Source organism: Delphinus delphis, chromosome 17 (assembly GCF_949987515.2).
Source record: "Delphinus delphis chromosome 17, mDelDel1.2, whole genome shotgun sequence".
In the NCBI taxonomy this organism is placed as follows: domain Eukaryota; kingdom Metazoa; phylum Chordata; class Mammalia; order Artiodactyla; family Delphinidae; genus Delphinus; species Delphinus delphis.
The window spans coordinates 63919687-63991775 of NC_082699.1; positions in this window are offsets into that span (position 1 = coordinate 63919687).

Consider the following 72089-nt stretch of genomic DNA (forward strand, 5'->3'; position numbering starts at 1 on the left):
CTCATGAGCAACAATGGAATCCAAAAGTTAATGAGTTGAAGGAAAATAACTGTACATCAAGAAGTCTAAATTCAGCAAAACTGTCTATTAAGAACAAAGTCAAAATAAGGATATTCTCCAAAACAGACAAAAATACGAGAAGGATGTAAATAAAAATTTGGCAATGTTTACTTTTGAGCATTGCGATTGTCACAATGTGTTTTTAAATAAGTATTTATGATAATACACAGGCAGTCCTAGCTTTGCACAATAGTGCAGGACCATAAAAATGACTAAAATCTTGCAAAGCGATCTTTTTAATAATCAATTTAAAAAATTACAATTGTTCCATGACCTTTAAAATTTTTTGGTCAAAACATTAAATACTTTTTAACTGTCAGTTATAAATATACAGGGAAATGAAAAATAGTAAAACTAACGTTTATTTAGTACACTGTAATTTAAAACATTAGAAATATTGAGAAAGTATTTTGTTTCTGGTAAAAAACTTATCAAGATTAGTTTGAGCAATGCTTGCCTTCTTCTCATTGTATAACTTATAATATGGAGTGAACATCTTTGTTATGCCTTGCCAAATTATAATACTCATTTCTAAGTTTGGATGAGCTTCCAGCACTTTATCCTTTGTGCTTTTAATGTCATGAACTATCTCCAAGAGTAGCTTTAATATGTTGTTTGCCAGAATCACTTCCTCTGGGTTATCTTTTACCACAACTACTTTCCTCATTTATATTGACAAGATCACCTTCACCAAGTTCCTCTAGCTCTTTATCTATACTCTTCAAACAGCACCACTGTCAACATTCTCACAAGCAGCTATTTCTTCCAAAACTCCATTTTTACAGCTGATTCAAATTTCACTTTCAGCCTTGTCAATTTTTCAACTCTGTTACACTTCATCTTTGTTGGCTAATTCCCTCTTTTGGTTATCAATTTTTGTAAAATGCTGCATGAGTTTATTGCCAAGAGACTAGAAGAATACATCTATATGCTTTGCTCTCTGTAAATGAACTGAACAACAGATGTGTTGTGAGCGTATCACTGAGAGACTCTGAAAGACGTGGCACAACTGGTCACTGATCACAGGTAGCATTGGTTATTTACATAGTCATTTGTGGAACGAATATCTAGCAGCAAAGTTTGTATTTTATGGAATGATTCACAGTTAGTACAACACGGTAACTGAAATTTGAACCGTGTTGTTGGGAGACTGGTGTTATTTAATGAAACCATGATAACTGATGTTTGTGCATATCAGAAGCATGTAAAATGAGGATTGGTTACACGTGATATGTATTATTGTGTATGATTTTCTATATTTTCTACAATGAACATTTATTACTCTTGTGATAAGTAAAAAATTTCAGACCAATAAAAATTGAGAGTATTTACCACCAACAGTCATTCAGAAAATTAATTGAAAAGGACTGTCCTTCTGGCAGAAAGGAAATGATACCAAATGGGAGGTCTGAGAGGCAAGATGGACTGAAAGAAGATATTGGTAAATATATGCATGTATCTTTTATAAATGACCTTATTAAAATATATGTAGAAGGACAAGATGAAACAATTTCTTATCACAACCCTTCCAAGTTAATAATTATCAAGTGTTTTAATTCCAGTTTTGGGGTATGAATATTGATGGCTTTGTTAAATATTGTTTGCATGTTAAAAAAGCTGGGGTGAGCACTAAAAGAATACAGAGAATGTGCATTCCACAAAATGGAGGGGAAATAATAGGAGAGAAATAGTTAGAAACTTAATCCAAAGAAACCAACAGGGAACATAAACCAAAAAAAATAAAAAGGAAAAAATAGACAGTAAAATAGAACAAACAATATCTTTCACAGTACATATTAAATAATATAATGCATATAAAAGTGACAGTTGCCGCCAGCCTCTGCCGCTGCAGGTTCGCCCCGCACTCCGTACCCCTCCCTCCTCCCAGCCTGAGTGAGCCACAGCCCCTGAATCAGTGGCTCCTTTAACCCCACCCTGTCTGAGCAAAGAACAGATGCCCTCCGGCAGAGGCGGGGCCAAATCCAAAGCTGAACCCGGGAGCTGTGCAAACAAAGAAGAGAAAGGGAAGTCTCTCCCAGCAGCCTCAGGAGCAGCGGACTAAATCTCCGCAATCAACTTGACGTACCCTGCATCTGTGGAATACCTGAATAGACAACGAATCATCCCAAATTGAGGACGTGGACTTTGAGAGCAAGATTTATTATTTTTTTCCCCTTTTCCTCTTTTTCTCAGTGTCTATGTGTATGCTTCGGTGTGAGATTTTTGTCTGTATAGCTTTGCTTTCACCATTTGTGCTAGGGTTCTATCCGTCCGTTTTTGCTTTTTACTTTTAAAAAAAGATTTTTTTTCTTAATAAATTTTTTTATTTTAATAACTTTATTTTATTTTACCTTATTTTATTTTCTTTTATCCTCTTTCTTTCTTTCTCTTTATTTCTTTCTACTTTTTCTTCCTTTTACTCTGAGCCATGTAGATGAAAGGCTCTTGGTGCTCCAGCCAGGCATCAGGGCTGTGCCTCTGAGGTGGGAGAGCCAAGTTCATGACACTGGTCCACAAGAGACCTACCAGCTCAACATAATATCAAATGATGAAAATCTCCCAGAGATCTCCATCTCAACACCAACACCCAACTTCACTCAATGACCAGCAAGCTACAGTGCTGGACACCCTATGCCAAACAACTAGCAAGACAGGAACACAACCCCACCCATTAGCAGAGAGGCTGCCTAAAATCATAATAGGTCCACAGACACCCCAAAACACACCACCAGATGTGGACCTGCCCACCAGAAAGACAAGATCCAGCCTCATCCACCAGAACACAGGCACTAGTCCCCTCCACCAGGAAGCCTACACAACCCACTGAACCAACTTTAGCCACTGGGGCCAGACACCAAAAACAACAGGAACTATGAACCTGCAGCCTGCAAAAAGGAGACCCCAAACACAGTAAGATAAGCAAAATGAGAAGACAGAAAAACAGCAGATGAAGGAGCAAGATAAAAACCCACCAGACCTAACAAATGAAGAGGAAATAGGCAGTCTACCTGAAAAAGAATTCAGAATGATGATAGTAAAGATGATCCAAAATCTTGGAAATAGAATAGAGAAAATAGAAGAAACATTTAACAAGGACCTAGAAGAACTAAAAAGGAAACAAGCAATGATGAACAACAGAATAAATGAAATTAAAAATACTCTAGAAGGGATCAATAGCAGAATAACTGAGGCACAAGAACGGGTAAGTGACCTGGAAGATAAAATAGTGGAAATAATTACTGCAGAGCAGAATAAAGAAAAAAGAATGAAAAGAACTGAGGACAGTCTCAGAGACCTCTGGGACAACATTAAACACACCAACATTCGAATTATAGGGGTCCCAGAAGAAGAAGAGAAAAAGAAAGGGACTGAGAAAATATTTGAAGAGATTATAGTTGAAAACATCCCGAATATGGGAAAGGAAATAGTTAATCAAGTCCAGGAACCACAGAGAGCCCCACACAGGATAAATCCAAGGAGGAACATGCTAAGACACGTATTAATCAAACTGTCAAAAATTAAATACAAAGAAAACATATTAAAAGCAGCAAGGGAAAAACAACAAATAACACACAAGGGAATCCCCATAAGGTTAACAGCTGATCTTTCAGCAGAAACCCTGCAAGCCAGAAGGGACTGGCAGGACATATTTAAAGTGATGAAGGAGAAAAACCTACAACCAAGATTACTCTACCCAGCAAGGATCTCATTCAGATTTGATGGAGAAATTAAAATCTTTACAGACAGGCAAAAGTTGAGAGAGTTCAGCACCACCAAACCAGCTTTACAACAAATGCTAAAGGATCTTCTCTAGGCAAGAAACACAAGAGGAGGAAAAGACCTACAATAACAAACCCAAAACAATTAGGAAAATGGGAATAGGAACATACATATCGCTAATTACCTTAAACGTAAATGGAATAAATGCTCCCACCAAAAGACACAGACTGGCTGAATGGATACAAAAACAAGACCCATATATATGCTGTCTACAAGTACCCACTTCAGACCTAGAGACACATACAGACTGAAAGTGAGGGGATGGAAAAAGATATTCCATGCAATGGAAACCAAAAGAAAGCTGGAGTAGCAATTCTCATATCAGACAAAATACTCTTTAAAATAAAGACTATTACAAGAGACAAAGAAGGACACTATATAATGATCAAGCCATCCATTCAAGAAGATATAACGATGGTAAATATTTATGCACCCAAAATAGGAGCACCTCAATACATAAGGCAAACACTAACAGCCATAAAAGGGGAAATCAACAGTAACACATTCACAGTAGGAGACTTTAACACTCCACTTTCACCAATGGACAGCAGACCATCCAAAATGGAAATAAATAAACACAAGCTGTAAATGATACATTAAACAAGATGGACTTAATTGATATTTATAGGACATTCCATCCAAAACCAACAGAATACACATTTTTCTCAAGTGCTCATGGAACATTCTCCAGGATAGATCATATCTTGGGTCACAAATCAAGCCTTGGTAAATTTAAGAAAACTGAAATTGTATCAAGTATCTTTTCTGTCCACAAGGCTATGAGACTAGATATCAATTACAGGAAAAGATCTGTAAAAAATACAAACACATGGAGGCTAAACAATACACTACTTAATAACGAAGTGATCACTGAAGAAATCAAAGAGGAAATCAAAAAATACCTAGAAATGAATGACAATGGAGACATGACGAACCAAAACCTATGGGATGCAGCAAAAGCAGTTCTAAGAGGGAAGTTTATAGCAGTACAATCCTAACTTAAGAAACAGGAAACATCTCGAATAAACAACGTAACCTTGAACCTAAAGCAATTAGAGAAAGAAGAACAAAAAAACCCCAAAGTTAGCAGAAGGAAAAAAATCATAAAGATCAGATCAGAAATAAATGAAAAAGAAATTAAGGAAACGATAGTAAAGATCAATAAAAGTAAAAGCTCGTTCTTTGAGAAGATAAAGAAAATTGATAAACCATTAGCCAGATACATCAAGAAAAAAAGGGAGAAGACTGAAATCAATAGAATTAGAAATGAAAAAAGAGAAGTAACAACTGACAATGCAGAAATACAAAAGATCATGAGAGAGTACTACAAACAACTCTATGCCAATAAAATGGACAACCTGGAAGAAATGGACAAATTCTTAGAAATGCACAACCTGCCAAGATTGAATCAGGAAGAAATAGAAAATATGAACAGAGCAATCATAAGCACTGAAATTGAAACTGTGATTAAAAATCTTCCAACAAAAGCCCAGGACCAGATGGCTTCACAGGCAAATTCTATCTAACATTTAGAGAAGAGCTAACACCTATCCTTCTCAAACTCTTCCAGAATATAGCAGAGGGAGGAACACTCCCAAACTCATTCTGCGAGGCCACCATCACCCTGATACCAAAACCAGACAAGGATGTCACAAAGAAAGAAAACTACAGGCCAATATCACTGATGAACACAGATGCAAAAATCCTCAACAAAATACTAGCAAACAGAATCCAACAGCACATTAAAAGGATCATACACCATGATCAAGTGGGGTTTATTCCAGGAATGCAAGGATTCTTCAATATACACAAATCAATCAACGTGATATACCATATTAACAAACTGAAGGAGAAAAACCACATGGTCATCTCAATAGATGCAGAGAAAGCTTTTGACAAAATTCAACACCCATTTATGATAAAAACCCTCCACAAAGTAGGCACAGAGGGAACTTTCCTCAACATAATAAAGGGCATATATGACAAACCCACAGCCAACATCATCCTCAATAGTGAAAAACTGAAAGCATTTCCACTAAGATCAGGAACAAGACAAGGTTGCCCACTCTCACCACTCTTATTCAACATAGTTTTGGAAGTTTTAGCCACAGCAATCAGAGAAGACAAGGAAATAAAAGGAATCCAAATTGGAAAAGAAGAAGTAAAGCTGTCACTGTTTGCAGATGACATGATACTATACATACAGAACCCTAAAGATGCTACCAGAAAACTGCTAGAGCTAATCAATGAATTTGGTAAAGTAGCAGGATACAAAATTAATGCACAGAAATCTCTGGCATTCCTATACACTAAAGATGAAAAATCTGAAAGTGAAATCAAGAAAACACTCCCATATACCATTGCAACAAAAAGAATAAAATATCTAGGAATAAACCTACCTAAGGAGACAAAAGACCTGTATGCAGAAAATTATAAGACACTGATGAAAGAAATTAAAGATGATACAAATAAATGGAGAGATATACCATGTTCTTGGATTGGAAGAATCAACATTGTGAAAATGACTCTACTACCCAAAGAAATCTACACATTCAATGCAATCCCTATCAAACTACCACTGGCATTTTTCACAGAACTAGAATAAAAAATTTCACAATTTGTATGGAAACACAAAAGACCCTGAATAGCCAAAGCAATCTTGAGAACGAAAAACGGAGCTGGAGGAATCAGGCTCCCTGACTTCAAACTATACTACAAAGCTACAATAATCAAGACAGTATTGTACTGGCACAAAAACAGAAAGATAGATCAATGGAACAGGATAGAAAGCCCAGAGATAAACCCAGGCACATATGGTTACCTTATCTTTGATAAAGGAGGCAGGAATGTTCAGTGGAGAAAGGACGGCCTCTTCAGTAAGTGTTGCTGTGAAAACCGGACAGGTACATGTAAAAGTATGAGATTAGATCACTCCCTAACACCATACACAAAAATAAGCTCAAAATGGATTAAAGACCTAAATGTAAGGCCAGACACTATCAAACTCTTAGAGGAAACCGTAGGCAGAGCACTCTATGACATAGATCACAGCAAGATCCTTTTTGACCCACCTCCTAGAGAAATGGAAATAAAAACAAAAATAAACAAATGGGACCTAATGAAACTTCAAAGCTTTTGCACAGCAAAGGAAACCATAAACAAGACCAAAAGACAACCCTCAGAATGGGACAAAATATTTGCAAATGAAGCAACTCACAAAGGATGAATCTCCAAAATCTATAAGCAGCTCATGCAGCTCAATAACAAAACAACAAACAACCCAAACCAAAAATGGGCAGAAGATCTTAATAGACATTTCTCCAAAGAAAATATACAGACTGCCAACAAACACATGAAAGAATGCTCAACATCATTAATCATTAGAGAAATGCAAATCAAAACTACAATGAGATATCATCTCACACCGGTCAGAATGGCCATCATCAAAAAATCTAGAAACAATAAATGCTGGAAAGGCTGTGGAGAAAAGGGAACACTCTTGCACTGCTGGTGGGTATGTGAATTGGTACAGCCACTATGGAGAACAGTATGGAGGTTCCTTAAAAAACTACAAATAGAACTACCATATGAGCCAGCAATCCCACTACTGGAAATATATCCTGAGAAAACCATAATTCAAAAAGAGTCATGTACCAAAACGTTCATTGCAGCTCTATTTACAATAGCTCAGAGGAGGAAACAACCTAAGTGTCCATCATTGGATGAATGGTTAAAGAAGATGTGGCACATATATACAATGGAATATTACTCAGTCATAAAAAGAAACGAAATTGAGCTATTTGTAATGAGGTGTATGGACCTAGAGTCTGTCATACAGAGTGAAGTAAGTCAGAAAGAGAAAGACAAATACCATATGCTAACACATATATATGGAATTTAAGAAAAAAAAATGTCATGAAGAGCCTAGGGGTAAGACAGGAATAAAGACACAGACCTACTAGAGAACGGACTTGAGGATATGGGGAGGGGGAAGGGTAAGCTGTGACAAAGTGAGAGAGTGGCATGGACTTATATACACTACCGAACGTAAAACAGATAGCTATTGGGAAGCAGCCGCATAGCACAGGGAGATCAGCTTGGTGCTTTGTGACCACCTAGAGGGGTGGGATAGGGAGGGTGGGAGGGAGGGAGACTCAAGACAGAAGAGATATGGGAACATATGTATAACTGATTCACTTTGTTATAAAGCAGAAACTAACACACCACTGTAAAGCAATTATACTCCAATAAAGCTGTAAAAAAAAAAAAAAAGTGACAGTTGCATTCCAGACCTATATTAGATGTTTAACAAATGTAAGTTGAGTCTGGATCAGAAGTTCATCATGTATGTATGACAGAACAAGAGTCTCTTATATATCTGAGATCTTGGGGCAAGACTGGACTTAAAAATAAGTATCCAAAGTATAGAATACTTGTTGTACAACGTAAAAATATGCAATTGCTTGTGTAACAAATAAGATCTCTGTACCATGTAGAGTTTGCTCACATAGTGTAATTGTGACACATCAAACAATTTGGGGTCAGGTCTACTGATAGAAATGCTGAATGCCTCAACTGGCTGGCCATTATTATAATACTAAATTCTTAAAACAGACAGGACCTCGCCCTAAAAGTCACCTCTAGAGTTCCTAAATAGTTGTGTGCATATCTACTGGGAAAATGCACACATCTATCTGCCCTTTCTTGGAGACACAAAATTTGGAGCAAATACAATTTTGATTTTTCTTTGGTGATGACTGGGGATTCCTACCTTAGGGTACATAAACTGACTTGAGATCTGGTAATTAGATTGAGTTCAGAGTAAGTTTTGAATAATCACTCAATACAGCAGAATGGGTTGGAATGAACAACTGGGATAAAGCCCAAAGAAAGTTAAAATGATTAAAACTGGGGAAAACAGCTTCCATGAGGAACACAAAATAACTTTGTTTGCTTATCCTAGGAAAAGAAAAGGGGTCCACAAGGAATGTGGGATATTTAATAAAAAATCCCCCACCCCTCAGAGGACTGTTGTTGATGTTAAACAGCTTTTCAGTTTTTATTTGAGAGTGTACATGGCAGTGATTTTCAAAAGGCACTAAGCATAGACTCCTCAATGTAAAAGTGAGTGGAAATGCAATCGTCAGGGAAGAACATAAAGCTTTTTCTGAAGACTTTTAGGAAAAAGAAACGAGAACTACTTTTCTTAAGCACCTATTTATTACGTGACAAACTTCGCCGGATAAGACAGAGGCACATCTTTACCTATATCTAGATTTTAAAATATATCAAATATATATGCATATGTATATAATTCAGCTTCTAAACAACCCTTTGATAAAGAAGAATTAACAATTTAATTTTACAATAGAGGAAACAGAATCAGAGACTTAGCACTTTGCCTAAGTTCATACTACTACATAATGGAGGCTCCAAGACTGAAACTTATGTCTCTCTAGTACCATTTTCCCTGCCTTTTACTCTGCCCCATCCTGCAGGTCTGTTTGGATTGACTTCACTGATTCCCTGCCTCTAAGCAGGAAGTAGAGTGATGGACAACCCAAGCTTTCCTAAACTCGCACTTAAGGTTCTTCTAGTTCAGGAAGCAGCAAACATTTTCTGTAAAGAATCAGATAGTATTTTATGCTTTGCAGGCCATGTGGTCTCTGTCACAACTATGCTGTCACTGTCGCATGGAAACAGCCATACACAGCCATAAATTAATGAGCTTGGCTGTGTTCCTATAAAACTTTACTTATAGCCACTGAAATCTGAATTTCATATAATTCTCACGCATCACAAAATATTCTTCTTCTTTTGTTGCTTTTTTCCAACCATTTAAAAATTTACAGAAGATTCTTAGTTCATGGGCCATACTAAAAAAGGCAGTGGGTCAGATCTGGCTCGTGGCCCATAGTGTACCAATCCCTGCTCTAGTAAAAATTAAAAAAAAAAAACACCTACAGAAAAGCATTACCCTCTGCTGCTTTGTCTAGTTTGTGGAGAATCAAAGCAGCCTTCCCTGGTAAGCAAGTTGAGTGAAAGTCTGTTAGAAAGCAAACCATTTTAATGAATTCTCTCTCCCTTTGTCTGTGTCTGGCAAGGTTGTTTTCAGTCAGGCAGGTTCTTTGCTGTTGTTGTTGTTTTCTTATATAACATCTTTATTGGAGTATAATTGCTTTACAGTGGTGTGTTGGTTTCTGCTGTATAACAAAGTGAATCAGCTATACATATACATATGTTCCCATATCTCTTCCGTCTTGAGTCTCCCTCCCTCCCACCCTCCCTATCCCACCCCTCTAGGTGGTCACAGAGCACCGAGCTGATCTCCCTGTGCTATGCGGCTGCTTCCCACTAGCTATCTATTTTACATTTGGTAGTGTCTATAACTCCATGCCATGCTCTCACTTCTTCCGAGCTTACCCTTCCCCCGCCCTGTATACTCAAGTCCATTCTCTACATATGCATCTTTAGTCCTGTCCAAGCACGTTCACAAGATTAAAGTTTGCAGTTGGAGAGGAGACATTAGGTATTGGTTCATTAACTTCACAATGAGACTATCTTGGCATCAAGGATTTAACATTATGGAAATGGCCTCTGGCTAGAAAGAATGAGAATTCAGTCTTTAATCCTACATTCTTCTGAAAAAAAAAAAAAAATCCGCCTAAATAAATTGAGAAATCACTTGTCCAAGATCAGTATTTCTGGAGACAATATGAAATTCATGAAAATGAAAGTTTGACAACTATGGGTGTATCTTGAGCTTCTGGGGATTTGAAAGGAGATTGACCATTTTTCTTAAAAGGTTCGAGGATTAGGGAAAAGCACATCTTCATCAGAACTGAAGTCCTTAGTGGTTTTTAGCCTTTGCAGTTCTAATTCAAACAAAACTGGAGACTAACAATTCAAGCCCTGTGGGATTTACAGCAGGAAAATAGTATCATTTTAGGTTTACCAGTTTGTTCATATCACAAAAGTTTTGGCATGGAATTATTGCATAAATCCTCAACTCCTCTTTAAGCTTCTGTCTGCTCAGTAAAAGCATCTACACCAAGGACATTTGCTGCTTCCTCTAAAATCAGAGTCCTGGCCCAAACCAAAGTGTTTATTCAACAGCTACCAACAGTAGCAACACTGCTGATGAGGGGAGGGGGGCTACCCACCGCTTGTGTCTCTGGAAACACAGGCCATTATTGGCCTTAAATGTCCCTGCCATCCATTCAACAAACATAGTCTGAACGCCTATTGTGCTGCTAAAAATATACAAACAGGTGATACGCTTTACTACTAATACACAAATAGCTCATTTTCTTGCGTTCAGCAGATGTTTAGCACATTTTCTAGATGAATGATTTGATTAGGTTGAGTGAATTAGTGAGTTCTCAACCAAAAAGATTTTGTTGCCAAAACTGGGTATTGGCAAGAGGTACTGTCAATGTTGGCATGGCTCCTGCTAGAGGAATTCTTATTCTTATAAATTACTCGCCACTTTTGAGCACTTCGCTTGTGCCAGAAACTCATTTTCACTGTGAGAGAAGTGCTAATATGATTCTGACTTTACAGACAGGCAGTGGAGACTGCGAAGTAAATTGACCTAATTCACACAGAAGGGACCAAACTAAGACCCCAACCCATTTATGTTTGACTCAAAACTCTGTGGACTTAACGTCTACTCATTGCAGCCTCTTAGAACGTAAGTTCATCACTGGAGAGAGGACAAGAGAATGATTACTTACACCAGTATGTTGATTCTCCTTCAGGAAGCCCTATCACTCCCATTCTACGTCAGGGCATTTCTGGGGAAACCAGATGGTACTCAGAGACATACCGAAATCCAAAATCCAGAAGAATACAAGCAAATGGACTAGTATTCAGGTACGCAAGTCTCCTGAACACCTCCTGTCATTTTCACTTTTTCTTTCCCTGGTATTAACTACACGTGGATTCCATTCCCCGATTTCCAGTCCTGTCCCGTCATTACAACTCTTTCCAAACATGCCTTTTTGCTGCTTCCTTGGAGTTTAGGTCTTTCTTTTGGGTAGCAGAGTCATAGTGACAGAGGATGAGGGAGAGGAACAGTGATTCATGATGCACTCACACAAGACCTTGCCAGGACTGGGATCAAAGATGCAAACTGCTGGATTAGTCAAACACGCAACACACTTTGAAAGCAAGACCTCTTTTATGTCGAAGGTGCAGTGTGTAGGAGAAAGCAATAAATGTCTCCCTTGTTCTTAGGCTTTTTTTTTCCAGAAATAAGTTCACTCTTCCAAGGAGCCTGGTTTGATTAACAGGGTGGGGCAAACACATCCAAACACAGATAAGTCAGGCACCAAAGAACATAGAGCTTCAGCCAAACACAACATTCGACAGAGTTTTAATAAAAAACAAATTTAAAAATATCACTCCCTGTTTCAGTTTCTGTCCTCTGAATATTTTTTCTTTGACATATCTGTTGTATAGAATCTATGTGATTGTGTTTGTACGTTCTGTGAGGTTTGGATCAAATATTAAAGGAAAAAGAAGACAGCCTTCTTCGGCAAATTTAATAGTATGATCACTCATCGTGCACTAATCAGGTAAAACAGAGGGAACAAATGGGTAATCCATGGGCCTATTTAGACGAGGGGCATGTTTTTAAAGGGCACGATGTTAGAAACTCTGATATTTTTCTTTTTATAACATTTAAAATTCCACATAAAAATTCAGCTTGGAGCTCCAAAAAATCTCCTAAATGATGATTTCTTGTAGCAACAGTCAGTTGAAGCTGAGTAGAAACTGCCCCTGTAGATAGAATGTACATAATCCAGGTCGGCATAATGCCCAGGCCGGTGAGCGAATTATACGACAACCCCAGAAGAATCTGAGTTCACATCCTCTGATGCCAAAAAGTTAAGGACTTCTCATTAAATTACTCTCCATGTGGGGAGAAGAGGGAAATCTTCAGAATTTTCTAATAACTTGAGGAGATTTTACATCATAAGGGTTTCTCCCGGTACCTATTCTCGCTGTATTAACCCCCTCCTATGTTAGAATTACTTCCATAAAGTGGGTCATAGCCTTCAGGTCGATGGGAAAAGGCTGAGAACGTCTTTAGAGATTTGAATCAACTGAGGAAAGAGTGAACTTGAACATATTCAGAATATTTACTTCAAGGATCACTAAATAAAGTTCAGTTTGTGCTATTGGTTTACACTGGCAGAGATGAGTTAAAATGATTATTGAGCACTTTGGGAGCTGGTTACAACAATGGAAAAGTAACTTCTGCATAATGAATGAGTGAGTCAGAGCAATTGTGCGGAAACTTTTCTAACACAAGAAATGTTTCCTCTTACAGAATCTTTTGTATTCCAAAATGTAAAACAAATAAACAAGTTTTTTCACTTGAATATGAGGAGGGATTTCCCCCCTCTTTTGTAACACCCACTCAACCCCTAGGGCACAACAAATAAGAGTTTGAGAACCAGGGAAAAGGATTATACCTTACAGTTTTAGGTTACTTTTAGCTTTAAATATCTGTAATTCATAGCAACTGGAATAACATCTGTTTCTCATAAAGTCCTCTTACTAGCCATATCACCTCAGGCAGGTAACAAAGTCTCTGAGCCTCTTATTTTATAACATAAGGATAATAAAATCTGACAGTAATATACATGCACACATACTAAGTGTGTGCTGTTTGTGTTTTGGGTCCATTCCTTTCCTATCATTACCCTAATTAGATTCAGATAAACTTGGTTCCGTTCCCCAATTCCAAAGGTGACACAAGACACAGGCGATGACACAGACATAGAAAAATCATGCCCAGAAGCTATCAGTAAAGTGTTGCTCTTTCTGGGGCACTGAGCAATCGAATGGAGAAGACCCAGAGCTCTTTGCAGGCATCTTTGCCACTCTGTGATAAAAGGCTACCCGAGAATGATGCCGCCAGAGATCAGAGCAGAGGAAAAAGAAGAGTGAAACCTCCCTGATCCTTATTGCCACACCCAGACTATCCCAGACTTCGTGAAGTGACATAAGCTAATATATTTTCTTAATTTAAAAGCTAGTCCATTTTGAGTTTTCTGTCGTTTGCAAGCGAGTGTTAATAACAGCGTCTTAACTATGGGGTGGCTCTAAAGATTAAATTAAGCCATGGAAATGAAAGCAATGTGTAAAGTGCTAGCATTACTTTCCTCAAATCAACATTTCAGGACATTCCATCATTCCCGTTCAAAAGGAATTTCCATCTTTTACCATCAAATTTCATACTATTTCTGATTCAAGGTGAGCCAAACATTTTGTCTATTGCGTAAGTTTTCTTTTTGCTGACACGTCACAGTTATTTCAACATCTATTCAGTCTATAATGTACAACTATTTATAAACAGCAGCGGTTCTGCCAATACACGACAGGAAAATTCACCACCAATGTGTGCTACCAACAAGTCAAGTCAGAGATGCCAGGTCATTGGCATTTTTCAGATTACATTTGATTTGCTCAATGCCAAAGCTCTCTGGGGGCTTCCCTGGTGGCGCAGTGGTTGAGAGTCTGCCTGCCGATGCAGGGGACACGGGTTCGTGCCCTGGTCCGGGAAGATCCCACATGCCGCGGAGCGGCTGGGCCCGTGAGCCATGGCCGCCGGGCCTGCGCGTCCGGAGCCTGTGCTCCGCAACGGGAGAGGCCACAACAGTGAGAGGCCCGCGTACCGCAAAAAAAAAAAAAAAAAGATAAAAGCTCTCTGGATTTCTAGAGCATGTAAAGTTGCATTACCAGGATTCAGCTACATTTTAAAACATTAGAAATGGACAAAATCAGGAAGAGGATATGGGATATAATCTGGAAAAAAAAATAAGATTAAGTCGAGTTACTTCAAGAGTAAACAGGGAGTTGTGAAGAATAGTTTAAAATGTAGGAAACTAGTGAAATCATAGATGCTAAGGGAGAAGACTTTCAAGGATTTTAAAAGTTACAGAAAATATATGAAGAGATGAAGATGGGGAAATATCCACTGGATTGGTGACCTACACTAGAGTATATTCAGTACAGTTAGGGGAGGGAAAGGGAGATTGGAGCAGAAAAAATAGTAAATGAGAGATAGGTAAGTAAAAAGAGCGATTATTAACTACTTTTTTTTTTTTCCTGCAGTACGCGGGCCTCTCACCGCTGTGGCCTCTCCTGTTGCGGAGCACAGGCTCCGGACGCGCAGGCTCAGCGGCCATGGCTCACGGGCCCAGCCGCTCCACGGTATGTGGGATCCTCCCAGACCGGGGCACGAACCCGTGTCCCCTGCATCGGCAGGCGGACTCTCAACCACTGCGCCAGCAGAAAAGCCCTATTAACTATTCTTTTGGAAGTTTAGAGATGAGGAAAAAAAGGAAGAATTTCATTAGAATGAGAAGACTGAGTCCAAAAGAAAAATATTGAATGAACTGAGTGGAAACTGACCCATGTCCATATATTATTCTAATTTCTTATACATAATACAATTAAGCTAAAAACTTGAACGTCAAAACAGCCTCTGAATTGACCTGATAATTCATGAGTTTAAATAGACTATATGTTTCTTTTTTTGTGTGTGTGGTATGCAGGCCTCTCACTGTTGTGGCTTCTCCCGTTGCGGAGCACAGGCTCCGGACGCACAGGCTCATCGGCCATGGCTCACGGGCCCAGCCGGGCCCAGCCGCTCCGTGGCATGTGGGATCTTCCTGAACCGGGGCACGAACCTGCGTCCCCTGCATCGGCAGGCGTACTCCCAACCACTGCACCACCAGGGAAGCCCAACTCTATGTTTCTTGAAGGTAAAGACGATACCTTCTAATTTGACGTCTCCATGATACCTAGCTCTGTGAATGGGACGGGGAGTGGGGGTGGGGGCTATAGGATTGAAATAACCGTGTGAATAAACAAATTTAAAAATGTTAGTTTTGTCACAGTTCATTAAAACCATTTCAGATTATTTTATGTCTTCTGTGCAAGAAATGTAAATCATTGAACAAATAAACTGAAATCTTCAAGTCTTCTACTGACAAAATGACCCAGAAGGGCATAAAGAGCAGTCAGTTATAATAATGATATAATGGTTGCTTCAAACTGATTCAACAGTTATGAAAAAAAAAGTATGCAAAAGAAACAAAAGTGTTCTTTTAAAGGAAGTAATGAAACAACTTTGAAGGAACATTTCTCTTTAGATATCCAAAAAAATAATAAACTTATAACCAGTTAGCATGAATTTGCAAACTAAGTCTGTCTATTCTTCTCATTGAAATATTGAATTTATACCTCAAGGAAGAGGTTATATGGATTGTTTATATTACCAGTTTTAATAAAGCAGTATACGGGGAAGCAGTTACAAGTCTGAATGTAAATCTATCTTAGCTACCCCAAGCTACCTGTCCACACTGTCTTAGGTCAGATTCTTGGTAGCAGAGCCTATAGGGTACATGTGCCCAATATTTATTAAGGAAATGCTCCCGGGAAGACTGGTGAAAGAACAAGGAAAGTAGTTTAGGTAAGGGAGAAGAAGCCCAGAAAGGATGGATTTTAGGATAAGTCCCAGCTTCAGTCAGGCTGCTTCAGTCCTGCACTAGTCAGTCACTGGTACAAGCCACTGATAGTGGGCAAACAGGCAGTATGTAAATTTTCAGGCAGAACTGCAGAGGTGGTTTGGTCTAATTGCTCAAGGGTAATTCTCTAAATATAGTTGAAGGTTCTACTTAACCAGCAAATACACAGAAGTGAGGTGTTGGGTATGTAGAACCAGTGAAAGGGATCAAAGGGGCTTGGAGAGACCACCAATAAAACTCATACCCTAGGCTATTTTTTTTCTTTTTATATTTTATTGAGGTATAGTTCATTTACAATATTATATTAGTTTCAGTTGTACAACACAGTGATTCAAAACTTGTATAGCTTAAACTCCATTTAAAGTTATTATAGGGCTTCCCTGGTGGCACAGTGGTTAAGAATCTGCCTGCCAATGCAGGGGACACTTGTTCGAACCCTGGTCCGGGAAGATCCCACATGCCATGGAGCAACTAAGCCCGTGCGCCACAACTACTGAGCCTGTGCTCTAGAGCCCATGTGCCACAACTACTGAGCCCATGTGCCACAACTACTGAAGCCCACATGCCTAGGGCCCTTGCTCCACAACAAGAGAAACCACAGCAATGAGAAGCCCACACACCACAACAGAGTAGCCCCAGCTCAACGCAACTAAAGAAAGCCCACACACAGCAACGAAAACCCAACACAGCCAAAAATAAATAAATATTTATATATTTTTTAAGTTATTATAAAATATTGGTTATATTCCCTGTTCTGTATAATATATCCCTGTAGCTTATTTTCATGGGTTAGATTGATTCATTCTATTAGAGAAGATGGAAAGCCAAAAACTATATTTCCTAGACTTCCTTGAGGCTAAATTCCTGTATTAGAAATAGATTCTATGAGATTTGGACAGTAGAAATGAGGTAGAGAAATCTCCCTGCAGCTGTTGACTACTGTTGCTATCTAGGAGGGTTATAAAAACAGAAGTATTCCCTGGGCAGTATTGTGAAATACATTATCCAACTTTGTACAGGTCAAAAAGCAGTGGCAGAGCATCAAAAAGGATAAAATATTTAGGAGTAAACATAACCAAGGTGAAAGACTTGTACACCGACAACTACAAAACCCTGATGAAAGAAACTAAAGAAGACACAAATAAATGGAAAGACTCTGTGTTCATGGATTAGAAGATTTAATATTGTTAAAATGTTCATACTGGGACTTCCCTGGTGGCACAGTGGTTAAGAATCCGCCTGCCAATTCAGGGGACACGGGTTCGAGCCCTGGTCCAGGAAGATCCCACATGCCGTGGAGCAACTAAGCCCGAGTACCACAACTACTGAGCCTGCGCTCTAGAGCCCACACACCACAACTACTGAACCTGTGTCACAACTACTGAAGCCCACGCACCTAGAGCCCGTGCTCTGCAGCAAGAGAAGCCACCACAATGAGAAGCCCGCACACCACAAAGAAGAGTAGCCCCTGCTCGCCATAACTAGAAAAAGCCCACACGCAGCAACAAAGACCCAACACAGCCAAAAATAAATTAATTAATTAGTTAAATTTTAAAAAGTGTTCATACTACCCAAAGCAATTTATTAATTCAATGCAATCCCTGTCAAAATCCCAATGGCATTTTTTGCTGAAATTGAAAAAAAAAAAATCCTAAAACTTATATGGAATTTCAAAGGACCTCAAATATTCAAAATGATCTTAAGAAAAACAAAACTAGACACTTCATACTTCCTGATTTCAAAACGTATTGCAAAACTACATTAGTCAAAATACTATAGACCAACTGAACAAAATAGAGTGACCAGAAATAAATTCTCACATGTATGGTCAAATAATCTTCAACATGGATAGCAAGAATACACAATGGAATAAGGATAGTGTCATCAACAAATCGTATTGGGAAAACAGAGTAACCACATGCAAAAGAATGAAGTTGGACACTTACCTTACACCATATACAAAAATTAACCCAAAATCGATTAAAGAGCTAAATATAAAACCCAGAACTGTAACATAAGAAAAAAGCTTTATAACCTTGAGTTTTTGAGAATGATCTCATGGATATGACACCAAAAGCATAGACAAATGGGACTACATCAGACTAACAAGCTCTACACAGCAAAGGAAACAACCAACAGAATGAAAAGGCAATTTATGGAACGGGACAAAATATTTCCAAACCATATACATGATAAGGGATTAATATCCAGAATATTAAAGAACTCCTATGACTCAACAAAAATAATCTTTTTAATTGGCAAAGGACCTGAATAGACATTTCTTCAAAGAAGATACATAAATGGCCAAAAAGCATATGAAAAGATGCTCAAAATCACTAATCATCACGGAAATGCACATCAAAACCACAATGAGATATAACTTCACACCTGTTAGAATGTTTTCTGTTCTTTTGATAATGAACAAGTAGTACTGGAAAGAATGTGAGGAAACTGCACTTGTCCACTGTTGGTGGAAATGTAAAGCGGTTTAGCTGCTATGTAAAACAGTATGGAGATTCTTCAAAAAATTAAAAATAAAATTACCGTATGATCCAGCAATCCTATTTCTAGGCATATATCAAAAGAATTGAAAATAGGATCTCCAGGAGATATTTGCACACCAATGTTCACTGCAACATTATTTGCAATAGGCAAGAGGTGGAAGCAACCTAAATGTCCACCAACAGATGAATGGATAATGAAGAAACAGTATATACATACAGTAGAATATTATTTAGCGTTTAAAAAATCTTGTCATATGCTACAACATGAATGAAACTTGAGAACATTATGGTAAGTGAAACAAGCCAGTTCCAAGAAGACAAATACTGCATGATTCCACTAACATGAGGTATCTAAAGCAGTCAAACTCTTAGAAACAAAGTAGAATGGTGGTTGCCAGGGACTGGGGAAAAGGGAATTGTTCAATGGATATAGAATTTCAGTTTCGCAAGATGAAAAAGTTCTAGAAATCTGTTGCGTAACAATGAACATATAGTTAACATTACTGCACTGAACACTTAAAAGTGGTCAAAATGGTAAATTTCATGTTATGTGTTTTCTACCACAGTTTTCTTCTTAAAAAAAAAAAAAAGCAGTGGTGGTGGTAGAGGCTACTTGTACTGACTTCCTACTCCTGGACCGAATCTTTAGTGTCCATTCCCTTGGTTCCGGTGTGAAGAATTGTGGCCGCTGGGCGTCAGAGGTAGCATAGCTCAAGCTACAGTCTCACAAGTGCTGCTGTGGAACAGTGGTTCTCATACTTTAATGTGATGCACTCAAGTCACTGGGAGGTTTTATTAACATCAGATTCTGTTGAGTTAGTCTGGCGTGGGGCCTGAGAATAAACAAGCTCGCAGGTGATTCAACGTTCCATGTCCTCAGACCACACTTTCGAATATCAAGGCTCTAAGATCAGGTCTGTATGGTTCTGGATGCCTAGAACATGGTTTTTCAATCCTTTCAATTATTCTACAAGTATCTGATTAAGTAGGAAGGGACTGAATATAGGTAGAGTACCCAAGGTGGTTTCTACTTCCTGATTGAACATTTAATGAACCTTGGACAGTTGTTCAGCTAATTCATTTAACAAATATTACTGAGAATCTATTATATGTCAAAATTCTAGGAGGCAATGCAAGAGTGGTAAACAAGACGAGGCAAGATCTGTGTTTTTATGAAGTTTGAATAATATTGGTGAGAGACAGTTAACAAATATATCTGACAGTGAAAGATGCTCTTCGGCAAAAGGTTGGTATAGTTTTATCGGGACATTGGCTTAATCAATCTCTCAATCTGATGCATGTATGTAGTGATGCATGGGTCTTAGAGAAGGAACAAAATAAGGTTATTGTGATTCTCAGGCTGAAAGGACCAGTCTTCTACACATAAAAGGCCCAGACTTGAGAAGTCAGTGGAGAAGGGCCAGGTACGCATCTCCTTCACCCCAAAGAAATTGGGCAGCGGAATTAATTCCTAGGAAACTTGCCTTAAACAACCAGGCAACCCGGCAGACAGATCACAAGGCTTTGAAGTCTGGTGAGACCTTTACGGTTGTAGAGAATGGACAGCATGATAAAGTCAATGTGAAGCAAGAAAGAAGAGTTTAAAGATAGAAGGAAAAGGAGAAGTTCCAAAAAGAATGAAGATTCAGAAGTAGATAGGTAAAGAGAAGACAATGGTTGTCTCCAAGTCGTAAAGCTCCACCTACCGATCAAAGAAGGTTTTGCCTTATAGTTTTAGAGAATCTTCTCTTCCATGAGGTAGAAAAAAATGACCCAACAGTGTAAATTGGATTTGGTGTCAGAGTCCCTACATTTCACCCCTGAATACGTAACCTCAGGCAAGTCAAGACTTCAGTGCGCCCCAGTGGGAGAATCATCATAGCCATACCTCCTAAAAAGGATTTCAGAAAGTATTCGTTGAAGTGGCAAGTGTGGAACCCATGACAAACAAGAGGACTCAGTAGGGTTTACGTGCCATTTATTCTCCTGTTATTTGTCGTTCTGAGGTAATATTTTTCTAGAAGCGATTGGCCCTAGGAGAAGGGTCAATTTTGTACACTCTGGACAACCAAAGCAGGACTCCAATCCACATTGTTCTCACTCTCTCCCACCGGAAATCTTATTTCAGGTAGAGTTTCGGCACAGTGTAGCACTTTAGTTTTTATAGTCACACATGGAGTATAGTTAACTTTTATTACATTCCATTTTATTTCATAAGTGTTTCAAGACTGCTTAAAAAGCCATATACAATAAATGAAAGTATAAACTTAAAATTAACATAGCACGAGAGTAGAAGGAAAAGCAGGAATAGGGACACTTAAGTCAAGAATGAGATTAAGAATTAATATCCTATGGCCCTCATGATTTTGGCTTTCGGCTTTCTGACAGTCAAATGTATGGCCCATCATTTTCCAAAATGGGAAACTTGTCTATGAAATGAGAACTAATCAATGACCTACTGGAAAAATAGCCACTCTTACTTCTAAGATCAGCCACGAAAATCTTGCTACAAAGAACACTGCAGGAAATGATTCATATTCTTAAGAGACACATAATGGAAGGTCTTTCTTATCGTCTTCAGTGTAGCCTGATGTATCATGCTTAAATCCACTCGATGAAACCAATTCTGGGGTGATGGCAGGGGTGGCGACAATACTTCCATGTGTATTGGGAGCATCTGTCACACTCAACTGAAATACTTCTTAAGGTCATATAATGGTACGTATGGGGGAGAAGAAGAGTTTTGCAGTGAGACAGTTCTGGATTTAAATACCATCCCCACTGCTAAATAATTTTGTGGCCATAAGCAATTTTTTAATACTGCTGAGCCCCATTTTTCTCTCTTTAAAAAGAGGAGTAGGCACCGCTTTCTAGGATCCAATGACGTATAGGAAAGCAGCTAGCATGGTGTGAGGCACGTGTTTAGCTCATTTTCTTCCTCCCTTCGCTATTCTCCACGATGCCTAGCACAAGCTTCCACAAATGGTAGGCACTCAACAAATACTTGTCCAACTGCACTCGGTCCTCTAAAGACACCCTGATGCTATTCTGTCCCTGAGGCCCAAACTGACTCAAAGATAAACGCCTTGGACCATCCTCCAAATCTAGATTGTTCAGTGTAAGATTGTCCAATTTTTCTTAAATGCTGATTCAACGTAGGCAATGCTGAAGAGTTTAGGGACCCTGTAAGAGGCACTTTCTGAAAGGGCCCCCAGCGATCCCTGCTTCCTGATACTCATGCCCTTATGTGAACCTGAGTGCGAGCTATACCCAGTGGTTTGTTTCTAATGAATAAAATAAAACCAAGGTGATGGGATATCACTTCTGAGATTAGGTTACAAATGGCCGACTTCGATCTCCCTCCCTCTCTCTCCCGCTCTCTCTCTCTGTCTGTCTGTCTCTCTCTCTTTGGTTCTCTCACCTGCTTGCTGTCATGAAGCAAGCTATTATATTATAAACTGCCCCAGGAGGAGACCCACATGGCAAACTGAGGGACACCTCTGACCAATAGCCGGTGAGGTGCTGAACCCTGCCAACATATGGGTGAGCTTAGAAATGGATTTTTTCCCTAGTGGAGTCTTTAGAATCTTCGGATAACTGCAGCCTCAGTCAGCATCTTGATTGCAACCCTGTGAGAAATCTTAAGGCAGGTGACCCAGTTAAGCTATATTCAGATCCCTGATTCACAGAAACCAGACATGTGTGCACTTTTTTTTAGCTGCTACATTTTTATACAGCCATAATAACTAACACAGGTCCTTTACTCCAGTGGAGTCCTAGGCCCTATACCTGATCTGACGTAGGTCTCACTGACTCCTAATGAGGACCAGATAATAGGGAAACAATACAGTTTAGCAAAGCTAACCTGCAATCTGCAATCCTCTTCATTTTAGCTGGTGTCTAAGGCAGTAGGGAAGCTCTGTGGTTAAGTTAGAGGCCCTGACCTTGCATTCATAGGTGTCTTCCAATTGGACTAATGGAATTTGGCCTTTATTCCATTTCTGAGTGGTCTTCCAGCTCTTCTCTACTTAGAGCTGCCTGGCAAAGTCATTATAAAGTATCTCTAGCACCACCGGCCTTAAGAAAATCGCATTATTTTCAGCTTGTCAAATGCATAAAATTCCAGATATTAATAAATCAATCTTCAGGGCCAATCTATAGAACATTTTAGGAAGTAAAAACGTTTTTTCCACTGAGAAGTTTGGTGTACTTCAGTAAGTAAAGTTTCCCTGCCACTGTTTCTCTCTCTTCAGTGAGGCCTGAAGTGATGCACCTACATCTTTTTCTGCCCATTGGTTTCCACACTATCCCATCCACACTGGCTCCAAACACACACACATACAGTGTGGGAATCTCCATTAGAAACAAAGATGAATTAGCCAAATCGGCACTGCTTGTGACTAAACCAGATGTAAACTGTTCCATCAGAAATGAAAGAATTACCGTCCTTGCCCCTTGCCAAAGGTGTCATAACCCTCTGTGCCACGTTGATCTCTAAGCAACGTCCAGGCAAAAACATCCTTTCCCGGCCCCAGATATAACAGCATATCGCCTAGAAGAGAGCTGGGTCGAGTTTTACCCCATCAAGCAAATTAGTTTGTGAAATGAAGAATACAGTGTGAGCTGAAGCTTCAAAGATGCAGGGTCAAAACACACCAGCCCAGACCACAGACCAGATGTGAACAGAGGTGATCTCAGCAGTGCCTGGGTCAGTGTTGCACTGGAAGAAATGAATCCTGACAAGGGCTGGAAGTCAGGTGGCTGAGTTTGCATTCTCTGGCTCAGCCACGGGTTTCCCTTAAGAAGACGTATATCCCTCCCAAACAGTCTGGGCATGAATTTAATTCTTCACTAAATAAGGGCAAAAACTCAATTTTTACCTAGTTATAATTTCCAAATTATATAGAAACTTGTAGATGTTCATAATTATGATTCTGTAACTTAGCTACATAAAGATTTTTAGTTGTTGGACATATGCTTCTGTGCATCCTAACAGCATTGCAGGAGCTACATCCCCATTTTATTGATGAGGGTAGTCAAGCACAGAGAAGTAGTATGTTATGACAATATATGACAGTATGACAGTACGAGCACTAAGCTTGAACCCCAACATCTGGCTTGGCCACTCACTAGCTGTGTAATACTGGCCAGTCAACTTAACCTTTCAGCCTCTCTGAAATTGGAGATAAATACTGACGTTGCATTTGTAAGGATTCCACGTAAAGTTCTGTAGAGACTTTAATGCGAACACAAACACGCTCTGTATCTTATAATCACTAACCATAGTTCAAAACATTATTAAGTGGCAGAGTCAGGAATGGTCTCTGAACTCTTTGCTTCTCCAAGTGTGGTCTATGGTGTTGCAAGCATCAACAATCCCAGGAAGCTTGTTAGAGATTGGAATCTCAGTTCATAGCCCAAAACTAATGAATCAGGATATGCATGTTAACAAGACTGCCAGGTGACTCCTATGCACATGAAAGTTGTGAAACACAGCCCTTACTTCAGTCTCAGAGTTGAACATTCTTCCCTAGCAGACTGCCATGAGCCATCCAAACAAAATAGACCACTAGGGTTCATTCCTGAATCTTTTCCCATCTCCTTTGCCCATCCTCCAATGAGAAAGGTTTCACAGTAGATATTGGTTTACTTGCAGGGCTGGGTGAGGGGACAATCATCTAAGATAGGCTAACCTTATTTTTTTAATAATAATTATTATGGATTATAAGCCTAATGCATGTGGAAAATATCTTTTTACTGGAGAAAATATATTAAAAAACCTTGCAGTTTCCCAGTTAATATTTAGAGATATTTTGTCTTTCCTTCATATACATACATTATATGACATAGACAGATAACTAATAAGAACCTTCTGTATAGCACAGGGAACTCTACTCAATATTCTGTAATGGCCTATATGGGAAAAGGATCTAAAAAAAGTGGATATATGTATATGTATAACTGATTCACTGTGCAGTACACCTGAAACTAACACAACATTGTAAATCAACTATACTCCACTAAAATTTTTTTTTTTAAGTACAACTTTTGTTTGCATGGTACTACTACATCATAGGCTTATATCAGGTACTTTTAAGAGAAACATGCATGTATTCTCCACAAAACTGAAACACTATTTAAGCATTATATTCTCCCCAAGCCTAGCACACCACTTAGCACAAAGTGCGTGCCCTCAGCAATATTCCCCGTACTGAAGACAGAACTTTTAAAAAAGTTATAATCAGATTTTCCCTAATAAACACAACACTGTAAATCAGCCATACTTCAATTTAAAAATACATCAGGTTAAATCTACAAAACATTTTCCAAAAATAAAAGTTATGTTAGCACAGATGTTCAATCTGTCTGTAATGAGTGGTTCTAAAATGATTCATTAATGGATTCTATTTTTTTGATATAGGTTTCATTTTTCAAGAAGCTTTGGGGAATACTGTGGTAATTCCCGGGTAATTTCTGATTTGGTAGAAGTTCAGCGCAAAGAAATGCTTTGAAGCAGAATCCAAAGTGGCAGAAGTATCACTGTAACTGAGCAATTTCTAGGAAGAGCTCAGATGACTCTGCTAGCGCTGTCCCAATTTCCAAGTTGTGTGTTGTCCCTAGCAATGTCCTGCGTTTCATCACTTCAGAAAAACTCATCTCTTTGTGCCATCTAGTGTCAAGGAATCTATTTCATATCATAATGTTCTTTCAATGACAAAGAGTATAAAAGAATGGAGTGTCAGAAGCCTAGCTCTGACTACCATACATATATCTAGAGAAAGGTAGCTCCACCCCGTCACTATTGGCATATTCTTCGTCCTGGAGAGAGTGCTATGCATTGCAGGATGCTTAACAGCATCTCTGGCCTTTACCCACGAAATGCCAGTAGCAAACGCCTCCCCCTGAAATACAACAACCAAAAATATCTCCAGGCATTGTTAAATGTCCCCTGGAAGGCAAAATCACTCCCTTATTAAGAACTGATCTATTCACACCTACTTAGAATGGCTATAATTAAAAAAAAAAAAAAAAGCAAGTGTTGGCAAGGACATAAAGAAATTGGAACCCTATGTGAAACAGTGTAGCCATCGTGGAAAACTGTTTCTCAAAAGATTAAATATGGAACTACTGCCTGACTCAGCAATTCTACTTTTAGGTATGTATCCAAAAGAACTGAAAGGGACTCTTAATATCTGTACACAGTGTTAACAGCAACATGATTCACAACAGCTAGAGTGAAAATGACCCATCTGCCCATCAACAGATGAATGAACAAATGTGATATATATATGTGTTTTATTTATACATATATATAGCTTTTTATATTTTTATGCATAGAAAATTAACTTAAAAAGGAATGAAATTTTGACACATGCTACAACATGGATGGACCTTGAAAACATTACATTTAGTTAAATAAGCCAGAAGGACAGGTATTATATGATTCCACTTATATGTGGTACCTAGAATAAGCAAATTCAGAGACAGAAATGCAGAGTAGAGGTTACCAGGCACTTGGGGGAGGGGGAAAGGGAGGTTGTTGTTTAATGGATACAGAGTTTCTGTTTGGAATGATCAAAAAGTTTGGGGTGTAATAGTGGAGATGCATATACAATATTGTGATCGTATTTAATGCCACTGATTTATATACCTACAAATGGTTAAAATAATAAAATTATGTATATTTTACCACAAAGTTTTAAAAACTTTTAAAAAAAGAACTGACCTAAAGTGATCATTTACATTCAGGAGAATTAGAAACAAATCAACCAAAAATATAAATTTCTATTCATTCTTAATTATGCATAGCTTTTTTAGATGACTTATTTATTGTGTTAGAAGATGGGGAACGGAGGGGAATCCCTTGCCTAAAAAGCTGGGAGACCTGGATTCTGGTCCTAATTCACTATATGAAGTTAGCATATTATTTTACTTCCTTTATCCTTCATTTCCTCATCTGTAAATGGTAGATTAATAACATTATCACCATGTGCAGTGGTAAATTTCCATATTCTCGAAGTCTGAGAATGAGACTATGAAAATCATTTTCAAAGCATTTGTGGAAAACCCTGATAAGAAGTATCATAGGGCTTCCCTCGTGGCGCAGTGGTTGAGAGCCCGCCTGCCGATGCAGGGGACGCGGGTTCGTGCCCCGGTTCGGGAAGATTCCACATGCCGCGAAGCGGCTGGGCCCATGAGCCATGGCCGCTGAGCCTGCGCGTCCGGAGCCTGTGCTCCGCAACGGGAGAGGCCACAACAGTGAGAGGCCCGCGTACCGCAAAAAAAAAAAAAAAAAAAAGAAGTATCATAAACATTTCTTTGTGCAGAAATACCAGAAAATGATGAGGCATTATACTGAACTTGACAAAGTATGGTGATCTGAAAACTACAATCTTAATATTTCCATTGCGATAAAAACACAAAGATTTCCTTGCAGGTGAGATGTTAACTCTGCTTCCCAACTTAAGGTATAAGGTTGTTTAAAATAGCATCCCTGTCTTCTCCCCTTCCTTTCTCCATCCTCTTCCTCCTCCACCTTTATTACCTATATTACCTATTTCATTACCTTTATTACATAGTCTCTCTCACCTAACAAAGTTTACTCTAAAACTTATATGAGCATATCATTAGAAGTATATTTATTTGGGGGATGGTTAAAAACAGTACTCACAGATAATAATAATGGAGATGATAATGATTATAAAATAACAACCAATATTTTTGAACATTTAAACCATGGACAAGTCGTTGTATCACTTTTTATGTGATATCCTCTCTAAGCCTCATAACCATCATATTGCTAAGTACTGCTGTGATCCCCATTGTATAGGTTCAGAAACAGATCTCCCAGCTATGAAGTGATGGAGCTGGAATTTGAAAACTAGATATTTCTGAATACAGTGTCTACACTCTTAACCATTTCTAATGTTTGCCCTGTCTTAAGTTTAAAACTCTCCACCAAGCAAGGAATCAAGACCATCTATCATAAGGAGAAAGGAAGCAGTGTGTTCCACCATCTGTTCCTAGGAAATGGAAAAGAAGATAGCTTTCTAATCTTTTTTGAATGAATAAATTCATGAATAAGCAATGGCTAAAACCCCGGCATGGGCGAGAACTTGTTAGCTTAAAAAGACTTGTTACTAGAAGGAGTTTCCCTGAATACCACTGTATACCTCCTTAGCGGAGAGATAGATATATAGATATCATCTCATCTACAATATACAAAGCTGTTGCTTGTTTTTTTTTGTTTTTTTTTCTGGTGACCTATAGAAATGACTACCTAAGAGAATGACCACCTCCATCAAGCCTCATTTCTTCCTCTACCCACGGGCACAGGATCCTGTCAGCTACACAAGTGCTTCACCTTCTGGACCTATGCAACCAATAGATAGCATAGTTTCTTGATATCTGTCGGTCTCTCTTCTTAGCCATAAGGTACCCTTCTTAGGTTTCTTTTTCCTCATGGCCCCTTGAGCCCTTCTGCAAAGATGGCTTCTCACATCTGGGCGGGTATTCTAGTCACTTACCTCTCTCATTAGTACTTGATTAAATCCCTCCCATACTGGCTTTTACATATCAAGAGAATACATTTTATAATGTGTCAGAAAGGCCTGATGACTTACAGTCTCTTGGCAACACATTCTGGCAGCAGAGCTGCCTGAGGACTTAGCGGGTTAATGCATGTGTGTTTCTGAGTCTCTCCATTCCCCCTAAGTAGGGAATAGATATTCCCATGAGCGTGACTATGTCAGGATTGAGACTGGATTAATTAGCAGGCACTTATCCCCTGCCTAGAGATGCAAGTTAAAAAGAAAAAAACACAGGCACAAAATCATATTGTGTCAGCAGGGTGCTTATAATATTGGCAGCCTTGGTTTTTCAACATATTTCTGAAAGGCTGTGTTTCCCTCAATAAGGAAGTTTGAAGAGTAGATGCCTTTGAAGCTAGAGATATAAAACGCCATTATATCCAACACAGTTGATGCATGCCAAAAAAAAAAAAAAAAAAAGAAGAACAATTGAAAGAAAATAAAATGAAAGACTTAAAATTCCTCATCATTTTAGTTCTTTACTGATGAACCTCTTGGAATGGACTGTTGTCCACATACAGACGGATATTTCTCCTTATTTTGCTGAAGGTTGTTTGTCTGCTTATCTGTTTTCAGTGAAGAAGGACCCAAACCTGGGAGAGGAGAAATCATTTCCCACTCTATCCCAGATTTAGGTATTTTCTTATCAAAGTTATTAGCTCATGGCCAAGTCGACCAGATTTTGTGGCTCTATCAATTTAAAAATATATAAGACCATGGGAAATGCAATAAACCAAGGTCGATAGAAAATTCTGTGCTGCACTGTAAACTGTTTAAGGACAGGGATAAGTGCCTATTGTCACTTATCCCTTGAGTTGCCCCAAGAATGTTAACTGTAGTAAAGGTATAGTACAAAGAAATCATATTCTGTTTCACAACAATTCTATAAGACAGGAATTAGCAACCCCATTTTACAGATAAAACATAAACCCTTACAGTTAGTATGGAACAGGTACTCCATAAGAATAAGCAGAGAGGAGAGGGAGGGAGGAAGGGAGGGGGTAAAGAATTGATTGGCACGTAACTCTAATCCATTCTCCCCACACTTTTATCTAGCTGTAGCAAAACGTATTGATGTGTATTTATTTTGTCGCTCTTTCCTTGCTCTGTCCCTAATGTGGGTGCTATTTAATGGTGAAAGAATATAAAATGCAATGGAATGAAGAGGAGGAGCAATGATCTGGGATAATCCAGAAAAAAAACCTGTCTAGTGTTAAGATGACAGTAAATCCACCTTTGGCATTTTCTTTTTTAAAGCAGGACACTGTGGTATGGGATAAGACAAGGGCCAGAAGACAGGGTCTGCATTCTTTTCCCTGTTTGCAACTAGCAATGTGTCCAAGAGAGTAACTAACTGCATGGTTAGTTTCACCATCTGTAAAAGAATGGTAATTTTTTTCCCCCTTTTTTTGGCTGCGTGGTGTGGCATACAGGATCTTAGTTTCCCGACCAGGGATTGAACCCGTGTCCCCTGCATTGGGAGTATGGAGGCCTAACCACTGGACTGCCAGGGAAGTCCCCCAAAACGGTAATTTTCCTACTAGGGTTTCTGGGACAAATTTAAAAGATGGTGTTGGTGAAACAGCAGATTAAATGATTGTTAGAATATTTTTGTAAGGTTCAAATCTGACGAGCACTCAGAAAACTGTAGTCTTTATTGTCATCACCATTTATTCCTTTAGTTTCTCAAGAGACCCTGGTGTGCATTTTATTATTTTAATGGGAAAAGTGTATATGAAACAAATAAGAGTTTGTTTGGAACTCCATAGTTTATCATAAGTAGCCTAGAATGTCTATTTCCAATTACATGGCCTTTAAGTCCCTGGTCTGGCTTCTGACATTAGTGTCCCACAACCCAGCCAAAATGATACTCACACACAATTGAAGGAACAAGAGGTATCTTGAGAGGTATATATTCCCTTCGGCTCACACAGGGAACAATCTAGGGATGGAGCCCTTTACAGAGTGAAAGAATGAAGACTCTGCTTCTGGCCGTGCTGGAGTAACTGCAGAGATACCCTATATCGTTGTCATCAGGGAAGTGCAAATTAAAACTACAACAATATACCACTCCATACCGACTAGAAGAGCTAAAATTCAGAAAGGTAAGAATGTAGAGCGACTCACGTATCGCTAATGGGAACATAAAATGTTACAGCCACTACATGGTTACTATTTTATTTTCCTGTGCAACTAATAAGCAGAGGAGAAACACATTAAGATCATGCAAGCATGCTGCTTCTTATAAAAATTTCTGCCTAGATTAAACATTCATTGACAATTCTTACCTGAAACAGTCTCTACTCTGATGATTGCAAAATGATAACCCCTGCGCTCTCTATATATTTACTGTTGGGACTCAGCATTCCACTGTGAGAAAGAACTCCTTTCTTCCCCATCCATCCTTCTTTCTTTCTATTTATTTATCTATTTATTATCAGGAGGAATACATAGGTTACTATTTTTTCAATAGTTGATGGTTTACTTCTGTCAATTATTTTGCACTCAGATGGTCCAAGATTTGGCCAGTAGGTATCCCTTCAAGTTGGCACCAGTGTCCTTGGGATATGCTCCATTATTTTTTTAATCACTTTCTTACCTTTTGACTATTTAAAACTTCTAGGAGTAAATCCAGCAGGAATGCATCTCTTCTGTTTATAAACTCCTTAATATCCAAATCCTCCTATATCTGTTTTTCATATCTGTCGTAGCCCTCCCTACTAGGTCAACAAAATCCCAAAGAGAGGAAAAATATTATTGCAACTCTATCCCCAGTACCTAGGGCATAATAGCCACTATATATGCCCAAACACACACACACACACACACACACTTCGCTCCCTATTTCATTACAAACCTGTGAAGTCAGTAATTATCTTTCACATTTATATATTTCTATTTCCCTGGTTCCCAGCACAGTGCTTTTCATATAGCAAGTGCCCAGTAAGCAACTGTTGAAAGAACTGGAAATATTACTCACAGAGAGAAAAAAAAAGCAGAGAGAGAGTAAAAACAAATCTCCAAGCAGAAATTCATAAATATGTCTGACAATGGGCTGGGCAATGAGGTGTAGGGTGTGATGGGAAAAGACCAAAACTCAACATGTGGCGTTTCCAATCAGCTGTCCCTTTGTACTTTTGCATGTGGTAGTGACAGTGATTTCTGTGGCCAGTGCCTAACTTTCCTGTGTGACTCAGCCTTGTTGCCTGAATATGTTGCCAAGAGCTAATTGTCTTTCATGCTGCTCTAATAGTAATGACAACCACCAAATACTGAGTGCATGTTACGCACCAGGTGCTGAAGAGAGTGGGGACCCTCCTCCATCTGTTCCCTGGACAGTAAAAGGAGCCAAGGTGCACACTATTACATGGCCCAAATTATTAGCACTAAAGCAAACTCTACAGATAGCCCTCCTCCTAGTCACCTTATATGGAGTCAAGTTGCCTTTTCTAGTTAAAAAGTTGCAGTCAGTGTGGTAACTTGCCAGACACTGTTGGCTAACAATCAGTACATCTCCAACCTTCTTTGCTCTCTATTGTACCACGGGGGCTGATAACCTGGAAAACACACACCCCTGATGCCCTTGCCAGGACCAGTTAGTTAGATTCAGATGATGGGAGAACCTGGTGTGAGATCTGAAAGACGGAAAAGAAGAAAAAGCCATCCCCACCTGCTGACACTGTCAACATACACACGTATCACACACCACATGCCCTCCCCCACCACACACATATCCACACAAGGACAAACACACCACACACAATGCACACACATACATACACACAACAACACACACACACACTCCACTCCTTAGGAACAAGGCTTTCATTGACTTGATACTTCCTTAAGACCAGGCAGCAAAGCGGAGTCCTAATGATTACTGGATCAATTGCTTTATTTTACTATCAGTGCAAGTTTTCTAAATCAAACCATTATTCTGGCTGGGATACTTTGACCTAGACAGGGTTATGTTTGATCCATGACATATTTTGAGCATAAACATGGTCACTCTTTGAATTCTAAACATTTGTATAAACTTTGTACTTTCAAAGGAAAAACATCACCAAGGGAATTTTCAACACAAATGTTAATGCCCGCTTTATTTTTTTTTAAGGTTAGAGAATCACCAAAGTCCCAAATATTTGAGCAATAGGTAGATGAAGACGGAGAATAAGGACATTTTAGGTTGAGAGGCTGTCCTGAATAAAAGCATGGAGAACAAGGGAAAGTAAAATAGAAAGAGTTTTCCAGAGGCAGAGGGGATAAGTGTGCATTCAATGTGGAGATCTAGTCTTTTGACTTACAGCTCAATTGAATATCCCAGTACTGTAAGAAATAGAAAAGAGATTTTTTAATGGTTCCTTGAACTCGATAAACCTCACAGCGTATAAGGCCTGCAGTTAGGGTAACTAGCCATCCAGGTTTGACCAGGATGGAGGGGTTCCCAAGACACAGGATTTTCAGTACTGAAACCAGGTAAGTCCTAGCCAAACCAGGACAAGTTTGTCACCCTACCTGTAGGCATGAAATAAAGACCCTGTAATGTCTTACAGGTTTTACTTTAATAAAAAGACTAGAAGGAAATTCTTATATTCATCTAACCCTTTTCAGTTTGTTTTCATACATATTAGTTTAATTACCACCACAGCTCTTAGGTTAGCAATTCTCAACCTTGACTACATATTAGTGATTACTTGAGGAGCTTTTAAAAACCTAGGTGCCTGGGAATTGTCCTGAACAAATTAAATCAGGCATCACATTTCGTGAAACTCCCTGCTGAGTCCAATGTGTAGCTGAGATTGAAAATCGCGGACTTTGATTTCACTCTAAAGCGTTCCATTTTATAGAAAAGGAGCGTGGAGTTTTAGAGCGACTAAGGTCAACACCTTTATTCTGTAACAGCACCGGAACATGAATCCTAATCTTCTATGGGGATGAAGGAGTTGCAGGAATTATTCAAATTCTCTCCCGTGCCAGACCTCTTAGTCTACCCCTAAGAGGTCAAAGGAAAATACAAATAATTGGAATAATAGTAGACTTAAGCAGTGCTGTTTTAGTAGCAGAACGCCTCCTTTGGGAGAGACTTCACTGGACACATAAATTGTACACTTGAGGTGAAAGGATGAGATTTCTACCTCTGTTCTTGCTACCAAAGAGCATACTTCAGGGAAAACAAGGAGTTATGGTGTGCTTAATGACTAGGTTTCTGTTTTACTGTGCAAGGTTTGCAAGTTTAATTCAAGGCTGACTCTCCTACACAAGATTGGAGATTTTAGAAGGAGAGACAGCGAGCAGAAGTAGGATCAGAGCTTAGAGCACGAGCAAAGATCAGTAAAGGTCATGGAAGAAGATCAAATAGAGAGATATCGATTGTGGAATCTGATTCTGCTTCCCTGATGTCCCACAAAATCCTCAGTAAAACTTTTCTTTTTTAAAGAGTTGTGGAGTTAAATCAGGTTTGGGGGAGGCGGCTATTTGGATAGGAAAATTGTCCCATCTGGGTTATATTATTAGGAATGCTGAACAGCTCTGTGTTTATTTAGTAAATATTCATCAAGTATCTACCTTGTATTAGACCCCGCCTAGTCTGTGGGGATAGAAAGATGAAGAAGGCATGCTCTCTGCCTTAGGGAAGGTTATGAACAATTCAAAATTTGCTAGGTGTATCTTCACTTCTTAGTACAAATTTAGTGTCTGATCATTTCATGTGAAACGAAAGACTCTTAGGGACCTTGTCTCAGTTTCTGATAAACCAAATACGTGTACCGCAAAATGAAACATCCTAGGCAGTAGTCTTTCCCAGCCTTACTTCTTTGTGCTTACTGTGAAGTATTAGAAAGAACTGTGACCTCAGCCAATCCACCCACTGAAGTACACATTGGCCTATTGAACTTAGGAAACACATACTTAGCTTGGGAAGCATGTAAGTTACATTCAGCAGGTGAGCAAAATTTAGATCCAAATGCCCTTGCAGGACAGCCATGGAGAGCTGTGCAGTCTGTGTACTATTCAAATGCTGCATTGCAGCCAGCCCTCTGCTTGTGAAGCCTGGTGCCCTGGAACAGGACTGTATCTGCCAAAAGCCTGTTGTTTTTGTTGTTGTTGTTTTTCAATCCATCTAATTCACACCAAGGCTACATTTTTTCTAAGAAGTTCTTGGACTTGATATGTTACAGCAAAGATCATCTGAACATCTTCCCTGTAAACATGGGACAACACAGATAGGACACTTAAAGAGCATATTTGCACATACGTTAGAAAAAAACCTGAACTCTAGAAACCATGTTACAGAATTTAAAGGTAATTTAAGAGTAACTCTGAGAAGAACCATTTTCTAAGACTCACAAACATCATGATCAAAAAGGAAAATCCTTAAAAAAAAGATTTCTAACAGTATCTTTTAGCACAATAACAACTGTCCAAACTATGAAAGCAAGAGAAAATTTAAGAGTTATGGTCCTTGGGAACTTTCCAAAAGATACAAACCTATTGTTTTTGAAGATTAACTTGCAAACTTTAGGGGACACCTAGAAATGGAATCCTGAACTGGATGCACAGACTTCAGATTTGCTCAGTAGTCAACAAAGCAACCATCCACTTAGACACACCTTTTGACTCAGGAATTCAGCCAAGACCCTGAACCACTATTATCACATATGTTTTAAAGTCTAACCATACAGCAAGAAATGGTAGGATTTACCAACCTTAATGAGAATATACCTATGATGGAAAATGTCATTACACAAAACTAGAACTTTACCAGAAATGACTGCGTACAACTGTACATTGGCAGAAGAGTCTTTGGTGGTCAAACTTTATGTTCAAAAAATTCTTTGAGAGAGAGACAGAGACCATAAAGGAAGACGAATCTAGAGGGGGAATGCTTGAAAACCCTCTAAGCAGAAACATATTAAGTCAGAAAATTATTCCAGAAATTGAAAAGTAGAACATTCTCAGCAGGGTACCAAAAAAAAAAAAAAAAAAAGCATGAGGCAGTGCATCATCGCGGAAAGAGCTTGAGCTTCAAATAAGCTTCATTTTGCTGTGAGACAGAGTGAATTTCACTGGATCTGAATTCCCTCATCTATTAATGTGGGATGAGGTAGGTTATATGTCTCATTCTTTAACTTAGCTCTGGATGAATTTCTTTCTAATTGAAATTAGAAGCCATAATCCATCAAAATAATTAGAAGACAGTTGGCTCAGGTGCTAGAGGTGACAAAACAAATTGCAAATAGATAATGAGGGTGAGCAAATATTTACACACAGGTAAATAAAATCTATAGTTGTTCTGTATCTTGTTACCAGAGAGTCGATGTCCTAGAACAGAGAAATTTCATAGTTCCAAGGACTTATAAACTTGAGACTAAGAAAAAAATCTATAGGAAACTATTGTTAAAATATTCATTGTAGAAAACTATGCTTTGTCACTTAAAGACAGAAGCATTGTCAACAGGTTGACATATCAAATAAACCATAGTTAAGCCATTAACCATGAACTTACTAAGGTCTTATTTCAAACAGTATACAGATGATCTTAAAATTAGGATAAGAGTTAAAGGCATTCTCTTGTAAAAATTTTTTACAAGTAAAATTAAGTGTCCCTAGTAAACAAGCTTTAGAACACAACACCAAGTCTCAATTTGCCACTAGAGTTAGCACCATCTTTGTAGGCTGTTAGAAGGATTAAATGAGATAAAGTATGTGATACTAGGCATTTAGTTTTATGTTACTATAATGTTGATGCCTCAGCTAAGGCTTATATTCCAATATTCCCTAAATCCGCAAATTTTCCTTTCTTTATATCCATCATTCTTTACTATGATGTGTTTAATGACCTAACTAAATTCATGGCTTTATAAAAGTAGCTTTGTTCATTACTACAGGCACATTTCTTAGAGTCCGGCATGTAGTTGATGCTTAATAAACACACTGATGGATGTTTTGAATACTTGGGTGAATGAATGAAATCCTGAAGTAATTGGACTATAGAACAGAGAATTCATTTCCTCACTACAATAGGAGAGAAGCAGGGTTTGTAATTGGACCAATACGTCAGGTCTGTACAATTCCACATCTCCTTGTCTGAAATGGGCTGGTCTTCAACTGCCTGTCTTTTTTCGCAAGAAACAGTTTCTCAGGTTCTGCTTTCATATTTGAAGATCAGCCTTCTCTCTCTCTCTATATATACACACACACACACACACACACACACACACACACACACGCAGTCCAGGTCTATGCACTGCCCCACTTCAGGTTGTGGTAGGAAAAAAAATTCTTGCTCATTCGGTAGCCTTTATAGAGTCTCCTTGGGACTATCTAAACAGTTATAGTCATCCCTTCAAGAAGTGGATCTATCCCACTATACAGTACATCCATTCATTCATAATTTGCCACTCAAATGTCTCATGGTTGGGTGAGAAAGCTCTTGGGTATGAATGTCTACCTTTTTCTTACTCTCTAGAAGCCTACACGTACTGAACTCACTCATGTGCTGAAGCTGTTTGTTCATTCATTTAGTTATTCTCATTGCTTACTGAATACGTTCTATGTGTAAAACCCATGAAGGCAGGGAATGTTTTGTTTTAATCTAGTCTTGAATGTGGACAAAAAAGTAAATAGGCAGATATATGATTTAGGATTACAATAAATACTACAAAGAATATAGGGAAGACTATGAGAGAACGATGCAAGCTACAACCTTAAAAATTGAAAAGATGACCTTCATGCAAAGATCTAGGCTGAGATGAAGACATGGGGCAATGTTCAGGCAGAAAAACAGCTTGGGCAAAGTTCCTGCATCAGGAAGAGGGCTATTTGAGGAACTGGTTGGAACTGAGTAGTCCGGGAAGGGATTAGTAAAAAATGATGTTAGAGAGATCATATAAGGCTTTGTAGAAGAGGGTAAGGACTTATTTTTAATTTTAAGTGTAATTTGGAAACATTTAGTGACTCTAACCAGGAGCATTCTGTAACCAGATTTTTTAAAATCACTCTGGTTGCTGCATGGAAAGTGAGTTGTTAGAATAAGAAAATAATTCTGTTACCGTAGAGCAAATTTGACTGAAAATCAGTAGGAACAATGGGTTTAACATGTGTTCCCGTCATTTACTAGAGAATTTTTAAGTCAGGCCTGAGTTCCAGATGGGAAAGGAACTGACAGAAACATAAACCCATGGGTAGCTCATGTCTGTATCAATGTATGCATTCAAAAACTGTTGAATAAATAAAGGAATTAGAGTTCCTCCTTGTTCCATGAGGCAAAAAGACTCCATTTCCTCTCCATGTTGAGAGAATTGCGGGGGTGTGGACTGCTGCCATATTCTTTCTTTGTATCCCAGAATGAGAATAGACAGGGATTTACAATAGTCACATGTGCCATTATTAAGAGAGATTATGTGTACTTTCCAGGGGAACAATGAGTAGTAACATTGGGTGCAACCAAATAACTTGTTCATTATCATCACCAGAGATTCAGACATGCACATCTCTGGATGGCTATCTTTCATCTCCACATACTGCAGTTTTCCAGCACATCATAAAGACTGTTTTCAACTGAGTTAGTTTAACAGTTACAGGAACCGTTACGCATACAACCATGCAGGTTCAGAGCTCCAAATTCAAGGTCAAGCAAACTAAAATATACTCAAGTCTTGAGCACTTCTTTAAAGTGCTTTAAAGTGATTTCATCTTCTGGGCCATAATTTTAGTGAGATTCTTGAGAATCTTCACCTTAGAATTTGCACTTATTTTCTTCCTTAAGGAAGTAAGGATTCTTTTGTGTTGTATTGTGATAAATGTACAAATACTGATTACCTAAGTGACACAAGGCAGTGTTTCAACATTAAACTCAACACATGCATTCTTTCTTCTAAACTTAAATAACTCTTCAAATACCATCACAACTTTCAAAATCTCTCTTTAGTAGGCAAGTCATATATTTCAGATTTTATTAGAAGATTTGAGTTTGAGGTCAGCATAACCAAATTTACATGTATGGCCACGCCAAAGAAAATCCCTCTAAATTCTTGTAAATGCTTTGACAATTGATTCCAATGATGAACTATGGCAGAGTATCATAAAATAGTGTTTCTTCTACAAACTTCCCAGTATTATCAAGTGTTCAGGAATGACTGATAGACCACCAAAAAAAAATAGTACTCAAAGAGATTTCAAACTCTTTCCAACAATTCCTGTGTGTAAAGCATGAAATCTAACAAAAAGAGACTAATATAAAAGTTAAAAATATCAAAACTTCATTAGACTGACCTCCTAACTTTCTTTCCTATTTTTTTAATTTTTTTTTTGACTAATATACTAAGATTATATTTTTCTTCAGGGAAAATTTTACCTTTCCTCTGTTGACTGTATTTAATACAAGCATTCCATCAAACACAAAAAAATTTTAGTTGACGGCTATTACGGCTATTAACAATATACCCTCTGGGTGTACAGAGTCATTTAAATGTATAGATTCATTCTGAGAATTGACTTGAGAATCCAAATTATTAAGAGAAATGTCTGAGAAGAAGCTCTGATTTATTCGTTTTGTTTTTTTTTTAATTCCTTGTATCAGAGATGACAGGTAGGGGGAAAAAAGGTAGAAAAGAAAGTGAAGGTGAGAAGAACAGGAAGGTGAAAGAAAAATTAGGAAGATACACTGAAACTCAGAGGTAAAAAATGACAAAAGAAGAAGAAAGGGCAACGTTTTAAGGGGATGTAGCTATCTGGGACTAGCCATAAATATTTTATTTAAAAAATAAATGGCTTTAATAACTATTATACTTAAGAACAAATAAAGCTTTAAAAAAAAACTTGGAGGACAAAAGTTAAAGTCAATGAAATTATCACAAGTGTTAAAGAACATACTTGCCAAGTTATTAGGTTTCAAACTGACTGACATTCCGAACATTGAGACTTTTTAGAGACAAAATTGAAAAGCCAACTTACTAATAATGTATTAGTAATAATCAATTTAGAGTAAGAACATCTCATATTAACATTCTTACAGCTATAGACCATCATAGGAATGGAGAGTAAGATCTATGCAAATTATTTCCAATTTAGGTGCACCTTGAAAAGACTTGTCACCAGAGGCAATTTTACTGTCTATCATTGATAGTTATTGTTGGCAAATGGTCAGTACTTCCTTCCCAAACAGTCTTAAGCCTATATAACAGCTCTCTTGCTCAGAAAGATTAAATCAGTTGTTAGAATCAGGGTTCTATTTTGATTTCTGTAACTAAGTTACTCAAATTAACAGAAGTTATTTAGTTTTTGAGGCATTCATCTGATGGATAATTATGAAAATGGGAACCCAGAAAGAAATTCAATATTGGAATGAGGAAAACATACTTTTGTAAAAATTTTGGAATGATCACAGTGTAATTACATTTGGGCTAGAATTTCTTGCCAAGCTTTATATTCAAGATAAACATAGCTGAAATTAGAAGCGCAGCCTGATATAGAAGGCCCTAACCTGCAGGCCAGAGGCTGAGGGCTCAGTCCATGGTTCCTATAACGATTTGATATGTGGCCAGGGCAAATTTCCCATGGGAGCTTTGACACCACCCATAAAAAAAAAGGTGCAGGAGGAATACCTCTTAGGCTTGCTCAATGTTAGTCATAATCATATCAAGGGCTGGTTCATTTTCTATCAGGTGTGACATAAGTTTTTTTAAATGGATTTTATTTCATAAAAATGAAATTTTCCCCATTTTATTAAGGTTTATTCCTCCTTTTGCAATATATTTGTTCTTACTCTAAGACAATCATCATTCCTTTGAGAGCAGAATGGCTTGACTAAAATTAGCCACAGGGTTATTTTGATTTTGACTTTGTCAAACTTCTTCAGAGATTAACACATCATTTGTGCCGTTGGACAATTTCTCTATATTCAAAGACAAGACCTGGAAATTGAACTTGTCAGCCTCCTTTTTAAGCTTGTGGTACAGCTATTATTCTATGGGTGTGTTGGGCAAAGGGAGAAATCTCTTCTAACTCAAGGAAATACTTAAACTTTTTGAAATAAGGACTCCTCTGACCCATGTTAGAGACTTTCCTAGTATGTGGAAGCAACAGAGGAAACACCCAGAACTTCAGTTTCTTCATTATCATTGTCTTTCACAAGAACTGTAGGAAAGCTGAACAAGGCATCCTAAAGCATTTGCCCATTCTCCTTTGTTGGGAAGACCCTAGCCAGAAATTAACTAAAACTTCATTGTGAAGATGGTTTTACAAGTATGGCAGCGTGGGATGCTTTGTACTTTTTCTCATTAGTTCATTTAGTCGACAACCACTTTTTGAGCTTCTATTATGTGTCAAGCACTGGAATAGGACTTGGAAATACAATGATGGCCAATATAGAAAAGTTCCTATTATAGATTACATACTCTCAGGGTAGGAAAATAAATAAGCAATTTTAATACTGGGCTATGATAGAGGAAGTTCAAGAGCACGAGCAGGAATATCAAACTCAGTCCAAGGGTGGCAGTTGAGACACGTACAGTTTGGTCCTCATTATCAATGGATTCTGTATTTGCAAAATTATCACTAAAATTTATTTGTAACTCTCATAATACTTTCAATTCTTCCTGGCTTATTCATAGACATTCGCAGAGCAGCAAAAGTTTTCAGTGTCCAGACTCTCATGTTCCCAACAGAGATGGAAGAAGATGATGCTATGCCTCCTCATTTCAGCTCATAGATGGCCAGAAGGTGGAGACTGCAAAGGGTTGTGCAGGACAGTGCAAGATGCTCTGTCACCAGCCAGTTAGACTGGGTTTGAATCCCAACTCCGGCACCTGTTAGTGGGGTGACCTCACACAAGTCACTTAACACTGCTGAACCTTATTTTCTCTTTTGTAAAATAATAATCCTGGTAGAAAATAGAATCTACCAGGACGAGCTGCTTTTAGGATTTAAGGTTATAATCTACGTGAGGTATGTATATGCATACGTGTGTGTATGTGTGTTTCCCCTAGGAAATAGTTCATTTTGGTAATGCAGTGTTGCTGGGACTTCATAGAACATAACTACCATGAGAACAAGAATCAGTTTTTATATCACTAGGAGTTTAAAAGTCCAAGAAGGGATTAAAATACATGCAGAGGGTTTCGAAGACCAGCGATAGCTGCTGCACTTGAAGAACTGAAAATTCAGAATGAAAACTGAGCTTTGTGCCCAAGGAAGAATGTAGTGAAATATAAGGTCTAAAAATTAAACAAGACAAATCATGAAGCATTCTTAAGATCCTGAAATGAAAAAGTCTGGAATTTATACTGATGGACACTGGGGACCTCAGCTGAAGGATTTTAAATATGGGGGTGCTACAATCAGATGTAACCCAAGAAAATTGTGCCCAGGAACATATACAGTCCTATCGTTGATGTGTTTCGAGGTTTAATGCTACCAGTGGCATCCTTTTGTCTTAAAATTGGAAAGAGAACAATGAGTCTGCAAGGACATAATGAAGATGATCAGAAAATGGAAAAATAGTCTTTCCTCTAGGAAATGATTGCGAGGGCCAAATGATAAGGTGCAGAAAGTCCCACAGAGATGAAGGAGTCAGCTTCTGGAGAGGCAAGAAAACATTTTAGAAGAGTGAAAGAAAGGACAAATCTGAATAATACCCTATATATGTGAGCCAGGGCAGGAATGCAGCAGTATCTGACCCTTAATGGCCTCAATATATACAAATGGTTTGCTGAAAAACTGACCTGTAGATGAAGCCTATGTGGAAAGGCTCTTCACATCTTCATATAAACCAAGCTCACAGAAAGGCAATCATAGGATCCAAGATTTGTGTGCATGTTAAGAAAAGGAAAAGGGGAAAGGAAAATGTTTCCAGTTTCAGAGACCAAAAACATTAATGTTGCTAATAACTCCTCAATGTAAATTAACCATATATAATGGGGCTCCATAGTAACTATTTTACTCCTTTTTTTAAAAAAGTTTTTCCCAGGATTGGAAGAAAGGATGTCAACCTAGCTAAACTAGGTGAAGCAACTGGGGAAATCTGTTTAAAAAAAAAACTGAAGCATGCTTTATCGTCTTCCTATACAAAACTACAAATGTCTTGAAGGTAAACACTAAGTATTGTCAATATATTCTAATTTTTACTACCTAAAAGTTATGCAACCTGAAGAATGTTGTTTGACTTCTGAGCTGGAGTTCCCTCAGCCTAAAATGGAAACACTACCTAAATCACAGGATGGTTGTGAAAATTAACTGAAATAATGGACTAAAATGATTATTAACGTAGTGTTCAATAATCTGAGACATTATACAACAGTGATGTTGATGATGTACCTTCAATAGTTGACATAATGCTTAATTCACAATGGAAGCACAGCATGTGCTTGATGGAAGGTTGGATAACTGATATATAATATGTACTCAACTAGGAAGATCCTTAAATAGTGCATTAATATACACTTTGTGAGCATTTTTGAATGAATTAACTGGTCAGTGTTATCAAAATAGCTATCTGACCGGGTATAAACGTCAGACAAACTAGATGTTAGAGAAAACTTCTTGATTTGTTCATTCAAATAACTGGATGTTTGGAGATACATTCAGTCTTACAAGGCAGTAGTTTTCCTTGGGCTCTGGTCTGTAGAGTAAGATGACTGTTACACATTTTATTGTGGGTTTTTTTTTAATTTTACTATTACTTCCCATCATTATAATCTTTTTATGTGGCAGCATTTAATATTTTTCTAAACGGGAATTATTTTGATTTCCCCCAAAGTCGCTAGTAAAAAGCAAAGGAAAATGAGCAAAGAATTGGGAAAATGAGCAAAGAATTGGTGGTGATGGTGGTAACACTGAAGAGTGTGCTGGCAAAGACATAATAAAGAAAGGGAGGTGGCTAGAGTGTCACACAAACAGTCTTGGTTTTGGACCCAGACCCCTTAGGTGAAAAATCCTACTGTGCCACTTAATATGCCTGTGATCTTGACCAATGTGGGTTGAACTCTTCCAGGCTGCCATTTTCTTATCCGGAGTGTGGAGTCAATAACATCATGCCTGTCTAACTACTAAGGTGTTTCTAAAGATTTAAGGAAATAAAAATTATAAAAGTGCTTTGAGGGCTTCCCTGGTGGCGCAGTGGTTGAGAGTCCACCTGCCGATGCAGGGGACGCGGGTTCGTGCCCCGGTCCGGGAAGATCCCACATGCCGCGGAGTGGCTGGGCCCGTGAGCCATGGCCGCTGAGCCTGCGCATCCGGAGCCTGTGCTCCGCAACGGGAGAGGCCACAACAGTGAGAGGCCCGCGTACCGAGAAAAAAAAAAAAAAGTGCTTTGAAATGGTAAAATGTCATAGGAAAAGAGGGATTAATTAGCGATACTGGCTGCCTTTTTTTTCTTATGAACCATAAAATAGAAGACAAAGCTTTGTTGATAGCAGCTTCCAAAAAGATGAGGCATGATCACTGAAAATATAACATTTGCAGAAACAACCTGTTGAGGAGACTTGCTATATAGACGTTTTTTTAGAGATATAAGAGTGCAACAAGATAAACCTATATCATGTTAAAACTGCACACACATAAAACATATTTGATTGGTTACCCGAGCTGTGGAGGAAACATTTTAACAGTTAGGATTCAAGAAAATACCACTTTTGCTACCTTTGGCTGGCAAAATATAGGATTTATTGGAGGATATAGATGGCCTTATAGAACTAATAGGATGGACGCTTATAAAGGGAAGCGCATGCTTTAAAATGGACAGGAATACCACAAAAGCTTAAGCACTAGCTCTGCTAGAAAATGCCAGGCTTTTCCGCTCCCTACCACCACCACAAGTAAGTCCTAACTATTCAATGAATCTTTGTCAATCTCTCCAGGTTCAAATCCCAGGTGAGTGAATCATCATGGACAAACCAAGACAGCATGCCCCTTCTTTGCCAGAGTAAGTCTTAGACTGTCTGCCCTCAGGCATTTTTAGTAGTAGGTGGCACTGCGTTCTAACAATACATTTCAAAATGGCAAATCTCCACAAAGTAGGAAGGGGAATTGGATTTGCATGCCCAAAATGTAACAACAAATGTCTAATGTAGCCATAAAATATGAAGAGAGCAAACAAAATACTGAATTACTGATGAAAGCATTCCCTTAGGAGAACTGACAAACCAATAAACTATCTATTGTCTCCAAGGTCATAGGAAACCAAAGACTCTTTTGGTCCAAAGATACACAGGTGGAAGTAAGCATATGCTTTATTTATTACCTACTATGTACAGGAAGACACGCCCTAAGACATTTTTACAGCTGTCGTCAATTCATTGACAAAAAGATTAAAAAAACTACTTTTACTTCATTCTTTCTTCCCTAACTCCCATACTTCCCATAGTCCCTCAACCAACCCCTCCGTCAGAAAATCTACATCTTAAACTATCGTATAATTTGAGCACTTTTTTTTATCAAGAACTAGATTCGTTAACATTTGTAAAAACGTCAAGCGCATTATCTCTAAAATTTAGATCGATCTTCAAAGGAAACATCATGTCCCCCATTTTTTACGGATGGAATGAGATGATAAGTAACTTGCCCAAGATCACATAACTAACAACTACTAGATGTGAGTTTCAAATCCAGATCTGCACATCTCCAAAGATATTTATAGTCAACAAATTACAATGCCTTCTCAATTTTTTTCCTTTACCTTCCAAGTAGATCTGAAGAAGCTGATCATTTCTTAGGGCCTGTTTTCCATAAGCTGGATAGGACTTCCATTCCTCAGAGTTCCAAAAAATGTCTAACACACTCATAACTGATTAACAAAGTTGTGAAGTGTTCTACCCCTCCCAGTACTCTCCTCTGCTTTCTCTTGCTTACACTGTTCTAGAGGTGAAGATTTCTTCATTCTTTCAACTGCTTCGCAAAGCAAGTTCCCCTCCAGTCACTATCAGAGGCCAGATTAGTCTTTGCCGCTTTCTCCCCATCTCACTGCAGTGAGGAAGCAACCTGTTTCTCACGTGTCTAAGCAGGATAACATGTGTGAAATGGAGGTAATTATCAAAATATTCCATAGCAAGGATCTCCTGAATGAAAGAGTTATATAATTGTTGCCATTCATCTCCGAACTCTGCCAACGGAAACAAAGTCTAAGGCACCGTTTTTCCCTCAAACAAGTGGATGCTATTCTGGTTTCTCAAAGATTAGGATTAGAAATGGCAGTTTAATTAAAGAGAAAGTATATAGACTGTACTTGTTTAAAAAGAAAATCACCAGAAAGGAATTCCAGAAACTGTATTTCTGATACTTAACAGAATGGGCTTTATTCTTGACTATGAAACATAGGCCATTTAACTCTATTCTCTTCTCTATTCTCCTCTCCTCTCTTTTCCTTCCCTTTCCTTAAATTGTGTCTTGCATCTTCTCTCCTTATCACAGCCTGAAGTATTTTGATTGTTAGCCAACCGGAGGAAAGAAGTACAGAGTGCATCTGAGCATCTCAGTGTTAAAAGGTCAATTTGGGAGACAGTACACAGCTGCACAAGAAAAAGCAAAGCCAAATATAGGAGAGATGCTATATGACATCAATTTAAAAAAAGAACTGGGTGTGGAATATCTAAATAGCATAGACCATTAGTAAAATCCCATTTGTTCTCCTTAATTTCCTATAGAGTACTATTATTCCCTCTTAATACATGAAGGAATCGAGTCCTGGGGAAAGGAAATGATCGGCTTGACCTTGTACCAGGTGAGTGATAAACTGAGTGGAGCAGACTGGGTGTGGATTGGAAATGGGGTCGGGGACGGCAGGGATAGTGACGAACAGGTATGCAGTGCCTGGTCTTAGGGCCAGAGCCACCCCTCAGCACCAACTGTTTCCCAGCAGGAATGAGGCTTCTAACTTTCCAAGAGATTCTGGAAATTGCATTTTTAGTGTGAAATAGCCTGGTATGTATTCTCTGTCTGTGAGCCAATGCACCTGATCAGTGCAGGACATTTGCTTTCAACAAGTGAATTCGAGCAGATCCAAGCCATGACTCCAGTCTTCCAGTTCTTTATGTGGTGTGGTCTCCGCACGCCACTCTCCCCGCCAAAGACTACACCACATGTGTATGTGTGATAGATGAGGATAGGGTAGCCAGATGGTACGAGAGATGGTGGAGGGGCCTAACAAGACAGCTCTACCAAAAAGCAGAGAGAGAACAAAAGAGGCACTTATTGAAAAAGACAGTTTTGACAGGACTGTCGTCAGCAATAAGGATAACGCCTAACGTTTTCTCTCAGCAAGATTCCTTCAACTTGATTTATGTTGGAGAAAAAGTACATAAGAGAAAACTTTCTCCTTTCAGTTCATGTCAGTTGAAAGTCTATACCAAAAGGCATTTGGGGACAAAAATAGAACTAAAACACCAGGTACCTGGGGCCTTTTATTACAGATGTTTGGGGTCTTCGTTTGTTCATTCAATACCCAATTACTGGTATTTCCATGAGCCAGCCACTGAACCTGGTGTAGGCAGGCTAAAGCTTCTTATGTGTAAGAGGCTCACACTCTACAACACATTTGGTTATAATACAATGAAAACTGCTATGAAAAATGTTTATGCTACAACCAAGCCTGGAAGTTCACCTCAACTTGAATAAACGTTGGACTGTAGGCCCCTGACCTCTCTTTTACTTAAAGCATTTACTTTAGGAATCTTTCATTGTAAATTCTTTCATGGCTCCTTTGAGATGCAAATCTTCTCCCAGCTTGACAGTTGTGTGGCCCAGCAAAGTCTTTCTCAAGGACTTGGGAGCCATCCCTTTGAAATATAATCATTGAGAAAGATAGTATCCCTAATTTTCCAGTTTCTGTGAGAAGGTAGGAATGTAACTTTAGTTAGCAAAAGTTAGGAAACACAGATAGCCTAATGACATTGACCAACTTCCCTGCTAACCTCCTCCAGAACTTTTTCACTAGCTCATCCAGTGCTTAAAAATCCTCCCACCTTTTGTTTCAGTGGAGTTGAGTGCAGTCTCACTCCCCTATTGCAGTAGCCTTGAATAAAGTCTTCCTTGCAGATAAGGCAGTATAATTTTTTTTTTTTTTTTTGACATCTACCAGCTGGTCAGCTTAGAGGAGGGAGAATTAAGTCATTGGTGACTGGAGAGGAAGGACGCAAACTTCATATAAGAGGCTATTAAATGCAACTTTTGAAAGATGAACAGTGAACTAATCAGCCAGAGTAGTACAAGATATTCCAAGCAGTAGGTCTCCCTGCACCTTCACAGACGTGTGAGAGCAGCATGTTTGAAAAATGGCTGAAATGACTGGTAGGCTGTAAAAAAACTGAAGCTATTGTTGTGAAAGTTTCTGTGGTTTTTACTTCTGCTCCACTTTACAATTCTGGCTTGAAGTTTTCATTTTAATTTAACGGTTATCCTAATATAAAAACAAAAACAAACACTGAATCTGTGATGGAAGACAGTACCAGCTAGAATCCATGTAATCTAATAACTAAACTAATGTTTACTGAATGCCTACCATATGCCAAGCAAACAGATACACGTGCCCTTGTTGTAGAAATGTTTGGGTTAAGAGCATGGGCTCTGTGGCCACGCAGTTTGGCTTCATATCAGCACTCTGCACCAGCCATATGACTGTGTGTGACCTTGGGCAAGTGACTTGGCCTCTCTTGACTCAGTTTCCTCATCTGTAAAACAGTATAATCTTGATTTTCTTAGTTATAACAACTAAATGAGTTAAAACAGGAAAAACATAACAATGTCTGTACATACTAGTCGTTTAATAAATGTTAGCTATTATATGACATTTATTTAAACCAAGCTTAAGTCTTATTTATGGCTAGCTAATGGTTATATTTCAAAAAGCATTATTACCAATAACACAGCCTTAGGAGAAATCACGACTTTTTGAAATCGCCTATCACACACCTCCTTTCTAAATATTCTCACTATAGGAGAGGGCAAGTTCCCTGCCAATGGATATCCCCAACTCTCTTGTCTCTTACCACAAACGTGCACGGTATAAGATCTTGTGCTTAGCATAACAATTTCACCCCAACTCTCCTCAGGGTTTTCTTCATCTTCCACCAAATTGTCATCAGCCAATGCTGCTTGGCCCATCAGAGTTAATTAAGGAAAGGCTTGTTTTAGCCTTCCTGTCTCCTTGTGACCTATGAAATGTGCTATAACTTCACCTTCTTTATTTCTTCCTCCATTGTACAGTGGAAAGAGAATAGGAGAGAAAGAAGCGGGGGGAACAGGGGGAGTGGGGAGCAGGTGAAAGCAAGGCCAATTCTTGGATTGACCTGGGAGCCAGGTTGCCTGAGTTAAAATCCAACTTCATAAGCCATGTGACCCTAGGCAAAGAATTTACTTCTCTCTTCCTTGGGCTTCCCTGGTGGCACAGTGGTTGAGAGTCCACCTGCCGATGCAGGGGACAGGGGTTCGTGCCCCGGTCTGGGAAGATCCCACATGCCGCAGAGCGGCTGGGCCCGTGAACCATGGCCACTGAGCCTGCACGTCCGGAGCCTGTGCTCCGCAACGGGAGAGGCCGCAACAGTGAGAGGCCCACGTACCGCAAAAAAATAAAATAAATAAAACATATCAGACTCATTAAAAATACAGAGTACCAAAGTGCATAACAAAGAAAAAATACTTTAAATCCTAAGAATTTTAACAGAAACTGTATACCTGATGACACTTGTATGTGAATTTAAAATGAAGAATACATACTACAAAAATATATAATAATAGTTATTAGTCTATAACATAGTACAGCAAGGGAGAGTTTATATACTCTTATCCCTCCTGTGTTTTGTCAGTTTCAGAATTTTTGGTTATGTTCAGATATTAAGAGAGGCTTTTATCCACCAAAGCTTTGTAAAGGAGAAGGATGAGCTTGGCTCCCCTGAGTCGAGTAGAGGAGTAGATGACAGACACTGTTCTCAGAGCTGTTCTAATTCTTGTTGAGCCTGAGGCAAACTCGCAACACCAAAGCAAGACTGTCATGGAGATACACAGTCATCTTATATTAGAGTCACCGCCTTAGCTATGAATTGTCCTATCTAAAGAATGAAGAGCAGCATTTCTAGGTAGACAAACTTTTGAAATTAGCAGAAGGGCCAGAAATGTATGTGATTAATTAGAATCAGTTAAATAGTCTCAGTTTGCAGAGCTGAGTGAAAGAGTCACAAAATATAGTACCTCATAGAGTGCCTTTTTAAAAAAATTTTATTTATTTATTTATTTATTTTTGGCTGTGTTGGGTCTTCGTTGCTGTACTTGGGCTTCCTCTAGTTGCAGAGAGCGGGCGCTACTCTTCGTTGAGGTGCACGGGCTTCTCATTGTGGTGGCTTCTGTTTGTTGTGGAGCATGGGCTCTAGGCATGTGGGCTTCAGTAGTTGTGGCACATGGGCTCAGTAGTTGTGGCCCACAGGCTCTAGAACTCAGGCTCAGTAGATGTGGTGCACAGGCTTAGCTGCTCGGTGGCATGTGGGATCTTCCCGGACCAGGGCTCGAACCTGTGTCCCCTGCATTGACAGGTGGATTTTTAACCACTGCACCACCAGGGAAGTCCCCCAATTAGAGTTTGAGGGAAGCAGGAACTCATACAGGGCCATCCCCTTCTCCTCCCTGTCCCCCTAAGTCACCTATCTTCAAAATACATCCCCAATTCAGCCACTGTCCTCTGCTAGGTCCTCCATTGGCTTTCCACTGAGTTGGGACTTAGGGAAGAATGAGATAATGAGAACAGGAGAAGCTTCAAAATGCAACAATAAGTAGAAGACCAAGAAGATGTGCCTATGAAGAAGGTTGCAAAACAATGACATAGACATAGCACAATCAGCAACAGGGATGAGTCCAAAACATCTGGATGAAAAGTAAAACTAAGTAATCACCTGAAAATTACTAAAGATAAAATTATACTTAAGGAGACAGAAGTATTTTTCTGTGTGTGTGTGTGTGTGTATGTGTGTGTGTGTGTGTGTGTGTAGTTTAAAGGCAGGAAAAATAGATATAATCAAAATCTACTGGACCACTGGGCCATTGGATCATACAATTATCTTCTTTGAGATTCACGAGAACAGTAGGTACCACTTTTCACCAACTCACCCCATACAAATAATTTTTCCTAGAATAAAATTTTGAGATTCAACCTTGTATACCTATTATCAGCTTTTTGTTCATTTCCTTCAATAAAAGGACAGATAAAAAGATAAAGTCATGTAGTAATGATATAAAATGACCCTATACATTATTCTATTTCTTAATTTTATAGGAAAAAATAATGAGAATCTAGAAAAGTTTAACCACCTCTAGGTCATAAAAGTCATTCATGGAAACAATCAAAGTCTTCTAAATTTTAATATCTTTTTAGACCACAACCAATGATTAATTTAAGTAAGTTTTTTCCACATACTTCTGAGTTTCTAAGACAAGCCCTGCACTATCCCAGATATTCTGTCATCTATGAACAGACAAAACTCTTTCTTCATAGTTTACAGTTTCAAAACAATGAAATAGACATAGCACAATCAGCAACAGGAATGAGTCCAAAACATCTGGATGAAAAGTAAAACTAAGTAATCACCTGAAAATTACTAAAGAAAACCAAGAAAAAGCTACATAATTCAAATTGCCTAAGTGCTATGTACTTAACACAGTTCTGAAACAGAATATATATCTATTCAGATGGAATAGTCTGGGAAAGTTGCTATAGTTTAAGCTCTAAGAAATGAGAGCATAGGTATATGACATTGTGGGGAAGAATGCTCTAGGTAGAAGACAAAGCTTTGGAAAAAGTTCAAAGACAAAAAGAAACTTTGCCTCACCTTGTTGGAAAACTAGTAAAAGGTACACATGGCTAGAATCTACTGAGTGAGAGCTAGTCCATGCAGAGCCTCATGGGCCAAGATAAGGATTTTGGATCTTATTCTATGATCTTGGTGTCAAGTGATTTGAAACTTGGAGGTTGCATGGTCAAATTTACTAATGTAAAGGAATAGTATGGCACTGTATGAAAAGTAGATTAAAGAGAGGCAAGAATGGAAGTAGGGATGTTTATTAAAAGGCTAGCAGAGATGAAATAGACTTTAAAATAAAGAATGTTACAAGAGACAAGGAAGGACACTACATAATGATCAAGGGATCAATCCAAGAAGAAGATATAACAATTATAAATATATACGTACCCAATATAGGAGCACCTCAATACATAAGGCAACTGCTAACAGCTACAAAAGAGGAAACCGACAGTAACACAGTAATAGTGGGAGACTTTAACTGCACCCCCACACACCAATGGACAGATCATCCAGACAGAAAATTAATAAGGAAACACAAGCTTTAAATGACACAATAGACCAGATAGATTTAATTGATATTTATAGGACATTCCATCCAAAAACAGCAGATTACACTTTCTTCTCAAGTGTGCAAGGAACATTCTCCAGGATAGATCACATCTTGGGTCATAAATCAAGGCTCAGAAAATTTAAGAAAATTGAACTCGTATCAAGCATCTTTTCTGACCACAATACTATGAGATTAGAAATGAATTACAGGGGGAAAAAAACGTAAAAAACACAAACACATGGCGGCTAAACAGTACATTACTAAAGAACCAAGAGATCACTGAAGAAATCAAAGAGAAAATCAAAAAATACCTAGAAACAAATGACAATGAAAACACGACAATCCAAAACCTATGGGATGCAGCAAAAGCAGTTCTAAGTGGGAAGTTTATAGCAATACAAGCCTACCTCAAGAAACAATAAAAATCTTAAATAAACAATCTAACATTACACCTAGAGGAACCAGAGAAAGAACAAACAGAACCCAAACTTATCAGAAGGAAAGAAATCATAAAGATCAGAGCAGAAATAAATGTCATAAAAACAAAGAAAACAATAACAAAGATCGATGAAACTAAAAACTGGTTCTTTGAGAAGATAAACAAAATTGATAAACTATTAGCCAGACTCATGAAGAAAAAGAAGGAGAGGACTCAAATCAATAAAATTAGAAGTGAAAAAGGAGACGTTACAACAGACACCGCAGAAATACAAAGCATCCTAAGAGACTACTACAAGGAACTCTATGCCAATAAAATGGACAAGCTGGAAGAAATGGACAAATTCTTAGAAAGGTATAACCTTCCAAGACTGAACCAGGAAGAAATAGAAAATATGAACAGTCCAATCACAAATAATGAAATTGAAGCTGTGATTAAAAATCTTCTAACAAACAAAAGTCCAGGAACCAATGGCTTCACAGGTGAATTATATCAAACATTTGGAGAACAGCTAACACCCATCCTTCTCAAACTCTTCCAAAAAATTGCAGAGGAGGGAACACTCCCAAACTCATTCTATAAGGCCACCATCACCTTGATACCAAAACCAGACAAAGATACTACAAAAACAGACCAAAAATTACAGACCAATATCACTGATGAATATAGATGCAAAATCCTCAACAAATTACTAGCAAACAGAATCCAACAACACATTAAAAGGATCATACAGCATGATCAAGTGGGATTTATCCCAGGGATGCAAGGATTCTTCAATATACGCAAATCAATCAATGTGATACAGCATATTAACAGACAGAAGGATAAAAACCATATGATAACCTCAATAAATGCAGAAAAAGCTTTTGACAAAATTCAACACCCATTTATGATAAAAACTCTCCAGAAAGTGGGTATAGAGGGAACCTACCTCAACATAATAAAGGCCATATATGACAAACCCACAGCAAACATCATTCTAAATGGTGAAAAACTGAACACATTTCCTCTAAGATCAGGAACAAGACAAGGATGTCCACTTTCACCACTATTATTCAACATAGTTTTGGACATCCTAGCCACGGCAATCAGAGAGGAAAAAGAAAAGGAATACAAATTGGAAAAGAAGATGTAAAACTGTCACTGTTTGCAGATGATATGATACTATACATAGAGAATCCTAAAGATGCCACCAGAAAACTACTAGAGCTAATCAATGAATTCGGTAAAGTTGCAGGATACAAAATTAATGCACAGAAATCTCTTGCATTCCTATACACTAATGATGAAAAATCTGAAAGAGAAATTTAAGGAAACACTCCCATTTACCACTGCAACAAAAAGAATAAAATACCTAGGAATAAACCTACCTAGGGAGACAAAAGACCTGTATGCAGAAAACTATAAGACACTGGTGAAAGAAATTAAAGATGATACCAACAGATGAAGAGATACACCATGATCTTGGATTGGAAGAATCAATATTGTGAAAATGATTATACTACCTAAAGCAATCTACAGATTCAGTGCACTCCCTATCAAATTACCAATAGCATTATTTACAGAACTAGAACAAAAAATCTTAAAATTCGCATGGAGACACAAAGACCCCAAATAGCCAAAGCAGTCTAGAGGCAAAAAAGTGAAGCTGGAAGAATCAGACTCCCTGACTTCAGACTATATTACAAAGCTACAGTAATCAAGACAATATGGAACTGGCACAAAAACAGAAACATAGATCAGTAGAACAAGATAGAAAGCCCAGAGATAAACCCAGGCACCTATGGTCAGCTAATCTACGACAAAGGAGGCAAGGATATACAATGGAGAAAAGACAGTCTCTTCAGTAAGTGGTGCTGGGAAAACTGGACAGCTACATGTTAAAGAATGAAATTAGAACACTCCCTAACACCATACACAAAAATAAACTCAAAATGGATTAGAAACCTAAATGCAAGACCGGACACTATAAAACTCTTAGAGGAAAACATATGCAGAGCACACTTTGACATAAATCACAGCAAGATCTTTTTTGATCCACCTCCTAGAGTAATGGAAATAAAAATAAACAAATGAGACCTAACGAGACTTCAAAGCTTTTGCACAGCAAAGGAAACCATAAACAAGACAAAAAAACAACCCTCAGAATGGGAGAAAATATTTGCAAACGAATCAACAGACAAAGGATTAATCTCCAAAATATATAAACAGCTCATGCAATTCAATATTAAAGAAACAAACAACCCAATCCAAAAATGGGCAGAAGACCTAAATAAACATTTCTCCAAAGAAGACATACAGATGGCCAAGAAGCACATGAAAAGTTGCTCAACCACTAATTATTAGAGAAATGCAAATCAAAACTACAATGAGGTATCACCTCACACCAGTTAGAATGGGCATCATCAGAAAGTCTACATACAACAAATGCTGGAGAGGGTGTGGAGAAAAGGGAACCCTCTTGCACTGTTGGTGGGAATGTAAATTGTTACAGCCACTATGGAGAACAGTATGGAGGTTCCTTAAAAAACTAAAAAGTAGAATTCCCGTATGATCCAGAAATCCCACTACTGGGCATATATCCAGAGAAAACCATAATTCAAAAAGACACATGCACCCCAATGTTCATTGCAGCACTATTTACAATAGCCAGATCATGGAAGCAACCTACATGCCCATCGACAGACGAATGGATAAAGAAGATGTGGTACATATATACAATGGAATATTACTCAGCCATTAAAAGGAACGAAATTGGGTCATTTGTTGACAGGTGGATGGATCTAGAGACTGTCATACAGAGTGAAGTAAGTCAGAAAGAAAAAAACAAATATCATATATTAACGCATATATGTGGAACCTAGAAAAATAGTACAGATGAACCGGTTTGCAGGCCAGAAATTGAAACACATATGTAGAGAACAAACGTATAGACACCAAGGGGGGAAAGTGACGGGGGGCTGGGGGTGGTGGTGTGATGAATTGGGCGATTGGTATTGCCATGTATACACTGATGTGTATAAAATTGATGACTAATAGGAACCTGCTGTATATAAAAGTAAATAAAATAAAATTCCAAGATTCAAAAATAAATAAATAAAAGGCTAGCAGGAGTCTGGGTGAAAGAAGAAGTCAGCCTGAACTAGGGTGAGTGTAGTAGAGATAAAGGAAATTGTATAGATTCAAGAAAGTTTATGTAGGTAGAATCAAAGGACTTGGTAAAATAAAGAATGGGAGTAAAAGAGGGAAGAGTCAAGAATGACTTCTAGTTTCTCTCTTGAGCTGATGAGTGTATGAGTTGAAGATTGGGGAGTAAAAGATTTCAGAGGAAATCCAAAGTTCAGAGTAGTTAAGTTTGAGGTGCTTGCTGTTCACCCAAGAAGAAATGACAAACATACAACTGGATATATGAAGTGTACAAAACTCTGAAGAAATGTCCAGACTGGAGACCGATTTTGAGATCTATGTTAATATATATAGTCTTGAAATGGGTGGGATCATCTCATAAGCATGTAAAGGTAACTGTTACAGAGAGGAGAGGAAACCTGCTTTTGAGCTTAGATGAATAGCAATAATTTTTTAGCTTTTCAGATATATTGACTTCTAGATAATACAAAGAAGAAATGTTTATCTAAGTATTCTAAGTCTCTTTTATAATTATTTCTGAACATAAAATAGCATTTGAGGAATTTTGTATCTTATACTATACCAAGTGTTTTCCATGACTTTCTTTCTCACAGTAATGTTATCAATAATGTAATACTATTACCCTGAACACACAGATAAAGAAGTTGACATACAGAGAGATTAAGAAAAATTACTTATAATTGTTCAACTAATATGAAAGCAACTGGAATTAAACATACGAATTATATAATTCAAGAATTCCACTTCACCACTAAGCTAATCACTTCTGTTAACTAATTTTTCTAAGTAATTTTATATAACCCTTACAACTTCCTGGTAAAGTTGGAAATACTACAGATACAGATTTTAAAACTTTAAAGCTCACAAATAATATGTAATTTTCCAAGTGCATAGTATCAGCGCTGAAGAGAATATTTGCCACAGTGATACAGTGATACAATTAGGCAAAGACTTTGGCAGTATTAGAAAATAAGTACTATAGATTGTAGGTACCTCCAAGACAATGTACCTTGGTTCATAATCCAAGGACAATGAATTATGATTAAATAAGTGAGGTTTCATCCTACCTCTTTATTAGCAGAACATTCAAAGGCCTACTACCTATGTGTCTTAGTGATATAAACAAAGGTTCTTTTATAAACCTAAGTATTTACGTATCTCCCTGGTTTACAAAGTACTACTATATTCGTATGATTTGAACAAAACTTCACTCTTTACTCTCAGCAATGGAAGCAATGAAGGAACAAAGAAAGGGAGGGAGGAAAAATGGGAGGGATGGAAGGAAGGAAAAAGAAAGGCTTGTGTTTCCTTGATTAAAAGCTTCATCCATATCCCTTCCTGGTAATAATAATCCAGCTTCACTTTTAATACAATACAATGTTTCTCAAGGAAACATGAAAAATGGGCATTGTTCAGTAATAAAAAACTCATCAAAAGGGTTGTTTTGTCTGTTGAAAGCCAAATAACCAGCTGATGAATGAATTCTTCAGAGCCCCGTTATTTACTTAGGCATTGTATAGATGGGTGATCTTATTCCTTTTGAAGTTTCAGCTTCAAACAGCATCAATTTTTTTTCAGTTTCTTAAGAAAATATATTTACCTTAATTTGTGAAAAACCAAGTGGGTGAAATTTTGTAACACGCCTGGAAACAAGGGAAACAACAACAGATTGGGAAATCCCTGGTGTAGCTGCAGCCTGAATCACTCAGTTGTTTTTGCTGTTGGGTAGCCATGGCCTTCAGGGCCAGTGATGGATGAGTGATGGAGTCAGCCTGATTCCGTACAAAATCCATGCTTGAAGTGGCAGCCAAGGTCAAAAGACAAAGCTGGCTGGATCTCTGCACCTAGCGTACTGTTCCTGTTTTTTCAGGGGCTCTGGGGAGGGCCTTCAATGTGGGGGGCCAAGGCTTATCAACCTATCCTTTTCCTACTCCCCCACTCAACACACATTGTTACCTCATTTCTATAACAAACTTATGCTTTCTGATTACCACGTCAAGTATGCTGCCCAGGTTCAGTGCCAGGGTAGAAAAAGTAATTTTGTTTGGCTGGGTTAATATGAACCTATTCAAAAAGTCCACAAAACAAATGCAGTCTGATTCTCCCCATTCTTTTTCTTCCCAGTCCTGTTTACCGAGAAGTATACTTTGGCTCAAATGTGTATTAACAAGGAAATCTATGTTTGTAGTGACCTGCTCTGAATGGGTCCCATTCTTACTGAAATTCTTCTACCATAACAAAGGAAAAAATCCTGATAGGTACGAGAGAGTAATTCATAGAGGAAGATGTGCTGACAGCTCCAAATGAATAGCTTTCCTCCTCTAGGGCTCCAACTTCAGTAGGCCCCCAGGCTCAGGGAACTTATTCACTCACTAGAATCCCAGAACGGCACTCACATCCAACCAAATCCTGGAAGTGATTAGAGAAGAGACCTCTTTCCTGAAAAAGCAGCCTTTCAATTAGCTACACACAGGGTTTTCTGAGGGGTTTTTTTGTTTTGTTTTGTTTTTTTAAACTAGGGAGTAGAGAAAGATGAAATTTCACACTCTGGGTTTTAATAAGTCTCTAATTTTTCTATCTACAATGGCTTCCTGTATTCTGTGCATGGTGAGCCAAATGGAGCTGCCATGTTGGAATAGTTATGAGCTATTCAAGAGCAGACCAAAGGCGTGGAGCCTATAATGAACTGGGATCAGATATTACCAAGATGTTGTTTATCATGACAACAAAGCAGAGGGACAGAGGATACATATAAAATATTAGGGTCATTTTCCTGGATGGGGAGAAGTCAGCCCTGGATTCAAGTCCTATATAGTGTTGACAAATCTGGTTACACACGACAGTGTGTTAAGATTATCCAAGCCTTAGCACAAGGAAGAAAAACTGAAGGCTCCTTGCTGAGTCTAGGCTGCTGGATTTTTATTTTATCATTTTATTTTTGTCCTACATGCTCTTTAAAACATAAATTTGAATGCTTTAATGTAGTAATATCTTTCTATCCTCCTCAGGCCCCACCACTTGCTCTTGGATTTCACCCATCCCACTACACATCCATTAAGTAAACTTTTACTAAACATCTACTATGTGTCTGGCACTATTCTAGGCACTGAGCTTTCAGCCAGCAATCAAAAAATAGGCAAAATCTCTTCTCTCATGGAGCTCACATTCCAGCAGAGAGAGGTGGGAGGAGGAGAGAAAATAAGAAAGTAATGTATCAGACAGTGAAAGTATTATGGCAGAAAAAGAACAGAATGAACACAGTAGACAAGTGTTGCAAAGAAAGATAGGATTGTTGTGAAAAACTGAGAGACACACACCCCCAAACATATATTCACCCTTTCCATAATGAGCCTCAAATCCCTCTATCTACAATGCAAAAGAATATACCGAAAGCAAATAATCTTCCTGCAAGTCACAGGAACAGAACTTTCATTTCTTACCAGTTTATTTATATAACAAATAATCCAACTAAAGTCCCCTACTTTCCAAGAACTTACCATGAAAGACATATTTCCACTGGCAGAGGATGGGAGGAATCAAGGCAAGAGCGAGTAGCAGAATAATATACAGATTTTTGCTTTGTTTTTCATCCTTGGGCTTTAACTTAAAGACATCTCTATTGAAATAACTTGTCTTGTGAAGTCAGCTATAAAAATATCATGTTCCCACTTATCCCAACCTCTTATCTAAACAATGCCCATTTATAAAGGGAACCTACCTCAACATAATAAACACCATATATGACAAACTCACAGCAAACATCATACTCAATGGTGAAAAACTGAAAGCATTTCCTCAAAGATCAGGAACAAGACAAGGATGTCCACCCTCACCACTCTTATTCAACATAGTTATGGAAGTCCTAGCCACAGCAATCAGAAGAAAAAGAAATAAAAGGAATACAAATTGGAAAAGAAGAAGTAAAACTGTCACTGTTTGCAGTGACAGAAAATCCTTCAGAAAATCCTGAAGATGCCTCCAGAAAACTACTAGAACTAATCAAATTTTGTAAGGTTGCAGGATACAAAATTAATGCACAGAAATCTCTGGCATTCCTATATACTAACAATGAAAAAATCAGAAAGAAATTAAGGAAACAATCCCATTTACCATTGCAACAAAAAGAATAAAATATCTAGGAATAAACCTACCTAAGGAGGTGAAAGTCTTGTACTCAGAAAACTATAAAACACTGATGAAAGAAATCAAAGATGACATAAACAGATGGAGAAATATACCATGTTCTTGGATTAGAAGAATTGATATTGTGAAAATGACTCTACTACCCAAAGAAATCTACACATTCAATGCAAACCCTATCAAACTACCACTGACATTCTTCACAGAATTAAAACAAAAAATTTTACAATTCACATGGAAACACAGAAGACCCTGAATAGCCAAAGCAATCTTAAGAAAAACGGAGCTGGAAAAATCAGGCTCCCTGACTTCAGACTACACTACAAAGCTACAGTAATCAAGACAGTATGGTACTGGCGCAAAAACAGAAATATAGAGCAATGGTACAGGATAGAAAGACCAGAGATAAACCCACACACATATGGTCACCTTATCTTTGATAAAGGAGGCAAGAGCACACAACAGAGAAAAGACAGCATCTTCAGTAAGTGGTGCTGGGAAAACTGGACAGCTACATGTGAAAGAATGAAATTAGAACACTACCTAACACAATACACAAAAATAAACTCCAAATGGATTAATGACCTAAATGTAAGACTGGACACTATAAAACTCTTAGAGGAAAACATAGGAAGAGCACTCTTGGACATAAATCACAGCAAGATCTTTTTTGACCCATCTCCTAGAGTAATGAAAATAAAAACAAAAATAAACAAATGGGAACTAATTAAACTTAAAAGCTTTTGAACAGCAAAGGAAACCATAAACAAGATTAAGACACAACCCTCAGAATGGGAGAAAATATTTGCAAATGAATCAACAGACAAAGGATTAATCTCCAAAATATGCAAACAGCTCATGGAGCTCAATATCAAAAGAAATAACAACTCAATTAAAAAATGGGTGGAAGACCTAATAGACATTTCACCAAAGAAGACATACAGATGGCCAAGAGGCACATAAAGAGATGCTCAAAATCACTAATCATTAGAGAAATGCAAATCAAAACTACGAGGTATCACCTCACACCAGTCAGAATGGCCATCATCAAAATATCTACGAACAGGGCTTTCCTGGTGGCGCAGTGGTTGAGAGTCTGCCTGCCGATGCAGGGGACACAGGTTCGTGCCTTGGTCCAGGAAGATCCCACATGCCGCAGAGTGGCTGGGCCCATGAGCCATGGCCCGAGCCTGCTCGTCTGGAGCCTGTGCTCCACAACGGGAGAGGCCACAACAGTGAGAGGTCTGCATACCGCAAAAAAAAAAAAAAAAAAAAAAAAAAAAAAAATTAACAATAAATGCTGGAGAGGGTGTGGAGAAGAGAGAACCCTCTTGCACTGTTGGTGGGAATGTAAATTGATACAGCCACTATGGAGAACAGTATGGAGGTTCCTTAAGGAACTAAAAATAGAACTACCGTATGACCCAGCAATCCCACTACTTGGCATATACCCTGAGAAAACCGTAATTCAAAAAGAGTCATGTACCACAGTGTTCACTGCAGCTCTATTTACAATAGCCAGGACATAAAAGCAACCTAAGTGTCCACTGACAGATGAATGGATAAAGATGTGGCACATATATACAATGGAATATTACTCAGTCCTAAAAAGAAACAAAGTTGAGTTATTTGTAGTGAGGTGGATGGACCTAGAGACTGTCATACAGAGTGAAGTAAGTCAGAAAGAGAAAAAAAATACCGTATGTTAACACATATATATGGAATCTAAAAAAAAAAAAAAAAAAAAAGGTTCTGAAGAACCTAGGGGCAGGACAGGAATAAAGATGCAGATGTAGAGAATGGACCTGAGGACATGGGAAGGGGAAAGGGTGGGTATGCTGGGACAAAGTGAGGGAGTGGCATGGACATATATACACTACCAAATGTAAACTAGATAGCTAGTGGGAAGCAGCCACATAGCACAGGGAGATCAGCTCGATGCTTTGTGACCACCTAGACGGGTGGGATAGGGACAGTGGAAGGCAGACACAAGAGGGAGGAGGTATGGAGATATATCTCTATGTATAGCTGATTCACTTTGTTATAAAGCAGAAACTAACACACAATTGTAAAGCAATTATACTCTAATAAAGATGTTAAAAAAAAAAAGTAACTTTATATTCTTTAACCCTGTCCGTTGGCATCCTTCTGTCAACACTATCACTTTCCTCATTTCCTAGTGCCTGGACCATAGCAGGCACTCAAATATTTGTTGAATGAATAGAGTGTAAGAGTTTTTAACCTCCATACCGGGAAGTGATGCACATCCCTTCTACCCACACTCTGTTGGTTAGAACTCAGTCAGAGGGCCACATTAACTGCCAGTGATGTTGAAAAATGTAGTCTAGTTGTATTCCCAGGAGAAAAAATAGATTTGGTGAAGAGCTACCTAGTCTTTGGCCACATTTATAACCCCCTAGTTTCACCTTCAAAAGTCTAACTGAATGTCATTTAACTCTATTTAACCATATCGTTCCATCTAAAGAGGAGTCATATACATAAAAAATGCCATCTGAGAAACTGAGACTTCCTAAGCCATGTAAGGAAAATGATATGTGGGTCAACCAAACTGGGAAAACAAATCCTCTATTTCCTTGAAAGAAAACTGGTGAAAAATCAACTACGTCTTTGTAAGATGCTAGAAGAAACAAGTGGGTAAACATAAATGTCTCTGGACTGAAAATTAATCAGAGAATGTAGTTTCAGAAGTTGAAAATAAAGAAATGGCATAAAAGTCATTAACAACATGCTGTTGCCCTCAGAAGCAGATGCACAAGAACATATTTATAAGTATGATCCATATGTTTTGCAAAAACACTCAACAAATCTAGAAAGTAGCATGGACATTATGTAGCTCTCCTAGGCTCTCTCCTGTGTGTGGACCTGAGCAAGGATTGGTATATTTAAGCATAGAAAATAAGGCCAAATAGGGAATCATCTCATAAAAATAGTCATTGTGGAAAATGCCAAACGAGTCAAGTGGAAAAGTTAAACTCAGAGTCCAACGATGGGATCATAATGCAGCCTAATTTGACTCCTGTATCCACAGACTTTCCCAGTAGAAAGAAATGGTACAAAAGGCAAAGCATCGTGCTTTCAGTGGGGTTTTAAGTTGTGAAATTATCCTGTGGTAAGGATCAGGTTAGAAAGCTCAAGGATGACAGATCATTAAGAAGGAGCAGAATGGCGTCCAGAGCCCTGGTCCAGGAGTCAAGAGACGCAGATTTAGGTCCCTGCTTCTACTTGCTGTATAATGTTGCGCATATTATACACTCTCTCCTTCCATGATTCCAAGAAAACTTTTCACCCTTTTCTGGGCCCTCTGAATCTTGAGATTACTACCTTAAATGAATAAATGAATCACTGTTGGTTTGTGTGAGGTCACCGATGTAATCCTCTGTTTAAAAAAAAATGCTCTTGTTCAAATGTACTAATTTTTTTTGGCTTTTTTAACAGTTTATTTTTAAAGAATTTTATTCTAGTGGCTTATATTATTTTGTTTAGACTGAAAAATAATTGTGGAAGGGGCCCTTGGGAAGACTAAAGTCAAATGGCGGAAGGCATAACTAACTATTTCATTTGAATTTTTCAGGACGCCTTTGAGGAAACAGACTAAGAGATGTTAAGTAAACAGCCCAAGCACCCACAACCACTAGGTGCAGATCCAGGCTTGGAATTCCAGGTGCCTCGGCCTATGCTTTGACCTTGACAACATTACAGCGGCTCCCATTTTCCAGCTCCTGAAAATTGGCCTGGTTTCAAAAAAACAAACTCAGGTAAGGGGACAGACACAGGTAATCCTGAGGACACCCCTGCTGGCGTGTAGAATGGCATCAGCTGCAGGTAAAGTTGATGAATGCCCTTTGGGGAAGCAAAACACGATGATTCAAACTGAATGTTCAAATCCCTTTTGAAACTCCGAGGCAGAAGCTTACCAAAAAATTCCAGAAACTTTTCAGAACACCAGGGAATAGTGTGACTATCAAAATACCCTCAAGTCACCTGGTCGTTTGGGGATTTCTTGATTGCTAACATAAATAAAAGTCACTGTTTGCTAAGAGCGTTTAGAGAAATGAAGTGTTTCTTCTCCTACTTCCAAAAAACAAGTTTGGGTTTAATGAAATGTAATTTTCTTAGTTAACTACTGAGAGAAAGTTATCTATTCTTGCTGAAGTGGTTAACTATGAGACTGCTGGAAAGTACAGACTCTTAAATACTACAGCACAAAACTGAAAATAACAGGTACAACTCAGCATAAAAAAAGTATTTGTCCTAATAGGCTTATCATGGCTGTTCTGAGACATATTTGACAAAAGGAAAATAATTTTTGGTATTATATTTATAATTTTGTTCATAATGACTTTAAGCAAAGAGCCTCCAAGCTGGGAATATGCTGAAATGATTATAAAAAAAGAAAAAACTAGATAGAGGATAATTAATACCCCTGTGAAAATTCTTGTTTACTCCTCAAAGCCAGTTAAATGAAATAGACCAAACCTGAAATGTTGAGATTATTCTTTGTGATTTTGTTCGAGAGACAACACAGGTTACATACAATGCAAAAGCAGAGGTATTTTGGGCTTCCCTGGTGGCGCAGTGGTTGGGAGTCTGCCGCCGATGCAGAGGACGGGGGTTTGTGCCCCGGTCCGGGAGGATCCCACATGCTGCGGAGCGGCTAGGCCCGTGAGCCATGGCCGCTGAGCCTGCGCGTCCGGAGCCTGTGCTCAACGGGAGAGGCCACAGCAGTGAGAGGCCCGCGTACCGCAAGAAAAAAAAAAAAAAAAAAGCAGAGGAATTAGATGAGCAAGAATGAAATTCCCATAGAACGTCTTAGGATATGAATGAGGACTATTTTCTGCATCAATAATAGAAAGTCTTAGAATATGCATAATAAAGGATCTATGACATGGGAGAGTTTCACTCAAGCCTAGGTATGTCAACACCTAGCTTCTGGGCCTGCTTTCTTTTCAAAATAGATGTGTCATTTTGGGCCCATCATTTAAACACTCTGTCCCTCAGTTTCCTTAGTTTTAAAGTTAAGAACATACCTTCCTATGTTTTAGTTTCGTTGTTAGGACCAAATGTGGACTTAAAAGTACTTTGTAAATTCTAACGCAGGGTTAAATCTGTGTTCTCCTTGATCTGCACAAGTGTTTAGAAAAAAGTAATTGCTATTAGTTTAAAAAAGTAATTAATTGCTATCAATTAAAAATCAGGATATTTCACATAAAATTTCGATGTTAGGCTTCTCTTGAAAAATCAAACATTCTGGCAACACTGGCCCATATTCCTCTATAACAGAGTTGTCTGGAAATGAGTACTATTCACTCCCTTGGAACAAGATATTCCTCAGTTTCTTTACGCCCTACAGTTCCTGTTGTTTTACTCAGGGGCCATTTCATACATCCATATGATGTTCTCAAACTCTGCCCGCCCCAAAAAAGAGACCAAGAAAGATTAATATTAAAACCAATAGTCACTAGATATCGAGCGAGAATTGCTTAGCACCCAGTGGTGAGTTAATATTTTATATTGAACACTTTACTAAAAAGGTTCTTATTGGCCTTGAATAAAACAACCTGCAACCCAAATCTCTCTGAATCAGTACCATTCCTCCTCCTTTCAAACCACTGCTGCCACAGAATTATTCCAGCTGACTTTGTCCAAATGTCCATAGCCACTATCTGGAATTCCATTTAGTGGATTAGATTTTAATTCTGAGATCATTCACTAGACAGTGTCTGAGGCAATCTAATCCCCAAAGTACAGCTTATTATTTTTAACTGCAAGTAATGTTTTGGTCTTGGACAGAAATTAATTCTTTTTCAGTGCCCAAGTCAAACCTTTCGACTACTTCAATGGCCAGAGGATGTGTGATTGCCTAGAAACTGACAAGAAGATGCCAGCCACAATGGATTTCCATTTGGAAGCATTTTAGACACAAAAGCAGAAATTAACCATCCTCCTTCTTTTCCAGTGGGGAGGACCATGTCAGCCCTACATCAATTAGAAGAGCTCTTAAGTCACAGGATGAAGAAGGAGGTAGAAGACTCGGATGAAGGATGCCCTGGATGAGAAAGTTGCCAGTTTAGGCAGGCAGAGAGGCAAGAATTTCTAGGGAGACATTCATCTAGGACATGCACGTCCTATCTGACTACAGGTAAGATAGAGTGCTTCTGGTTGCCCTAGCTTTACCTGTAACTATATATGGAACTAACCCATCTTGTGGGCTTTCTTTCTTTGTTCTCTGTTGTTTTTAACGCTCATTTGCAAATACTTGGTTCTCAGGCTTCCAAAGGTCCATCTTTCCATCTGTAGAGTCAGGCTATGGGACAACACAGATGATCTACCTTCTGTGGGAGCCATTCTTCCTCTGACACCACTTACTACCCGGGAAGCTATTAATGAGATGCAGCAGTGAGCAGCCCAGTCCTTTCCCACAACTGTACAGCAGGTTTCTGCTAACTCTTACTCTTTTACAATCTCAAATGATGAACACAAGGCCTCAACCGCTTTTCTGTTCTCAGTTTTAAAGTCTGTTTGGAACTATCACTCCTCTTCAGACTCCCTTTACTCAAACAAGTCAGAAGAGACATTACTACAGACTCCGTAATTTCTGCCGGCTTATTTCAGTGAGGTTGATCGTCCGTTAACGACTTTTGTGGCTGTGGTTTGGTTGCTTCATTAATTGGCATTAATAGCTTTTTCTGGCTATTTATAACCTGAAGGTTGTTTCCTCAAAAGAAAAATCCAGAAGAGATTATCAAACCTCTCTCAACACTAATGTGTACTCAGCAAAGTGCAGAAATAATAAGTACAGTTCAGCAGGTGGGGGGAAGAAGATTTAGTCTTAGAAAACAAGCAGCTTCAGGTTCATTTGGTAAAATAACACACTAGTAGTTAAAATGTGGGGATCACGGACACCCCTCAAGACACCGAGGAAAATCATAATAAGCCCTCTTTCTACAATAATGCAGAATACTGGGCATTTAAGAATTCTCTAAAACCACTCATGGTCTTAAAAGATTCACAGACCTAAGGTAAAAGCCCAGGGAGGAATGCAAACAAATACTCTTTTGTTTTCAATTCATGGTCTTGGTAGGAACATTAGTTATACACCTAGTTAACAGATAGTCCATAAAACAGATCTTTACCCAGTGAAAGACTGGAAATTCAATACAACTTGAATTCAAACACTGATGTGCTGAAGTGATTACTGTTCCCAGTTTATGCATGAGAACACTGAGGTCTAGCAACTGTAGCATTCCCAAGTTTACTAGCTAGTAAGTAATAAAGCTAGAGTTCTAACATAACAAGAATCTACGCTAGTGGATGGGCCCACTTATGTGACTTTCACCTGAAAATACACCAATACATACTCAACGCTGTCCATAAGCAATAAGCTTTTCTTGATGTGGACAATTTTTAAAGTCTTTATTGAACTTGTTACAGTATTGCTTCTGTTTTATATGTTGGATTTTTGGCCACGAGGCATGTGGGATCTTATCTCCCCAACCAGGGATCGAACCTGCACTCCCTGCATTGGAAGGCGAAGTCTTAGCCACTGGACCACCAGGGAAGGCCCTAAGCTTTTCTTTCTGTTTAAGATCACTTACCCTACACATCACGTTTCTTATCTCGCTTGAAGGTCATGTGACATCAGAGGGAAGTAATAAGTTCTATAGAATGAGACTAGGGAGACTATTTTATCTTCAATCAAGACATGAGTACCACTAACTTATTTTTTAAACTGCAGCCTAAATATATGATATAACAAAAAAAGCTTGGGTATCTGGATCCCTGAGTTCTTACTAAAATTCTGTTAGCCTGTAGACAAATAATTTGTCTGAGCCTCAGTTTCCTGATCTATTCATTGAAGGTCTGTAAGTAAGTGTTTTCTAAAATTGTATGGGCCTGTCATTCTGTTAGAGGAGACTTTGGAAAGCAACCCAGTCTCCGGAGTTCTACTAAAATATCATTCCAGGAAGTTGTCTCTGATCAGACAAGTCTGGGTAAAGTGCCTCACATATGCGTCCCTGAAGTCCTTTAATTCTAACACAGCACTTACTATACTGTTCTGAAATCATGCACTTATCTACCTCATTAAATAGTAACTTCTCTGAAGACAAAGGCCTGAGTCTTTTTACCGTCCAATGAAGAAGCAGAACATGTAGGATAAGATCATAGACTCCAACACTAGACTGGTTTGCACCTCAGGTGTGTGTCCTTGGGAGAGTTACCCAACCACTCTGTACCTTGGATTCCTCACATATAAAGTGGAGACAAGAATGGCACATAACACATGGAATTATTGTGAGATTTATGTATGTAAGACACGTAAAGCATTTAGCAGGCTCCCTGGCACGTAGTGAACATTCGATAAAGCATTATCACCAATGTCTAACATTTCCTGGCATGTAGTAGATGTCCAGATATTTGCTAAATAAGTGAAAGATGTATTGATAATTATTTCCTCGGCATTCAAGATCTGAACCCTAAAGAGTCCAAATTAATGACAAACTGTGACTTAGGCAGTTTGTCTAACCCAAAATGAGGTACTTTTGAAAAAGAATAGATTCATGTATAACTAAATCACTTTGCTGTACACCGGAAACTATCAAAACACTGTTAATCAACTATATTCCAATATAAAACAAAAATTAAAAAAAATAAAATGAGGTGCTTTTGTTATCTAGATTCAATGCTCTGTGCATTATATGAAGTTGTATTTAGGAGTGCTGTTGAATAGGAAGCTCATGTTCTTGTGGCTGGTTTCAAATTCTGGTGAAACTTCAAACTTCACGGATTAGAGGTTGTAACAAAGAGGGACTTCCCTGGCGGTCCAATGGTTAAGACTCCGTGCTTCCACTGCAGTGGGCATGGGTTCAATCCCTGGCCAGGGAACTAAGGTCCCCACATGCCGCAGCCCCCCCCCACCCAAAAAAAAAGAGAGAAGTTGTAACAAAGAGAAGCATTCCCATTGCCAACCATCTACCTTGAAATATATTACATGAGCAAAGACCATAAAGGGATATGTTTACATGAGAGACTTTGAAGCTCTATGAAAAAAAAATTGCTATGCTTTGTGATTTTCACACTAGAGCATGGACTCAACTCTTCTAACTAGACACTGAGCCTTCATTTATAAAAGTTCCTATCTTGGTACCTCCCCCCATCATTCTTCATGGAAAGCTCCTCCAACCTGTTTCCACTTCTGTTCCTGGGTATGTGATGATATGGTTGTGGCTTTCCCAACATAATGGTGCCAGCTCATTTGTAGCAAACTAATTTAGAATGCATTTGACTTGCAGATTATGTTTTGGTATGCTGCAACCTCAGATAAACACACATATACTCAAAATAACGCTTAGAAATATGTGTTACAGCATCATTAAGATGAATAGCGCCACATTTTAGCTTGTCCATGCTCGGAAAAATAGAACCTTAACAGCAAGTTCTTACTAATTCTTTCAGGAACAGAGATAGTCCTTTAGGAAGGAGCATTTTTTAAAAGGTATTACAGATATCTGAATCACTGTCTTTATAAGAAATAATTGCTAACTTTATTAGCTATGATTCATAAAGAAAATTCTGTTCCATGTACATTCAAACTATCTTTTTCAATAGCTGTCTGAGTAGAAAGAATAGACAAAACACCACCCCAGCATTCAACATAAGCATAGATTCTTGACTATTCATGCTCCCTACAATTTCAGTCTGGAATTAGAAGAGATAAAGGAAAAGGATGATACAAAGATAAAGGAAAGAGGAGATAAAAGGAAAAGGATGTGGGGCTAAACAATTTGAGTGTACTGCCCTCTCTGGGCTTCAATTTTCCTCTGGGCTTCAATTTTAACTAGGGGACCACCAAGTTACCATCTATTATAATAATCCATAATCCTATAATCTCACCACTCTCTAATGACCATATCCTGGTTGTAAAATGATTTACCTTCTGTTACTCAGTAATTAGCAAACTACACTGACAAAGTGCACTGCATACATTTTAGCTTTGAAATATTTTGCTTCCAACATGGCTTCTTAAAACAATAATGATGTTATAGCAGCTTAATTTGTCAGTAAGTTGACATTAAATTGTTTTCTCAGCTGTGTTAAGTGACAAGAATCAGTTCCACATGTTTATCACATAGACTATGATTTATGATTCCTGAAGTAAACTTGATGTTTGCTTCCACTGGAATACATTTATTTATTTTAATTCTGAGGCTATTTGGGGCAGGGGGAAGGAATGCATTACTCTCTTAAAAGTTTCCTTTAATGACTATATCAAAGTAGGAGTGAAATCTTCAACTATACTCTCATGCTACTTCAAAATGTGTTATTTCTAGTTGTAGAAAATAAGGAAAATAGCATTGAACATATAACCCTACGTATATACTCAGCTGACAAAACTGATGAATCTGTTTAAAAAAAAAAGTTGTTTTAGAAACAGACTCAGACAACAAACTTATGGTTACCAGGGGGGAAAGGGGGCGGGGGGTAGGGATAGTTAGGGAGTTTGGAATTGACTAATAAATATGTGTGTGTGTATTTGTAAATAAAAAATAAATTTTAAAAATAAAAAATAAACTGTTTTAGCAATTGATTCTGTATGCTGTCACCAAGACAACACCAATACTGACAGCCAAAAGTACATTGTCTTTCTGTGTGAACATATTTTAGATAACCTTAACTGCAAAGGAAATTAGATCAGAGTCTGATTCTGTGAGAAAATGCAGAACTCTACCCAGATTTCCCCCATGCAGTGGGATGTGGTCTGTTTTCGTAGGCTGAATAATCCCTCAACTTCCCTTCAATAACTCACCATAATGTCCCCCAAGACTTATATTCATCCCAGAGTCATTGCCACCAGCAACTATGGCAATGTAAGACTAGTCCGTTAAGAAGTGAAGCAAGAGGCCTGATGAAATCACAGGGCTAGCCTAAAGAAGTAGAATATTCTCAGGCTCTCTTGAGTAATATACCATTTTCACTGGATTTTCAGACGTTTCCCCGGGGCTAAGAGGGAGGACTGTATGATGTTTTCTGTAGAGAGATGCTTGACTCATTTGGTTACTATTACATGTAGCAGTGGTGACCTAAGTGGGAAGGAAATTCAAAAAAGAGGGGATATATGTACACCGCAGAGCTGATTCACTTTGCAGTACAGTAGAAACTAGCACAACATTGTAAAGCAACTATACTCCAATAAACATAAAAGGATGGTAAAGTTTCAAAAAAAAAAAAAAGAATAGATAATAGGGAGCAGAGGAGTTTGTACTGTTAAAAAAGAAAACCTTACAATAACCTGTGGAAAATGGCAGGATCAAACAGGCTTTTGTTTGGGGAGCAAACAGGGTAGAAAGTATTGTTCTTGAAAATAGTTTATACATGTAGCACTTTATAACGATGTTCCGTCTCCTAAAGCGTAGTGCTAGTATTAACATAAGGAAATCAAGAGATTGAAAAAAAGACGTTTTTAATCATTGGATTTGTTTCTAAATGTACAGCTGAAACCTATTTGAATCCGAGTTTCAGTTATTCTGATGTTAGAACAAAAGGCAGCAGCTCTCACCTCACATGTTGTGAACAGTAGATTGTCAATATTTGTCAAATGAAAGGTGAAAAAACCAAACATATTTATCCAAGTTACACCTAGATAATGCCTGTAAGTCTCAGATTGCAGTCAAACCTTATACAATGATGGAAAACAGGTGGGGCAGACAGCTGACTTTTGAAGTATCTCACAATCATTTACAGTCATCTATGGCATTTTACAAGTGATAAAGACACACATTCAGTGTCATCTAGGTTGAGAAGTAGTCACCACGTCCCATTTGAAGATGAAGAAAAATAACAGTTGCTAGGAATTAATGACAACTTATCAATAAAGAACTGTAGATTGGCCTGAGAACCTAATAATATTTTTTATTAATGATTTACATTTGAGTGCTTACATTGAAGCAGATGTAGTGCCAAGCATTGTTTATATATTATATAATTTGATTCTCATAAATGTTCTGTAAGGTAGGTATTATTGTTCCCAGTTTATATATAAGGAAATTGAGTCTAAAAGAAGTAATTTCCCTAAACTAAACTTACAAAACCTGTGGGTGGCTGAGCTGTGATAAAAGCCAAGTCCAGTAGACAAAAAAAAAAGCCAATTCAAGTATTTTCCTGCAGTAGAGTAATTTGAGATAGACTTTGAAAGATAAATATATTTTAGACATTCAGAGATGGGAAGGAAGGAAAGACATTCCAGGCAGAGAGCATGGTTGTTACTTCTGCTCATGACTGTATGAGTCTAACCCAAAAGAATGGGAGACAGACCAGCAATAATCAGTGTTGAAAATCATAACCACATGTATCCATGTACATGATTATGAGCATCTGTTCAAAAAATAAAACGACACACATGAACTTTAGATAGATTCGGATAGACATCACAGTTTTTAACTGCAATTTGCTTTGCATAACCAATTCTTGCCCTTGGTTCTCCAAGGCCAAGACTGAGAAACAGTAACTTTAAGATGGAGCAAACACTCTGACAAAGAATAAG